A 72,089-nucleotide genomic window follows, 5' to 3' on the forward strand; every position below is an offset into this window, starting at 1 on the left:
TAGCAGATGGATAATTTCAATGGGGGCGCCCATTGCTAGTAGTATGGGCCAGAGCAGTGCGTGTTCCACCAGGTCGAACGCGGAACTCAAGTCGGCAAAGCATAAATAAAGATGACCAGATTTAGCTTTGGTATACTTGCCAACTATGAGTTCCAGGTTCACGCACTGCTCCATTGTTCCTAATCCCCTACGAAACCCATACTGCACTGGGGACAGAATGGTATTCTCCTCGGCCCAGGCTTCCAATCTCACTAATAGGACTCGACTAAGGATTTTAACTGTCGAGTCCAAAAGAGAGATTGGACGATAATTCCTTGCCTCTGACCTGGATCCTTTTTTATAAAGGGGTATAATAATTGATTGGCCCCATGTCAGTGGTAAATTATCTTCCACCGCAGCATTAAAGTAACGAGTTAGGATTGGGGCCCATAATGTTATTTCATGTTTATAAAAGTCCATGGGTACCCCATCGGGCCCGGGTGCTTTACCACCCTTACTATTTGTGATTGCGTCTGTCACTTCATTTAAAGTTAAAAACAACTGCATTTTCTTCCAATTAAAACATAAAATAGACCCATCAGATTTAAGATCAGAATTAAAAATCTCAGAGAAATGTGCAATCCATGCAAGACTGCTGACATGCGAACTGACCTCAGGAATGTTTTCATTCTTTAAGAATGGGCCATTTATCGTTTCCCAAAAGAGTTTATGGTTTTTAGTTACAGCGGCCATATCAAGTTTATTCCAGGCCTCGTCCTGTAGCTCCATTTTCCTGGTTGACAGGGCCAGTTTATAATTAATACGTTCTTCTCTGACTCTTTCTTTATTTCTAGGTTTAGCATTAAGTACACTTTTTAATCTTTTCAGAGTCTCTGCACAATGTTTGTCAAACCACACAGTTTTGTTTCTTTTAACCCTTCTGTTTCTTTTTAACAGGGAATTTTCAACTGTGCATGTAATTTTCATAAAATTGGAGAGGACATCGGGCGCTATCACATTAGGTGCAAGGCAGTATTCAACCTCTCTGGTACATTTACAAATAATATCCTTTGTTAGTTTGTTAGGGACAATTTTAATCCATTTAATTCTCGTGCCATTAGGTCTCTCAACGGAGATCCCATGGACAGCTTTGCCATTCACAACCGTTTTTTGACCCCAACCCATTAACTCCACAGAGATGCTGTTGTGATCGCTCACAGGCTGCTCTATTACCCAAACATTAGTAAAAATTGAGCCGCTGGACACCAAAATATGATCGATATTGGAATGGGCATCTCTCCCCCTAAAAGTTGGACAAATTTCATTATTTTTGTTTTTTGTACAATCAAGCAATTCCAAGTTGAACTTGGCTATTAAATTGTTCAGTGCGCTGCCATAATTACTGTGTGGGAAATGATTAACATAAACACTGTCACCCCCTACATAATCCTCGCGGTGACCACATATCCCCTTCCGGGCATATCTGCAAGCTTGGATGTTAAAGTCACCTGCCCACAGGATTACAAAATTGTTCTTGGAGAGAGTGATTGCAGCTTCAATAGCACGTTCAACATCGGGAACAATCATATCACGTTTAGGGCCCACAATATTATTATAAAAATTTACAATAATTAGATCCCTACCATGGCTATGTTTTAGGCGCAATATAGACGCATGCTGACAAACTATAGAGTGTTCCCCAAGAATAAATTCTGTTAATTTAGTTGAAACCAAAGTCAGTAGGCCTCCCTTGGCTCTACCAGCTTTGGAAGCTACTGCTGCCACTTTGTAGGAGGTGTAACCTTCAACTTCTATTGGTCCTGTATGCCATGTCTCTTGTAAACAAATAATGTCATAACCACATATGATAAAGTCATCCCAAAATGGGGTACATAATTTAGAGGCAATTCCGGCAATATTCCAGCTGTTAAATACAAGAGAATCAGCATTACTAGATCCTATACTTTCAGAGTGATTAGTCAAGAGTGAAGCTTCAAAGCTTACGATCGGGGTAACAATAGCATTATCATTTGTTACAGTTGGTTCATTGTCTATAACATTGCCTATACATAGTACAGTATTTGATGAAATTAATTGCGACTCAGTTATATTATTTGCACAGCTTTCATCACCCCGCTCTTTCTCTAAGGTTAATGTATCACCTGTTACAGAACTACCAGAACTCGGGGTCAAGCATGGATCGCACAGTCAGTCATTCTCCTCAAGTGAGCTGAGCAACTGGAATCTATTAGAGGTTGGGACCAAGAAGTTGTCATACAGGTTAGGCAGTAGAGGGGGACAAATAGATACAACATTAGGGTATTTGATAAAAGCCGCTCTTGGATGCTGGAAGTTATGTGTAGTAATTTGTCTTACTGCCTGGTTCCTATAAAAATAATCCAGTGGGAACAGTGTGATGTTATATTCATGATTCGATGGCATAGGTGCATGTAAAATCGAATCTCTCGCCCATTCTGTAGTCCTGAAATTTATAATTATGCAGTCCCCGTCTATCTCCTTTTTATTAGGCCCTACCCAACCTACCCTCTGTGTAGTTATGATCTCATCCGCGCCTCGCATTGGGAACCCACAATTTTTCACCAACCAATATAGGGTCTTATTTTTCAAGGTTTCTTGATTTTCAAATTGGTTAGGCAGCAGCTTGGGGACATTCGCGAGTATCGCTACAAATGGTCTGCAATCAGGTGGCAGATTAATAGTGGCTGGGATGACATTATTAATATGGGGCCTCGGTACAGGTAGGCTCTTATAGGTGGTGGCAGGTTCATTGATGTTTCTTTGGCCCTCGTCTACTTTTTGCCCATGTGCTACCTTGGGAGTGATGGTTATTGGCCTCTGCCTTCCACTTGTAGAGGGTACCGGGTTTCCCATCACAATGGGCACACTAGGAGTGCGATTTTCTGCACTTGATTTACTATTACTCTGGGTCCCAGAATTTACTTTATTTGAATGAGGTCTAATTTGTGAACCCAGTTGTTCTAGGACATCCAAGTTAGCTATTCCCAGTTTCTCTAGGTTTTCTATTTTTTTACTTAGAATTTCTAAAGATTCCATCACTGGTGCGATGTAGGTTTTTACCATTTTCTCGAGACATTCTTTGACTGCCTCGGCTTTGTTTAAAGTTTGCATTTCCAGTAATTTTATATCTTTTACATGTCTCCCTCCACTGTTCTGCTGTATCTCACCTTCACTTTCGTTGGTTTCAAGAATTTGTATGGCCCTCTTCCTTTTTCTTCTATGTATTTTAGTCTGTTTATTTATTATTAACCTTTTTCGACTTTGGGTTAGTTTCCTTTTAAAGGGTACAGGCTCACAGTCAGTTTCGCTACTTAAACTAATTTCACTGATTTGTACAGTTGGAATGACAAGATTAGTAACACAGCCATCCAAATCCCCATTAGTTACAGTCACAACACTAGGCATTAGGGGCTGTGGTGATATGCTGGCTGACAGGTCAGGTGTTATAGACAATCTACACTCTCTAGTACAAGGAACAGTGGGTCCTAAAAGCTGTGGTACATCAGGTTGAATTATATCATACCTTGGCAAACCTGCAAATGATTCCAATAGAAGTGAATCATGTGATATTGTTGTTTCATTTGGAACGCTAACATGTGTGTTAATAGTTTGTGACGTTTGATTTATTAAACACATACTCGCTGGTAATGATAATCTTCTTTCAGTACTTTCAATAGCGTTAACAACAACACCAATTGTTTGTTGCAACATCCTATCAATTGCAGTTAGGGTGGGTAAAGGGGTTGGCGCCAAGGTTTGTTTTCTTGTAGTTGAGCGAGTGTGCATAGGTGTTTTTTTGACCGCCACCCTACTTTTACTTTTGCCCTCCATCGGGCCTGTTACCCAATATTTACTGTATATAATCACAAAAGATGGGTTGTATACCTTAGGAAAGCCGGGAATGGTAAATGTCAGGGGGGTGGCCCGGTCCGGTCTCCTGCGGTCTCTGAGGACCTCAGAGGGCCCGCCCTTTGCCCGGGCTTAGCCCGGCGCTCCCGCGCGCTCCCGCGACGCGGATGTGGAGCCTTGAATTTAAACGCCGCCTGGCGCGCTGGATGACCTCCTCCCTTCCGGTCCCGGTGCAAGGGCAGCTGGAGGTTGTAGTCAGGCTCCCTCTCACTCTCCCTCACTCGTCAGCTGCTGTTGGTCTGCAGCGCCGGGGGGAGAGCGGGAAGCACACACAGGTCCGGGGATGCAGGATGGGCTGGTGAACGCAACCACAAAGTATGCCGGTGAGTTTTAAATGGGCAGTTTCTGTCCCTCGCTCCACCGATGTGGAGCCTTGAATTTAAACGCCGCCTGGCGCGCTGGATGACCTCCTCCCTTCCGGTCCCGGTGCAAGGGCAGCTGGGGGTTGTAGTCAGGCTCCCTCTCACTCTCCCTCACTCGTCAGCTGCTGTTGGTCTGCAGCGCCGGGGGGAGAGCGGGAAGCACACACAGGTCCGGGGATGCAGGACGGGCTGGTGAACGCAACCACAAAGTATGCCGGTGAGTTTTAAATGGGCAGTTTCTGTCCCTCGCTCCACCGATGTGGAGCCTTGAATTTAAACGCCGCCTGGCGCGCTGGATGACCTCCTCCCTTCCGGTCCCGGTGCAAGGGCAGCTGGGGGTTGTAGTCAGGCTCCCTCTCACTCTCCCTCACTCGTCAGCTGCTGTTGGTCTGCAGCGCCGGGGGGAGAGCGGGAAGCACACACAGGTCCGGGGATGCAGGACGGGCTGGTGAACGCAACCACAAAGTATGCCGGTGAGTTTTAAATGGGCAGTTTCTGTCCCTCGCTCCACCGATGTGGAGCCTTGAATTTAAACGCCGCCTGGCGCGCTGGATGACCTCCTCCCTTCCGGTCCCGGTGCAAGGGCAGCTGGGGGTTGTAGTCAGGCTCCCTCTCACTCTCCCTCACTCGTCAGCTGCTGTTGGTCTGCAGCGCCGGGGGGAGAGCGGGAAGCACACACAGGTCCGGGGATGCAGGACGGGCTGGTGAACGCAACCACAAAGTATGCCGGTGAGTTTTAAATGGGCAGTTTCTGTCCCTCGCTCCACCGATGTGGAGCCTTGAATTTAAACGCCGCCTGGCGCGCTGGATGACCTCCTCCCTTCCGGTCCCGGTGCAAGGGCAGCTGGGGGTTGTAGTCAGGCTCCCTCTCACTCTCCCTCACTCGTCAGCTGCTGTTGGTCTGCAGCGCCGGGGGGAGAGCGGGAAGCACACACAGGTCCGGGGATGCAGGACGGGCTGGTGAACGCAACCACAAAGTATGCCGGTGAGTTTTAAATGGGCAGTTTCTGTCCCTCGCTCCACCGATGTGGAGCCTTGAATTTAAACGCCGCCTGGCGCGCTGGATGACCTCCTCCCTTCCGGTCCCGGTGCAAGGGCAGCTGGGGGTTGTAGTCAGGCTCCCTCTCACTCTCCCTCACTCGTCAGCTGCTGTTGGTCTGCAGCGCCGGGGGGAGAGCGGGAAGCACACACAGGTCCGGGGATGCAGGACGGGCTGGTGAACGCAACCACAAAGTATGCCGGTGAGTTTTAAATGGGCAGTTTCTGTCCCTCGCTCCACCGATGTGGAGCCTTGAATTTAAACGCCGCCTGGCGCGCTGGATGACCTCCTCCCTTCCGGTCCCGGTGCAAGGGCAGCTGGGGGTTGTAGTCAGGCTCCCTCTCACTCTCCCTCACTCGTCAGCTGCTGTTGGTCTGCAGCGCCGGGGGGAGAGCGGGAAGCACACACAGGTCCGGGGATGCAGGACGGGCTGGTGAACGCAACCACAAAGTATGCCGGTGAGTTTTAAATGGGCAGTTTTTTGTTTAGTTGCATTATTTTAGAAATATTCAAGTACCTAATAATGAATTAACAGTGGACTTTTCCATGTGCAGATTATACTGAATGAGCAGCAGAGGCAGTGTGCAGAAGAGAATTTCTCTGCGTTGCTGAGACAAAACAAAAAGTTCATCAGCCTTTTATCTGCAGAATATATTGACTGACCAGCACAGGCAGTATGCAGAAAAGAATTTCTCTGCGTTGCTGAGACAAAGAAAAAAAGTTCATCAGCCTTTCATCTGCGGAATATATTGACTGAGCAGCAGAGTCAGTTTTGCAGTGGAGAAATTCTGTGCATTGCTGAGGCAAAAAAAAACCCGCTCCTCAGCCTGCTGCACTTCATCTTTTTATATGGTAAGTCCAACTCATATTTTATCATTTTGCTTGTCATTAAAAGAAGTTCATAGCATCTGACAGCTCCTAGTACCTTAGTGGTGTCTTTCGTGTAAAAGTCAAGATGGCAGCAATGTGTGACGCTATGAGTGTCATGATAGTTTAACAAAGATTTTGACCGTCTACAAGGCTGACCCATCTTTCTTTAGATAGTTTTGCTAGCAATATTCCCGCAGAGGAAATTACTCTTCGAGGCTGGAATGAGTTTTCTTAAGTTAGAGCGATTGACTTTCACATGGGAGAAAGCTCATTTAACCTGTTTCCCTACACTCTATATGTGGGACTCTGATACTCAAGATATATTACTGTTTAGAATACTCTTTGTTCTTGTAACTCTAGCCTGCCTTTGAAAAGGAACTCAATGCTTGCAATGGTGCAAAGTACTTTACCATTATGCCAACTACTTGCCTTGCATTGATAATTACAGAGAATTACCTAGTCAGTAATTGCTGTAGTCTCGACCTCTGGTGTAATAGTCCCCCAGAGCGATTGGTCAAGTGGTGCCCAAACTTGATAAAGCTACAGGAGGATGTCATCTGACATGAGGGCCAATAAATTGCCTAGCAAGCAATGGGATAAATTTCTAATGGTATTGAAATGGGTAGCAGGGTAGACAGGATGCCCAGATGAAGACTAAGATGTTGAGATGAAAGAAATGTGGGCATTATTTGAGATATATACATTTGTTTGAAGGTGTGGTTGATATTAATGTTCTTACGTTCTCTATAGATTAGCTGATAGGGATGTGCTAAAATGAAGGTGTTAGAATCTGTTATTCATAGTTTTTATTATTCTCACAAACTGTAGCGTAAACCTTCCTACCTTAACATATTAAATCACTGAATTGCTATGGTGTACCATAACCTATAATAATTCCTGTGAGAAGAGGACACTATCTATTGGCTGCCAAAGAGATCTTTCTATCGAAGTCCTCATATAGGTGCTAGAGTTGTGCAGAGAATACCAGCAAATGAGGCATAGGATTGAAAGAAGTCTGGTAGGTTGAAATCTAAATTGAGATTATAATTTTTTGTGATCTTTGGATTGTCACAATATTAGACACGCCATAGTACTAATAATTGATGCTTTATAAAAAATCTTTTTTTGGTAGTGTTGCATTTGGGTTGGAAATATTCAAGTTCTGAAAATTGACTAACAGTGGACTTATCCACCTGCAGATTATACTGAATGGCCAACAGAGGCAGTGTTGCAGAGGAATATTTCTCTGCTTGCTGAGAGAAAAAAAAAGAAAAGTCATTCCTCAGCCTTCTCCATGCCTCGATAAATATACATGGTAAGTCAAACTCTCATTTAATAATTTTGCCATTAATACAAAGTTCATACCATCTGATGGCTCTCAGTGCCTTTTAGTGGGGTCTTCCACATTTATATAATCTTCTAAGACGGTAGCAATATGGGTGAAGCTATGGCCATCATGATAGTTTATCAAAGACTTTGACTGTCTATGTGGCTGACAAAATCTTCTTTAGATACTTGTGCAGGCAATTTCTCCTCCAAGTTAATCACCATCTTTCAGGCTGGAATGAGGTTTCTTAGGCTAAAGCAATTGACTTACTTTCAGATGGAGGGAAGCTATTTACCCTGTTTCGCTGCTCTCTGTGAGTGGGACTCTGATACTCAAGATGGACTGGTATTTAGAAACTGTGTTCTTCTAACTCTAGCCCTCTTTAAATAGGAGCCCAATGTTTTCAATGGTGCAGAGTACTTTCCCATTACACCTTCTACTTGCTGTGCAGTCTTATTCCCAGATACTTACCTAGTGTGTAATTGCTGATGTCTGGTCCTCCGGTGTAATCGTCACCCAGGGCGATTGATCAAGTGGTGTCATTACATCACAAAGCTACAGCAGGATGTCATCTCACATGAGGGCCAATCAGTTGCCTCTTCTAACTCTAGTCCTCTTTAAATAGGAGCACAATGCTTTTAATGGTTCAGTGTACTTTCCCATTACACCTCCTACTTGCTGTGCAGTCATATTTACAGGTAGTTACCTAGTGTGTAATTGCTGATGTCTGGTCCTCCGGTGTAATCGTCACCCAGGGCGATTGTTCAAGTGGTGCCATTACATCACAAAGCTACAGCAGGATATCATCTAACATGAGGCCAATCAGTTGCCTAGTACGGAATAGGATACATGTATCATGGTATAGCAAAGGGAGCAATGTAGACAGGATGCCCAGCTGAAGACTAAGGTGGTGAGATGAAATGACCTAGGCCATTATTTGAAACGTGTACATTTGTTTAAAGGAGTGGTTGATCATAACATTCTGGAGTTCTCTATAGGCTAGCTGATAGGGATGTGCTAAAATTAAGATGTTGGAATCTGTTATTCATAGTTTTTATTATTCCCACAAACTGTAGCGTAAACCTTCCTCCCTTAACATATCAGATCACTGAATTGCGATGGTGTACCATAACCTATAATAATTCCTGTGAGAAGGGCACACTATCTTGTCTGCCAAAGAGATCTTTCTATCGAAGTCCTCATATAGGTGCTAGAGTTGTGTAGAGAGTACCAGCAAATGAGGCATAGGATGGAAAGAAGTCTGCTAGGTTGAAATCTAAATTGAGATTATAATTTTTAGTGAGCTTTGGATTGTCACAATATTAGACACGCCATAGTACTAATAAGTGATGCTTTATAAAAATCTTTTTTTCGTAGTGTTTCATTTGGTTTGGAAATATTCAAGTTCTAAAAATTGACTAACAGCGGACGTTTCCACCTGCAGATTATACTGAATGGACAACAGAGGCAGTGTTGCAGAGGAATATTTCTCTGCTTGCTGAGAGAAAAAAAAAAGAAAAGTCATTCCTCAGCCTTCTCCATGCCTCGATAAATATACATGGTAAGTCAAACTCTCATTTAATAATTTTGCCATTAATAAAAAGTTCATACCATCTGATGCCTCTCAGTGCCTTTTAGTGGGGTCTTACGCATTTATATAATCTTCAAAGACGGTAGCAATATGGGTAACGCTATGGCCATCATGATAGTTTATCAAAGACTTTGGCTGTCTATGTGGCTGACAAAATCTTCTTTAGATACTTGTGCAGGCATTTTCTCCTCCGAGTTAATTACTATCTTTCAGGCTGGAATGAGGTTTCTTAGGTTAGAGCAATTGACTTACTTTCAGATGGAGGGAAGCTATTTAACCTGTTTCCCTGCTCTCTGCGAGTGGGACACTGATACTCAAGATGGACTGGTATTTAGAAACTGTGTTCTTCTAACTCTAGCCCTCTTTAAATAGGAGCCCAATGCTTTCAATGGTGCAGAGTACTTTCCCATTACACCTCCTACTTGCTGTGCAGACTTATTCCCAGATACATCCCTAGTGTGTAATTGCTGATGTCTGGTCCTCCGGTGTACTCGTCATCCAGGGCGATTGAGCAAGTGGTGCCATTACATCACAAAGCTACAGCAGGATGTAATCTCACATGAGGGCCAATCAGTTGCCTCTTCTAACTCTAGTCCTCTTTAAATAGGAGCACAATGCTTTTAATGGTTCAGTGTACTTTCCCATTACACCTCCTACTTGCTGTGCAGTCATATTTACAGGTAGTTACCTAGTGTGTAATTGCTGATGTCTGGTCCTCCGGTGTAATCGTCACCCAGGGCGATGGGTCAAGTGGTGCCATTACATCACAAAGCTACAGCAGGATGTCATCTCACATGAGGGCCAATCAGTTGCCTCTTCTAACTCTAGTCCTCTTTAAATAGGAGCACAATGCTTTTAATGGTTCAGTGTACTTTCCCATTACACCTCCTACTTGCTGTGCAGTCATATTTACAGGTAGTTACCTAGTGTGTAATTGCTGATGTCTGGTCCTCCGGTGTAATTGTCACCCAGGGCGATTGGTCAAGTGTGCCATTACATCACAAAGCTACAGCAGGATCTCATCTAACATGAGGGCCAATCAGTTGCCTAGTACGCAATAGGATACATGTATCATGGTATAGCAAAGGGAGCAATGTAGACAGGATGCCCAGCTGAAGACTAAGGTGGTGAGATGAAATGACCTAGGCCATTATTTGAAACGTATACATTTGTTTGAAGGAGCGGTTGATCATAACATTCTGAAGTTCTCTATAGGTTAGCTGATAGGGATGTGCTAAAATTAAGATGTTGGAATCTGTTATTCATAGTTTTTATTATTCCCCCAAACTGTAGCGTAAACCTTGCTCCCTTAACATATCAGATCACTGAATTGCGATAGTGCACCATAACCTATAATAATTCCTGTGAGAAGGGCACACTATCTTGTCTGCCAAAGAGATCTTTCTATCGAATCCTCATATAGGTGCTAGAGTTGTGTAGAGAGCACCAGCAAATGAGGCATAGGATGGAAAGAAGTCTGCTAGGTTGAAATCTAAATTGAGATTATAATTTTTAGTGAGCTTTGGATTGTCACAATATTAGACACGCCATAGTACTAATAATTGATGCTTTATAAAAATCTTTTTTTGGTAGTATTGCATTTGGTTTGGAAATATTCAAGTTCTGACTAACAGTGGACTTTTCCACCTGCAGATTATACTAAATGGACAACAGAGGCAGTGTTGCAGAGGAATATTTCTCTGCTTGCTGAGAGAAAAAAAAAAGAAAAGTCATTCCTCAGCCTTCTCCATGCCTCGATAAATATACATGGTAAGTCAAACTCTCATTTAATAATTTTGCCATTAATAAAAAGTTCATACCATCTGATGGCTCTCAGTGCCTTTTAGTGGGGTCTTACGCATTTATATAATCTTCTAAGACGGTAGCAATATGGGTGACGCTATGGCCATCATGATAGTTTATCAAAGACTTTGACTGTCTATGTGGCTGACAAAATCTTCTTTAGATACTTGTGCAGGCAATTTCTCCTCCGAGTTAATAACTATCTTTCAGGCTGGAATGAGGTTTCTTAGGTTAGAGCAATTGACTTACTTTCAGATGGAGGGAAGCTATTTAACCTGTTTCCCTGCTCTCTGTGAGTGGGACTCTGATACTCAAGATGGACTGGTATTTAGAAACTGTGTTCTTCTAACTCTAGCCCTCTTTAAATAGGAGCACAATGCTTTTAAGGGTTCAGTGTACTTTCCCATTACACCTCCTACTTGCTGTGCAGTCATATTTACAGGTAGTTACCTAGTGTGTAATTGCTGATGTCTGGTCCTCCGGTGTAATCGTCACCCAGGGCGATTGTTCAAGTGGTGCCATTACATCACAAAGCTACAGCAGGATATCATCTAACATGAGGGCCAATCAGTTGCCTAGTACGCAATAGGATACATGTATCATGGTATAGCAAAGGGAGCAATGTAGACAGGATGCCCAGCTGAAGACTAAGGTGGTGAGATGAAATGACCTAGGCCATTATTTGAAACGTGTACATTTGTTTAAAGGAGTGGTTGATCATAACATTCTGGAGTTCTCTATAGGTTAGCTGATAGGGATGTGCTAAAATTAAGATGTTGGAATCTGTTATTCATAGTTTTTATTATTCCCACAAACTGTAGCGTAAACCTTCCTCCCTTAACATATCAGATCACTGAATTGCGATGGTGTACCATAACCTATAATAATTCCTGTGAGAAGGGCACAGTATCTTGTCTGCCAAAGAGATCTTTCTATCAAAGTCCTCATATATGTGCTAGAGTTGTGTAGAGAGTACCAGCAAATAAGGCATAGGATGGAAAGAAGTCTGCTAGTTTGAAATCTAAATTGAGATTATGATTTGTAGTGAGCTTTGGATTGTCACAATATTAGACACGGCATAGTACTAATAATTGATGCTTTATAATAATCTGTTTTTTGGTAGTGTTGCATTTGGTTTGGAAATATTCAAGTTCTAAAAATTGACTAACACTAGACTTTTCCATCTGCAGATTATACTGAATGGCCAACAGAAGCAATGTTGCAGAGGAATATTTCTCTGCTTGCTGAGAGAAAAAAAAAGAAAAGTCATTCCTCAGCCTTCTCCATGCCTCGATAAATATACATGGTAAGTCAAACTCTCATTTAATAATTTTGCCATTAATAAAAAGTTCATACCATCTGATGGCTCTCAGTGCCTTTTAGTGGGGTCTACCGCATTTATATAATCTTCTAAGACGGTAGCAATATGGGTGACGCTATGGCCATCATGAAAGTTTATCAAAGACTTTGACTGTCTATGTGGCTAACAAAATCTTCTTTAGATACTTGTGCATGCAATTTTTCCTCCGAGTTAATTACTATCTTTCAGGCTGGAATGAGGTTTCTTAGGTTAGAGCAATTGACTTACTTTCAGATGGAGGGAAGCTATTTAACCTGTTTCCCTGCTCTCTGTGAGTGGGACACTGATACTCAAGATGGACTGGTATTTAGAAACTGTGTTCTTCTAACTCTAGCCCTCTTTAAATAGGAGCCCAATGCTTTCAATGGTGCAGAGTACTTTCCCATTACACCTCCTACTTGCTGTGCAGACTTATTCCCAGATACATCCCTAGTGTGTAATTGCTGATGTCTGGTCCTCCGGTGTACTCGTCATCCAGGGCGATTGATCAAGTGGTGCCATTACATCACAAAGCTACAGCAGGATGTCATCTCACATGAGGGCCAATCAGTTGCCTCTTCTAACTCTAGTCCTCTTTAAATAGGAGCACAATGCTTTTAATGGTTCAGTGTACTTTACCATTACACCTCCTACTTGCTGTGCAGTCATATTTACAGGTAGTTACCTAGTGTGTAATTGCTGAATTCTGGTCCTCCGGTGTAATCGTCATCCAGGGCGATGGGTCAAGTGGTGCCATTACATCACAAAGCTACAGCAGGATGTCATCTCGCATGAGGGCCAATCAGTTGCATCTTCTAACTCTAGTCCTCTTTAAATAGGAGCACAATGCTTTTAATGGTTCAGTGTACTTTCCCATTACACCTCCTACTTGCTGTGCAGTCATATTTACAGGTAGTTACCTAGTGTGTAATTGCTGATGTCTGGTCCTCCGGTGTAATCGTCACCCAGGGCGATTGGTCAAGTGGTGCCATTACATCACAAAGCTACAGCAGGATATCATCTAACATGAGGGCCAATCAGTTGCCTAGTACGCAATAGGATACATGTATCATGGTATAGCAAAGGGAGCAATGTAGACAGGATGCCCAGCTGAAGACTAAGGTGGTGAGATGAAATGACCTAGGCCATTATTTGAAACGTATACATTTGTTTGAAGGAGTGGTTGATCATATTATTCTGGAGTTCTCTATAGGTTAGCTGATACGGATGTGCTAAAATTAAGACATTGGAATCTGTTATTCATAAGTTTTTATTATTCCCACAAACCGTAGCGTAAACCTTCCTCCCTTAACATATCAGATCACTGAATTGCGATGGTGTACCATAACCTATAATAATTCCTGTGAGAAGGGCACACTATCTTGTCTGCCAAAGAGATCTTTCTATCGAAGTCCTCATATAGGTGCCAGAGTTGTGTAGAGAGTACCAGCAAATGAGGCATAGGATGGAAAGAAGTCTGCTAGGTTGAAATCTAAATTGAGATTATAATGTTTAGTGATCTTTGGATTGTCACAATATTAGACACGCCATAGTACTAATAATTGATGCTTTATAAAATCCTTTTTTTGGTAGTGTTGCATTTGGTTTGGAAATATTCTAGTTCTAAAAATTGACTAACAGTGGACTTTTCCACCTGCAGATTATACTGAATGGCCTACAGAGGCAGTGTTTTGCCGAGGAATATTTCTCTGCTTGCTGAGAGAAAAAACAAAAGAAAAGTCATTCCTCAGCCTTCTCCATGCCTCGATAAATATACATGTTAAGTCAAACTCTCATTTAATAATTTTGCCATTAATAAAAAGTTCATACCATCTGATGGCTCTCAGTGCCTTTTAGTGGGGTCGTCCGGATTTATATAATCTTCTAAGACGGTAGCAATATGGGTAACGCTATGGCCATCATGATAGTTTATCAAAGACTTTGACTGTCTATGTGTCTGACAAAATCTTCTTTAGATACTTGTGCAGGCAATTTCTCCTCTGAGTTAATTACCATCTTTCAGGCTGAAATGAGGTTTCTTAGGTTAGAGCAATTGGCTTACTTTCAGATGGAGGGAAGCTATTTAACCTGTTTCCCTGCTCTCTGCGAGTGGGACACTGATACTCAAGATGGACTGGTATTTAGAAACGGTGTTCTTCTAACTCTAGCCCTCTTTAAATAGGAGCCCAATGCTTTCAATGGTGCAGAGTACATTCCCATTACACCTCCTACTTGCTGTGCAGACTTATTCCCAGATACATCCCTAGTGTGTAATTGCTGATGTCTGGTCCTCCGGTGTAATCGTCATCCAGGGCGATTGATCAAGTGGTGCCATTACATCACAAAGCTACAGCAGGATGTCATCTCACATGAGGGCCAATCAGTTGCCTCTTCTAACTCTAGTCCTCTTTAAATAGGAGCACAATGCTTTTAATGGTTCAGTGTACTTTCCCATTACACCTCCTACTTGCTGTGCAGTCATATTTACAGGGAGTTACCTAGTGTGTAATTGCTGATGTCTGGTCCTCCGGTGTAATCGTCACCCAGGGCGATGGGTCAAGTGGTGCCATTACATCACAAAGCCTACAGCAGGATATCATCTAACATGAGGGCCAATCAGTTGCCTAGTATGCAATAGGATACATGTATCATGGTATAGCAAAGGGAGCAATGTAGACAGGATGCCCAGCTGAAGACTAAGGTGGTGAGATGAAATGACCTAGGCCATTATTTGAAACGTATACATTTGTTTGAAGGAGTGGTTGATCATAACATTCTGGAGTTCTCTATAGGTTAGCTGATAGGGATGTGCTAAAATTAAGATGTTGGAATCTGTTATTCATAGTTTTTATTATTCCAACAAACTGTAGTGTAAACCTTCCTCCCTTAACATATCAGATCACTGAATTGCGATGGTGTACCATAACCTATAATAATTCCTGTGAGAAGGGTACACTATCTTGTCTGCCAAAGAGATCTTTCTATCGAAGTCCTCATATAGGTGCTAGAGTTGTGTAGAGAGTACCAGCAAATGAGGCATAGGATGGAAAGAAGTCTGCTAGGTTGAAATCTAAATTGAGATTATAATTTTTAGTGAGCTTTTGATTGTCACAATATTAGACACGCCATAGTACTAATAATTGATGCTTTATAAAAATCTTTTTTTGGTAGTGTTGCATTTGAATTGGAAATATTCAAGTTCTAAAAATTGACTAACACTGGACTTTTCCATCTGCAGACTATACTGAATGGCCAACAGAGGCAGTGTTGCAGAGGAATATTTCTCTGCTTGCTGAGAGAAAAAAATAAGAAAAGTCATTCCTCAGCCTTCTCCATGCCTCGATAAATATGCATGGTAAGTCAAACTCTCATTTAATAATTTTGCCTTTAATAAAAAGTTCATACCATCTGATGGCTCTCATTGCCTTTTAGTGGGGTCTTCCGCATTTATATAATCTTCTAAGATGGTAGCAATATGGGTAACGCTATGGCCATCATGATAGTTTATCAAAGACTTTGACTGTCTATGTGTCTGACAAAATCTTCTTTAGATACTTGTGCAGGCAATTTCTCCTCTGAGTTAATTACCATCTTTCAGGCTGAAATGAGGTTTCTTAGGTTAGAGTAATTGACTTACTTTCAGATGGAGGGAAGCTATTTAACCTCTTTCCCTGCTCTCTGCGAGTGGGACTCTGATACTCAAGATGGACTGGTATTTAGAAACTGTGTTCTTCTAACTCTAGCCCTCTTTAAATAGGAGCCCAATGCTTTCAATGGTGCAGAGTACTTTCCCATTACACCTCCTATTTGCTGTGCAGTCTTATTCCCAGATACTTCCCTAGTGTGTAATTGCTGATGTCTGGTCCTCCGGTGTAATCGTCATCCAGGGCGATTGATCAAGTGGTGCCATTACATCACAAAGCTACAGCAGGATGTCATCTCACATGAGGGCCAATCAGTTGCCTCTTCTAACTCTTGTCCTCTTTAAATAGGAGCACAACGCTTTTAATGGTTCAGTGTACTTTCCCATTACACCTCCTACTTGCTGTGCAGTCATATTTACAGAGAGTTACCTAGTGTATAATTGCTGATGTCTGGTCCTCCGGTGTAATCGTCACCCAGGGCGATTGGTCAAGTGGTGCCATTACATCACAAAACTACAGCAGGATATCATCTAACATGAGGGCCAATCAGTTGCCTAGTACGCAATAGGATACATGTTTCATGGTATAGCAAAGGGAGCAATGTAGACAGGATGCCCAGCTGAAGACTAAGGTGGTGAGATGAAATGACCTAGGCCATTATTTGAAACATATACATTTGTTTGAAGGAGTGGTTGATCATAACATTCTGGAGTTCTCTATAGGTTAGCTGATAGGGATATGCTAAAATTAAGATGTTGGAATCTGTTATTCATAGTTTTTATTATTCCAACAAACTGTAGTGTAAACCTTCCTCCCTTAACATATCAGATCACTGAATTGCGATGGTGTACCATAACCTATAATATTTCCTGTGAGAAGGGCACACTATCTTGTCTGCCAAAGAGATCTTTCTATCGAAGTCCTCATATAGGTGCTAGAGTTGTGTAGAGAGTACCAGCAAATGAGGCATAGGATGGAAAGAAGTCTGCTAGGTTGAAATCTAAATTGAGCTTATAATTTTTAGTGAACTTTTGATTGTCACAATATTAGACACGCCATAGTACTAATAATTGATGCTTTATAAAAATCTTTTTTTGGTAGTGTTGCATTTGGTTTGGAAATATTCTAGTTCTAAAAATTGACTAACAGTGGACTTTTCCACCTGCAGATTATACTGAATGGCCTACAGAGGCAGTGTTGCAGAGGAATATTTCTCTGCTTGCTGAGAGAAAAAACAAAAGAAAAGTCATTCCTCAGCCTTCTCCATGCCTCGATAAATATACATGTTAAGTCAAACTCTCATTTAATAATTTTGCCATTAATAAAAAGTTCATACCATCTGATGGCTCTCAGTGCCTTTTAGTGGGGTCTTCCGCATTTATATAATCTTCTAAGATGGTAGCAATATGGGTAACGCTATGGCCATCATGATAGTTTATCAAAGACTTTGACTGTCTATGTGTCTGACAAAATCTTCTTTCGATACTTGTGCAGGCAATTTCTCCTCTGAGTTAATTACCATCTTTCAGGCTGAAATGAGGTTTCTTAGGTTAGAGCAATTGACTTACTTTCAGATGGAGGGAAGCTATTTAACCTGTTTCCCAGCTCTCTGCGAGTGGGACTCCGATACTCAAGATGGACTGGTATTTAGAAACCTTGTTCTTCTAACTCCAGCCCTCTTTAAATAGGAGCCCAATGCTTTCAATGGTGCAGAGTACTTTCCCATTACACCTCCTACTTGCTGTGCAGTCTTATTCCCAGATACTTCCCTAGTGTGTAATTGCTGATGTCTGGTCCTCCGGTGTACTCGTCATCCAGGGCGATTGATCAAGTGGTGCCATTACATCACAAAGCTACAGCAGGATGTCATCTCACATGAGGGCCAATCAGTTGCCTCTTCTAACTCTAGTCCTCTTTAAATAGGAGCACAATGCTTTTAATGGTTGTGTACTTTCCCATTACACCTCCTACTTGGTGTGCAGTCATATTTACAGGTAGTTACCTAGTGTATAATTGCTGATGTCTGGTCCTCCGGTGTAATAGTCACCCAGGGCGATTGGTCAAGTGGTGCCATTACATCACAAAGCTACAGCAGGATATCATCTAACATGAGGGCCAATCAGTTGCCTAGTACGCAATAGGATACATGTTTCATGGTATAGCAAAGGGAGCAATGTAGACAGGATGCCCAGCTGAAGACTAAGGTGGTGAGATGAAATGACCTAGGCCATTATTTGAAACGTATACATTTGTTTGAAGGAGTGGTTGATCATATTATTCTGGAGTTCTCTATAGGTTAGCTGATAGGGATGTGCTAAAATTAAGATGTTGGAATCTGTTATTCATAAGTTTTTATTATTCCCACAAACCGTAGCGTAAACCTTCCTCCCTTAAAATATCAGATCACTGAATTGCGATGGTGTACCATAACCTATAATAATTCCTGTGAGAAGGGCACACTATCTTGTCTGCCAAAGAGATCTTTCTATCGAAGTCCTCATATAGGTGCTAGAGTTGTGTAGAGAGTACCAGCAAATGAGGCATAGGATGGAAAGAAGTCTGCTAGGTTGAAATCTAAATTGAGATTATAATTTTTAGTGAGCTTTTGATTGTCACAATATTAGACACGCCATAGTATTAATAATTGATGCTTTATAAAAATCTTTTTTTGGTAGTGTTGCATTTGGTTTGGAAATATTCTAGTTCTAAAAATTGACTAACAGTGGACTTTTCCACCTGCAGATTATACTGAATGGCCTACAGAGGCAGTGTTGCAGAGGAATATTTCTCTGCTTGCTGAGAGAAAAAACAAAAGAAAAGTCATTCCTCAGCCTTCTCCATGCCTCGATAAATATACATGTTAAGTCAAACTCTCATTTAATAATTTTGCCATTAATAAAAAGTTCATACCATCTGATGGCTCTCAGTGCCTTTTAGTGGGGTCTTCCGGATTTATATAATCTTCTAAGACGGTAGCAATATGGGTAACGCTATGGCCATCATGATACTTTATCAAAGACTTTGACTGTCTATGTGTCTGACAAAATCTTCTTTAGATACTTGTGCAGGCAATTTCTACTCTGAGTTAATTACCATCTTTCAGGCTGAAATGAGGTTTCTTAGGTTAGAGCAATTGACTTACTTTCAGATGGAGGGAAGCTATTTAACCTGTTTCCCTGCTCTCTGCGAGTGGGACTCTGATACTCAAGATGGACTGGTATTTAGAAACCTTGTTCTTCTAACTCTAGCCCTCTTTAAATTGGAGCCCAATGCTTTCAATGGTGCAGAGTACTTTCCCATTACACCTCCGACTTGCTGTGCAGTCTTATTCCCAGATACTTCCCTAGTGTGTAATTGCTGATGTCTGGTCCTCCGGCTTAATCGTCATCCAGGGCGATTGATCAAGTGGTGCCATTACATCACAAAGCTACAGCAGGAAGTCATCTCACATGAGGGCCAATCAGTTGCCTCTTCTAACTCTAGTCCTCTTTAAATAGGAGCACAATGCTTTTAATGGTTCAGTGTACTTTCCCATTACACCTCCTACTTGCTGTGCAGTCATATTTACAGAGACTTACCTAGTGTGTAATTGCTGATGTCTGTTCCTCCGGTGTAATTGTCACCCAGGGCGATTGTTCAAGTGGTGCCATTACATCACAAAGCTACAGCAGGATCTCATCTAACATGAGGGCCAATCAGTTGCCTAGTACACAATAGGATACATGTATCATGGTATTGCAAAGGGAGCAATGTAGACAGGATGCCCAGCTGAAGACTAAGGTGGTGAGATGAAATGACCTAGCCCATTATTTGAAACGTATACATTTGTTTGAAGGAGTGGTTGATCATAACATTCGGGAGTTCTCTATAGGTTAGCTGATAGGGATGTGCTAAAATTAAGATGTTGGAATCTGTTATTCATAGTTTTTATTATTCCAACAAACTGTAGTGTAAACCTTCCTCCCTTAACATATCAGATCACTGAATTGCGATGGTGTACCATAACCTATAATAATTCCTGTGAGAAGGGTACACTATCTTGTCTGCCAAAGAGATCTTTCTATCGAATTCCTCATATAGGTGCTAGAGTTGTGTAGAGAGTACCAGCAAATGAGGCATAGGATGGAAAGAAGTCTGCTAGGTTGAAATCTAAATTGAGATTATAATTTTTAGTGAGCTTTTGATTGTCACAATATTAGACACGCCATAGTACTAATAATTGATGCTTTATAAAAATCTTTTTTTGGTAGTGTTGCATTTGAATTGGAAATATTCAAGTTCTAAAAATTGACTAACAGTGGACTTTTCCATCTGCAGATTATACTGAATGGCCAACAGAGGCAGTGTTGCAGAGGAATATTTCTCTGCTTGCTGAGAGAAAAAAATAAGAAAAGTCATTCCTCAGCCTTCTCCATGCCTCGATAAATATGCATGGTAAGTCAAACTCTCATTTAATAATTTTGCCTTTAATAAAAAGTTCATATCATCTGATGGCTCTCAGTGCCTTTTAGTGGGGTCTTCCGCATTTATATAATCTTCTAAGATGGTAGCAATATGGGTAACGCTATGGCCATCATGATAGTTTATCAAAGACTTTGACTGTCTATGTGTCTGACAAAATCTTCTTTCGATACTTGTGCAGGCAATTTCTCCTCCGAGTTAATTACCATCTTTCAGGCTGAAATGAGGTTTCTTAGGTTAGAGCAATTGACTTACTTTCAGATGGAGGGAAGCTATTTAACCTCTTTCCCTGCTCTCTGCGAGTGGGACTCTGATACTCAAGATGGACTGGTATTTAGAAACTGTGTTCTTCTAACTCTAGCCCTCTTTAAATAGGAGCCCAATGCTTTCAATGGTGCAGAGTACTTTCCCATTACACCTCCTATTTGCTGTGCAGTCTTATTCCCAGATACTTCCCTAGTGTGTAATTGCTGATGTCTGGTCCTCCGGTGTAATCGTCATCCAGGGCGATTGATCAAGTGGTGCCATTACATCACAAAGCTACAGCAGGATGTCATCTCACATGAGGGCCAATCAGTTGCCTCTTCTAACTCTAGTCCTCTTTAAATAGGAGCACAATGCTTTTAATGGTTCAGTGTACTTTCCCATTACACCTCCTACTTGCTGTGCAGTCATATTTACAGGTAGTTACCTAGTGTGTAATTGCTGATGTCTGGTCCTCCGGTGTAATCGTCACCAAGGGCGATTGGTCAAGTGGTGCCATTACATCACAAAGCTACAGCAGGATATCATCTAACATGAGGGCCAATCAGTTGCCTAGTACGCAATAGGATACATGTTTCATGGTATAGCAAAGGGAGCAATGTAGACAGGATGCCCAGCTGAAGACTAAGGTGGTGAGATGAAATGACCTAGGCCATTATTTGAAACATATACATTTGTTTGAAGGAGTGGTTGATCATAACATTCTGGAGTTCTCTATAGGTTAGCTGATAGGGATGTGCTAAAATTAAGATGTTGGAATCTGTTATTCATAGTTTTTATTATTCCCACAAACTGTAGCGTAAACTTTCCTCCCTTAACATATCAGATCACTGAATTGCGATGGTGTACCATAACCTATAATAATTCCTGTGAGAAGGGCACACTATCTTGTCTGCCAAAGAGATCTTTCTATCGAAGTCCTCATATAGGTGCTAGAGTTGTGTAGAGAGTACCAGCAAATGAGGTATAGGATGGAAAGAAGTCTGCTCGGTTGAAATCTAAATTGAGATTATAATTTTTAGTGAGCTTTAAATTGTCACAATATTAGACACGCCATAGTACTAATAATTGATGCTTTATAAAAATCTTTTTTTGGTAGTGTTGCATTTTGTTTGGAAATATTCAAGTTCTACAAATTGACTAACAGTGGACTTTTCCATCTGCAGAATATACTGAATGGCCAACAGAGGCAGTGTTACAGAGGAATATTTCGCTGCTTGCTGAGAAAAAAAAAGAAAATTCATTCCTCAGCCTTCTCCATGCCTCGATAAATATACTTGGTAAGTCAAACTCTCATTTAATAATTTTGCCATTAATAAAAATTTCATACCATCTGATGGCTCTCAGTGCCTTTTAGTGGGGTCTTCCGCATTTATATAATCTTCAAAGACGGTAGCAATATGGGTAACGCTATGGCCATCATGATAGTTTATCATAGACTTTGGCTGTCTATGTGGCTGACAAAATCTTCTTTAGATACTTGTGCAGGCAATTTCTCCTCTGAGTTAATTACCATCTTTCAGGGTGGAATGATGTTTCTTAGGTTAGAGCAATTGACTTACTTTCAGATGGAGGGAAGCTATTTAACCTGTTTCCCTGCTCTCTGCGAGTGGGACACTGATACTCAAGATGGACTGGTATTTAGAAACTGTGTTCTTCTAACTCTAGCCCTCTTTAAATAGGAGCCCAATGCTTTCAATGGTGCAGAGTACTTTCCCATTACACCTCCTACTTGCTGTGCAGACTTATTCCCAGATACATCCCTAGTGTTTAATTGCTGATGTCTGGTCCTCCGGTGTAATCGTCATCCAGGGCGATTGATCAAGTGGTGCCATTACATCACAAAGCTACAGCAGGATGTCATCTCACATGAGGGCCAATCAGTTGCCTCTTCTAACTCTAGTCCTCTTTAAATAGGAGCACAATGCTTTTAATGGTTCAGTGTACTTTTCTATTACACCTCCTACTTGCTGTGCAGTCATATTTACAGGTAGTTACCTAGTGTGTAATTGCTGATGTCTGGTCCTCCGGTGTACTCGTCATCCAGGGCGATTGATCAAGTGGTGCCATTACATCACAAAGCTACAGCAGGATGTCATCTCACCTGAGGGCCAATCAGTTGCCTCTTCTAACTCTAGTCCTCTTTAAATAGGAGCACAATGCTTTTAATGGTTCAGTGTACTTTCCCATTACACCTCCTACTTGCTGTGCAGTCATATTTACAGGTAGTTACCTAGTGTGTAATTGCTGATGTCTGGTCCTCCGGTGTAATCGTCACCAAGGGCGATTGGTCAAGTGGTGCCATTACATCACAAAGCTACAGCAGGATATCATCTAACATGAGGGCCAATCAGTTGCCTAGTACGCAATAGGATACATGTATCATGGTATAGCAAAGGGAGCAATGTAGACAGGATGCCCAGCTGAAGACTAAGGTGGTGAGATGAAATGACCTAGGCCATTATTTGAAACGTATACATTTGTTTGAAGGAGTGGTTGATCATAACATTCTGGAGTTCTCTATAGGTTAGCTGATAGGGATGTGCTAAAATTAAGATGTTGGAATCTGTTATTCATAGTTTTTATTATTCCCACAAACTGTTGCGTAAACCTTCCTCCCTTAACATATCAGATCACTGAATTGCGTAGGTGTACCCTAACCTATAATAATTCCTGTGAGAAGGGCACACTATCTTGTCTGCCAAAGAGATCTTTCTATCGAAGTCCTCATATAGGTGCTAGAGTTGTGTAGAGAGTACCAGCAAATGAGGCATAGGATGGAAAGAAGTCTGCTAGGTTGAAATCTAAATTGAGATTATAATTTTTAGTGAGCTTTAAATTGTCACAATATTAGACACGCCATAGTACTAATAATTGATGCTTTATAAAAATCTTTTTTTGGTAGTGTTGCATTTGGTTTGGAAATATTCAAGTTCTACAAATTGACTAACAGTGGACTTTTCCATCTGCAGATTATACTGAATGGCCAACAGAGGCAGTGTTGCAGAGGAATATTTCTCTGCTTGCTGAGAGAAAAAAAAAAGAAAAGTCATTCCTCAGCCTTCTCCATGCCTCGATAAATATACATGGTAAGTCAAACTCTCATTTAATAATTTTGCCATTAATAAAAAGTTCATACCATCTGATGGCTCTCAGTGCCTTTTTTATTGGGGTCTTCCGCATTTATATAATCTTCTAAGATGGTAGCAATATGGGTAACGCTACGGCCATCATGATAGTTTATCAAAGACTTTGACTGTCTATGTGTCTGACAAAATCTTCTTTCGATACTTGTGCAGGCAATTTCTCCTCTGAGTTAATTACCATCTTTCAGGCTGAAATGAGGTTTCTTAGGTTAGAGCAATTGACTTACTTTCAGATGGAGGGAAGCTATTTAACCTGTTTCCCTGCTCTCTGCGAGTGGGACTCTGATACTCAAGATGGACTGGTATTTAGAAACCTTGTTCTTCTAACTCCAGCCCTCTTTAAATAGGAGCCCAATGCTTTCAATGGTGCAGAGTACTTTCCCATTACACCTCCTACTTGCTGTGCAGACTTATTCCCAGATACATCCCTAGTGTGTAATTGCTGATGTCTGGTCCTCCGTTGTAATCGTCATCCAGGGCGATTGATCAAGTGGTGCCATTACATCACAAAGCTACAGCAGGATGTCATCTCTTATGAGGGCCAATCAGTTGCCTCTTCTAACTCTAGTCCTCTTTAAATAGGGGCACAATGCTTTTAATGGTTCAGTGTACTTTCCCATTACACCTCCTACTTGCTGTGCAGTCATATTTACAGGTAGTTACCTAGTGTGTAATTGCTGATGTCTGGTCCTCCGGTGTAATCGTCACCAAGGGCGATTGGTCAAGTGGTGCCATTACATCACAAAGCTACAGCAGCATATCATCTAACATGAGGGCCAATCAGTTGCCTAGTACGCAATAGGATACATGTATCATGGTATAGCAAAGGGAGCAATGTAGACAGGATGCCCAGCTGAAGACTAAGGTATGGAGATGAAATGACCTAGGCCATTATTTGAAACGTATACATTTGTTTGAAGGAGTGGTTGATCATAACATTCTGGAGTTCTCTATAGGTTAGCTGATAGGGATGTGCTAAAATTAAGATGTTGGAATCTGTTATTCATAGTTTTTATTATTCCCACAAACTGTAGCGTAAACCTTCCTCCCTTAACATATCAGATCACTGAATTGCGTAGGTGTACCGTAACCTATAATAATTCCTGTGAGAAGGGCACACTATCTTGTCTGCCAAAGAGATCTTTCTATCGAAGTCCTCATATAGGTGCTGGAGTTGTGTAGAGAGTACCAGCAAATGAGGCATAGGATGGAAAGAAGTCTGCTAGGTTGAAATCTAAATTGAGATTATAATTTTTAGTGAGCTTTAAATTGTCACAATATTAGACACGCCATAGTACTAATAATTGATGCTTTATAAAAATCTTTTTTTGGTAGTGTTGCATTTGGTTTGGAAATATTCAAGTTCTAAAAATTGACTAACAGTGGACTTTTCCATCTGCAGATTATTCTGAATGGCCAACAGAGGCAGTGTTGCAGAGGAATATTTCTCTGCTTGCTGAGAGAAAAAAAAAGAAAAGTCATTCCTCAGCCTTCTCCATGCCTCGATAAATATACATGGTAAGCCAAACTCTCATTTAATAATTTTGCCATTAATAAAAAGTTCATACCATCTGATGGCTCTCAGTGCCTTTTTTATTGGGGTCTTCCGCATTTATATAATCTTCTAAGATGGTAGCAATATGGGTAACGCTATGGCCATCATGATAGTTTATCAAAGACTTTGACTGTCTATGTGTCTGACAAAATCTTCTTTCGATACTTGTGCAGGCAATTTCTCCTCTGAGTTAATTACCATCTTTCAGGCTGAAATGAGGTTTCTTAGGTTAGAGCAATTTACTTACTTTCAGATGGAGGGAAGCTATTTAACCTGTTTCCCTGCTCTCTGCGAGTGGGACACTGATACTCAAGATGGACTGGTATTTAGAAAGTGTGTTCTTCTAACTCTAGCCCTCTTTAAATAGGAGCCCAATGCTTTCAATGGTGCAGAGTACTTTCCCATTACACCTTCTACTTGCTGTGCAGACTTATTCCCAGATACATCCCTAGTGTTTAATTGCTGATGTCTGGTCCTCTGGTGTAATCGTCATCCAGGGCGATTGATCAAGTGGTGCCATTACATCACAAAGCTACAGCAGGATGTCATCTCACATGAGGGCCAATCAGTTGCCTCTTCTAACTCTAGTCCTCTTTAAATAGGAGCACAATGCTTTTAATGGTTCAGTGAACTTTCCTATTACACCTCCTACTTGCTGTGCAGTCATATTTACAGGTAGTTACCTAGTGTGTAATTGCTGATGTCTGGTCCTCCGGTGTACTCGTCATCCAGGGCGATTGATCAAGTGGTGCCATTACATCACAAAGCTACAGCAGGATGTCATCTCACCTGAGGGCCAATCAGTTGCCTCTTCTAACTCTAGTCCTCTTTAAATAGGAGCACAATGCTTTTAATGGTTCAGTGTACTTTCCCATTACACCTCCTACTTGCTGTGCAGTCATATTTACAGGTAGTTACCTAGTGTGTAATTGCTGATGTCGGGTCCTCCGGTGTAATCGTCACCAAGGGCGATTGGTCAAGTGGTGCCATTACATCACAAAGCTACAGCAGCATATCATCTAACATGAGGGCCAATCAGTTGTCTAGTACGCAATAGGATACATGTATCATGGTATAGCAAAGGGAGCAATGTAGACAGGATGCCCAGCTGAAGACTAAGGTGGTGAGATGAAATGACCTAGGCCATTATTTGAAACGTATACATTTGTTTGAAGGAGTGGTTGATCATAACATTCTGGAGTTCTCTATAGGTTAGCTGATAGGGATGTGCTAAAATTAAGATGTTGGAATCTGTTATTCATAGTTTTTATTAATCCCACAAACTGTAGCGTAAACCTTCCTCCCTTAACATATCAGATCACTGAATTGCGATGGTGTACCATAACCTATAATAATTCCTGTGAGAAGGGCACACTATCTTGTCTGCCAAAGAGATCTTTCTATCGAAGTCCTCATATAGGTGCTAGAGTTGTGTAGAGAGTACCAGCAAATGAGGCATAGGATGGAAAGAAGTCTGCTAGGTTGAAATCTAAATTGAGATTATAATTATTAGTGAGCTTTAAATTGTCACAATATTAGACACGCCATAGTACTAATAATTGATGCTTTATAAAAATCTTTTTTTGGTAGTGTTACATTTGGTTTGGAAATATTCAAGTTCTAAAAATTGACTAACAGTGGACTTTTCCATCTGCAGATTATACTGAATGGCCAACAGAGGCAGTGTTGCAGAGGAATATTTCTCTGCTTGCTGAGAGAAAAAACAAAAGAAAAGTCATTCCTCAGCCTTCTCCATGCCTCGATAAATATACATGGTAAGTCAAACTCTCATTTAATAATTTTGCCATTAATAAAAAGTTCATACCATCTGATGGCTCTCAGTGCCTTTTAGTGGGGTCTTCCGCATTTATATAATCTTCAAAGACGGTAGCAATATGGGTAACGCTATGGCCATCATGATACTTTATCAAAGACTTTGACTGTCTATGTGGCTGGCAAAATCTTCTTTAGATACTTGTGCAGGCAATTTCTCCTTTGAGTTAATTACCATCTTTCAGGCTGGAATGAGGTTTCTTAGGTTAGAGCAATTGACTTACTTTCAGATGGAGGGAAGCTATTTAACCTGTTTCCCTGCTCTCTGCGAGTGGGACACTGATACTCAAGATGGACTGGTATTTAGAAACTGTGTTATTCTAACTCTAGCCCTCTTTAAATAGGAGCCCAATGCTTTCAATGGTGCAGAGTACTTTCCCATTACACCTCCTACTTGCTGTGCAGACTTATTCCCAGATACATCCCTAGTGTGTAATTGCTGATGTCTGGTCCTCCGTTGTAATCGTCATCCAGGGCGATTGATCAAGTGGTGCCATTACATCACAAAGCTACAGCAGGATGTCATCTCTTATGAGGGCCAATCAGTTGCCTCTTCTAACTCTAGTCCTCTTTAAATAGGGGCACAATGCTTTTAATGGTTCAGTGTACTTTCCCATTACACCTCCTACTTGCTGTGCAGTCATATTTACAGGTAGTTACCTAGTGTGTAATTGCTGATGTCTGGTCCTCCGGTGTAATCGTCACCAAGGGCGATTGGTCAAGTGGTGCCATTACATCACAAAGCTACAGCAGCATATCATCTAACATGAGGGCCAATCAGTTGCCTAGTACGCAATAGGATACATGTATCATGGTATAGCAAAGGGAGCAATGTAGACAGGATGCCCAGCTGAAGACTAAGGTATGGAGATGAAATGACCTAGGCCATTATTTGAAACGTATACATTTGTTTGAAGGAGTGGTTGATCATAACATTCTGGAGTTCTCTATAGGTTAGCTGATAGGGATGTGCTAAAATTAAGATGTTGGAATCTGTTATTCATAGTTTTTATTATTCCCACAAACTGTAGCGTAAACCTTCCTCCCTTAACATATCAGATCACTGAATTGCGTAGGTGTACCGTAACCTATAATAATTCCTGTGAGAAGGGCACACTATCTTGTCTGCCAAAGAGATCTTTCTATCGAAGTCCTCATATAGGTGCTGGAGTTGTGTAGAGAGTACCAGCAAATGAGGCATAGGATGGAAAGAAGTCTGCTAGGTTGAAATCTAAATTGAGATTATAATTTTTAGTGAGCTTTAAATTGTCACAATATTAGACACGCCATAGTACTAATAATTGATGCTTTATAAAAATCTTTTTTTGGTAGTGTTGCATTTGGTTTGGAAATATTCAAGTTCTAAAAATTGACTAACAGTGGACTTTTCCATCTGCAGATTATTCTGAATGGCCAACAGAGGCAGTGTTGCAGAGGAATATTTCTCTGCTTGCTGAGAGAAAAAAAAAGAAAAGTCATTCCTCAGCCTTCTCCATGCCTCGATAAATATACATGGTAAGCCAAACTCTCATTTAATAATTTTGCCATTAATAAAAAGTTCATACCATCTGATGGCTCTCAGTGCCTTTTTTATTGGGGTCTTCCGCATTTATATAATCTTCTAAGATGGTAGCAATATGGGTAACGCTATGGCCATCATGATAGTTTATCAAAGACTTTGACTGTCTATGTGTCTGACAAAATCTTCTTTCGATACTTGTGCAGGCAATTTCTCCTCTGAGTTAATTACCATCTTTCAGGCTGAAATGAGGTTTCTTAGGTTAGAGCAATTTACTTACTTTCAGATGGAGGGAAGCTATTTAACCTGTTTCCCTGCTCTCTGCGAGTGGGACACTGATACTCAAGATGGACTGGTATTTAGAAAGTGTGTTCTTCTAACTCTAGCCCTCTTTAAATAGGAGCCCAATGCTTTCAATGGTGCAGAGTACTTTCCCATTACACCTTCTACTTGCTGTGCAGACTTATTCCCAGATACATCCCTAGTGTTTAATTGCTGATGTCTGGTCCTCTGGTGTAATCGTCATCCAGGGCGATTGATCAAGTGGTGCCATTACATCACAAAGCTACAGCAGGATGTCATCTCACATGAGGGCCAATCAGTTGCCTCTTCTAACTCTAGTCCTCTTTAAATAGGAGCACAATGCTTTTAATGGTTCAGTGAACTTTCCTATTACACCTCCTACTTGCTGTGCAGTCATATTTACAGGTAGTTACCTAGTGTGTAATTGCTGATGTCTGGTCCTCCGGTGTACTCGTCATCCAGGGCGATTGATCAAGTGGTGCCATTACATCACAAAGCTACAGCAGGATGTCATCTCACCTGAGGGCCAATCAGTTGCCTCTTCTAACTCTAGTCCTCTTTAAATAGGAGCACAATGCTTTTAATGGTTCAGTGTACTTTCCCATTACACCTCCTACTTGCTGTGCAGTCATATTTACAGGTAGTTACCTAGTGTGTAATTGCTGATGTCGGGTCCTCCGGTGTAATCGTCACCAAGGGCGATTGGTCAAGTGGTGCCATTACATCACAAAGCTACAGCAGCATATCATCTAACATGAGGGCCAATCAGTTGTCTAGTACGCAATAGGATACATGTATCATGGTATAGCAAAGGGAGCAATGTAGACAGGATGCCCAGCTGAAGACTAAGGTGGTGAGATGAAATGACCTAGGCCATTATTTGAAACGTATACATTTGTTTGAAGGAGTGGTTGATCATAACATTCTGGAGTTCTCTATAGGTTAGCTGATAGGGATGTGCTAAAATTAAGATGTTGGAATCTGTTATTCATAGTTTTTATTAATCCCACAAACTGTAGCGTAAACCTTCCTCCCTTAACATATCAGATCACTGAATTGCGATGGTGTACCATAACCTATAATAATTCCTGTGAGAAGGGCACACTATCTTGTCTGCCAAAGAGATCTTTCTATCGAAGTCCTCATATAGGTGCTAGAGTTGTGTAGAGAGTACCAGCAAATGAGGCATAGGATGGAAAGAAGTCTGCTAGGTTGAAATCTAAATTGAGATTATAATTATTAGTGAGCTTTAAATTGTCACAATATTAGACACGCCATAGTACTAATAATTGATGCTTTATAAAAATCTTTTTTTGGTAGTGTTACATTTGGTTTGGAAATATTCAAGTTCTAAAAATTGACTAACAGTGGACTTTTCCATCTGCAGATTATACTGAATGGCCAACAGAGGCAGTGTTGCAGAGGAATATTTCTCTGCTTGCTGAGAGAAAAAAAAAGAAAAGTCATTCCTCAGCCTTCTCCATGCCTCGATAAATATACATGGTAAGTCAAACTCTCATTTAATAATTTTGCCATTAATAAAAAGTTCATACCATCTGATGGCTCTCAGTGCCTTTTAGTGGGGTCTTCCGCATTTATATAATCTTCAAAGACGGTAGCAATATGGGTAACGCTATGGCCATCATGATACTTTATCAAAGACTTTGACTGTCTATGTGTCTGACAAAATCTTCTTTCGATACTTGTGCAGGCAATTTCTCCTCTGAGTTAATTACCATCTTTCAGGCTGAAATGAGGTTTCTTAGGTTAGAGCAATTTACTTACTTTCAGATGGAGGGAAGCTATTTAACCTGTTTCCCTGCTCTCTGCGAGTGGGACACTGATACTCAAGATGGACTGGTATTTAGAAAGTGTGTTCTTCTAACTCTAGCCCTCTTTAAATAGGAGCCCAATGCTTTCAATGGTGCAGAGTACTTTCCCATTACACCTCCTACTTGCTGTGCAGACTTATTCCCAGATACATCCCTAGTGTTTAATTGCTGATGTCTGGTCCTCTGGTGTAATCGTCATCCAGGGCGATTGATCAAGTGGTGCCATTACATCACAAAGCTACAGCAGGATGTCATCTCACATGAGGGCCAATCAGTTGCCTCTTCTAACTCTAGTCCTCTTTAAATAGGAGCACAATGCTTTTAATGGTTCAGTGAACTTTCCTATTACACCTCCTACTTGCTGTGCAGTCATATTTACAGGTAGTTACCTAGTGTGTAATTGCTGATGTCTGGTCCTCCGGTGTACTCGTCATCCAGGGCGATTGATCAAGTGGTGCCATTACATCACAAAGCTACAGCAGGATGTCATCTCACCTGAGGGCCAATCAGTTGCCTCTTCTAACTCTAGTCCTCTTTAAATAGGAGCACAATGCTTTTAATGGTTCAGTGTACTTTCCCATTACACCTCCTACTTGCTGTGCAGTCATATTTACAGGTAGTTACCTAGTGTGTAATTGCTGATGTCGGGTCCTCCGGTGTAATCGTCACCAAGGGCGATTGGTCAAGTGGTGCCATTACATCACAAAGCTACAGCAGCATATCATCTAACATGAGGGCCAATCAGTTGTCTAGTACGCAATAGGATACATGTATCATGGTATAGCAAAGGGAGCAATGTAGACAGGATGCCCAGCTGAAGACTAAGGTGGTGAGATGAAATGACCTAGGCCATTATTTGAAACGTATACATTTGTTTGAAGGAGTGGTTGATCATAACATTCTGGAGTTCTCTATAGGTTAGCTGATAGGGATGTGCTAAAATTAAGATGTTGGAATCTGTTATTCATAGTTTTTATTAATCCCACAAACTGTAGCGTAAACCTTCCTCCCTTAACATATCAGATCACTGAATTGCGATGGTGTACCATAACCTATAATAATTCCTGTGAGAAGGGCACACTATCTTGTCTGCCAAAGAGATCTTTCTATCGAAGTCCTCATATAGGTGCTAGAGTTGTGTAGAGAGTACCAGCAAATGAGGCATAGGATGGAAAGAAGTCTGCTAGGTTGAAATCTAAATTGAGATTATAATTTTTAGTGAGCTTTAAATTGTCACAATATTAGACACGCCATAGTACTAATAATTGATGCTTTATAAAAATCTTTTTTTGGTAGTGTTACATTTGGTTTGGAAATATTCAAGTTCTAAAAATTGACTAACAGTGGACTTTTCCATCTGCAGATTATACTGAATGGCCAACAGAGGCAGTGTTGCAGAGGAATATTTCTCTGCTTGCTGAGAGAAAAAAAAAGAAAAGTCATTCCTCAGCCTTCTCCATGCCTCGATAAATATACATGGTAAGTCAAACTCTCATTTAATAATTTTGCCATTAATAAAAAGTTCATACCATCTGATGGCTCTCAGTGCCTTTTAGTGGGGTCTTCCGCATTTATATAATCTTCAAAGACGGTAGCAATATGGGTAACGCTATGGCCATCATGATACTTTATCAAAGACTTTGACTGTCTATGTGGCTGGCAAAATCTTCTTTAGATACTTGTGCAGTCAATTTCTCCTTTGAGTTAATTACCATCTTTCAGGCTGGAATGAGGTTTCTTAGGTTAGAGCAATTGACTTACTTTCAGATGGAGGGAAGCTATTTAACCTGTTTCCCTGCTCTCTGCGAGTGGGACACTGATACTCAAGATGGACTGGTATTTAGAAACTGTGTTATTCTAACTCTAGCCCTCTTTAAATAGGAGCCCAATGCTTTCAATGGTGCAGAGTACTTTCCCATTACACCTCCTACTTGCTGTGCAGACTTATTCCCAGATACATCCCTAGTGTGTAATTGCTGATGTCTGGTCCTCCGTTGTAATCGTCATCCAGGGCGATTGATCAAGTGGTGCCATTACATCACAAAGCTACAGCAGGATGTCATCTCACATGAGGGCCAATCAGTTGCCTCTTCTAACTCTAGTCCTCTTTAAATAGGAGCACAATGCTTTTAATGGTTCAGTGTACTTTCCCATTACACCTCCTACTTGCTGTGCAGTCATATTTACAGGTAGTTACCTAGTGTGTAATTGCTGATGTCTGGTCCTCCGGTGTAATCGTCACCAAGGGCGATTGGTCAAGTGGTGCCATTACATCACAAAGCTACAGCAGCATATCATCTAACATGAGGGCCAATCAGTTGCCTAGTACGCAATAGGATACATGTATCATGGTATAGCAAAGGGAGCAATGTAGACAGGATGCCCAGCTGAAGACTAAGGCGGTGAGATGAAATGACGTAGGCCATTATTTGAAACGTATACATTTGTTTGAAGGAGTGGTTGATCATAACATTCTGGAGTTCTCTATAGGTTAGCTGATAGGGATGTGCTAAAATTAAGATGTTGGAATCTGTTATTCATAGTTTTTATTATTCCCACAAACTGTAGCGTAAACCTTCCTGCCTTAACATATCAGATCACTGAATTGCGATGGTGTACCATAACCTATAATAATTCCTGTGAGAAGGGCACACTATCTTGTCTGCCAAAGAGATCTTTCTATCGAAGTCCTCATATAGGTGCTAGAGTTGTGTAGAGAGTACCAGCAAATGAGGCATAGGATGGAAAGAAGTCTGCTAGGTTGAAATCTAAATTGAGATTATAATTTTTAGTGAGCTTTAAATTGTCACAATATTAGACACGCCATAGTACTAATAATTGATGCTTTATAAAAATCTTTTTTTGGTAGTGTTGCATTTGGTTTGGAAATATTCAAGTTCTAAAAATTGACTAACAGTGGACTATTCCATCTGCAGATTAGACTGAATGGCCAACAGAGGCAGTGTTGCAGAGGAATATTTCTCTGCTTGCTGAGAGAAAAAAAAGATAAGTCATTCCTCAGCCTTCTCCATGCCTCGATAAATATACATGGTAAGCCAAACTCTCATTTAATAATTTTGCCATTAATAAAAAGTTCATACCATCTGATGGCTCTCAGTGCCTTTTTTATTGGGGTCTTCCGCATTTATATAATCTTCTAAGATGGTAGCAATATGGGTAACGCTATGGCCATCATGATAGTTTATCAAAGACTTTGACTGTCTATGTGGCTGACAAAATCTTCTTTAGATACTTGTGCAGGCAATTTCTCCTCTGAGTTAATTACCATCTTTCAGGCTGGAATGAGGTTTCTTAGGTTAGAGCAATTGACTTACTTTCAGATGGAGGGAAGCTATTTAACCTGTTTCCCTGCTCTCTGCGAGTGGGACACTGATACCCAAGATGGACTGGTATTTAGAAACTGTGTTCTTCTAACTCTAGCCCTCTTTAAATAGGAGCCCAATGCTTTCAATGGTGCAGAGTACTTTCCCATTACACCTCCTACTTGCTGTGCAGACTTATTCCCAGATACATCCCTAGTGTTTAATTGCTGATGTCTGGTCCTCCGGTGTAATCGTCATCCAGGGCGATTGATCAAGTGGTGCCATTACATCACAAAGCTACAGCAGGATGTCATCTCACATGAGGGCCAATCAGTTGCCTCTTCTAACTCTAGTCCTCTTTAAATAGGAGCACAATGCTTTTAATGGTTCAGTGTACTTTCCTATTACACCTCCTACTTGTTGTGCAGTCATATTTACAGGTAGTTACCTAGTGTGTAATTGCTGATGTCTGGTCCTCCGGTGTACTCGTCATCCAGGGCGATTGATCAAGTGGTGCCCATTACATCACAAAGCTACAGCAGGATGTCATCTCACCTGAGGGCCAATCAGTTGCCTCTTCTAACTCTAGTCCTCTTTAAATAGGAGCACAATGCTTTTAATGGTTCAGTGTACTTTCCCATTACACCTCCTACTTGCTGTGCAGTCATATTTACAGGTAGTTACCTAGTGTGTAATTGCTGATGTCTGGTCCTCCGGTGTAATCGTCACCAAGGGCGATTGGTCAAGTGGTGCCATTACATCACAAAGCTACAGCAGGATATCATCTAACATGAGGGCCAATCAGTTGCCTAGTACGCAATAGGATACATGTATCATGGTATAGCAAAGGGAGCAATGTATACAGGATGCCCAGCTGAAGACTAAGGTGGTGAGATGAAATGACCTAGGCCATTATTTGAAACGTATACATTTGTTTGAAGGAGTGGTTGATCATAACATTCTGGAGTTCTCTATAGGTTAGCTGATAGGGATGTGCTAAAATTAAGATGTTGGAATCTGTTATTCATAGTTTTTATTATTCCCACAAACTGTAGCGTAAACCTTCCTCCCTTAACATATCAGATCACTGAATTGCGTAGGTGTACCCTAACCTATAATAATTCCTGTGAGAAGGGCACACTATCTTGTCTGCCAAAGAGATCTTTCTATCGAAGTCCTCATATAGGTGCTAGAGTTGTGTAGAGAGTACCAGCAAATGAGGCATAGGATGGAAAGAAGTCTGCTAGGTTGAAATCTAAATTGAGATTATAATTTTTAGTGAGCTTTAAATTGTCACAATATTAGACACGCCATAGTACTAATAATTGATGCTTTATAAAAATCTTTTTTTGGTAGTGTTGCATTTGGTTTGGAAATATTCAAGTTCTAAAAATTGACTAACAGTGGACTTTTCCATCTGCAGATTATACTGAATGGCCAACAGAGGCAGTGTTGCAGAGGAATATTTCTCTGCTTGCTGAGAGAAAAAAAAAGAAAAGTCATTCCTCAGCCTTCTCCATGCCTCGATAAATATACATGGTAAGTCAAACTCTCATTTAATAATTTTGCCATTAATAAAAAGTTCATACCATCTGATGGCTCTCAGTGCCTTTTAGTGGGGTCTTCCGCATTTATATAATCTTCTAAGATGGTAGCAATATGGGTAACGCTATGGCCATCATGATAGTTTATCAAAGACTTTGACTGTCTATGTGTCTGACAAAATCTTCTTTCGATACTTGTGCAGGCAATTTCTCCTCTGAGTTAATTACCATCTTTCAGGCTGAAATGAGGTTTCTTAGGTTAGAGCAATTGACTTACTTTCAGATGGAGGGAAGCTATTTAACCTGTTTCCCTGCTCTCTGCGAGTGGGACACTGATACTCAAGATGGACTGGTATTTAGAAACTGTGTTATTCTAACTCTAGCCCTCTTTAAATAGGAGCCCAATGCTTTCAATGGTGCAGAGTACTTTCCCATTACACCTCCTACTTGCTGTGCAGACTTATTCCCAGATACATCCCTAGTGTGTAATTGCTGATGTCTGGTCCTCCGTTGTAATCGTCATCCAGGGCGATTGATCAAGTGGTGCCATTACATCACAAAGCTACAGCAGGATGTCATCTCACATGAGGGCCAATCAGTTGCCTCTTCTAACTCTAGTCCTCTTTAAATAGGAGCACAATGCTTTTAATGGTTCAGTGTACTTTCCCATTACACCTCCTACTTGCTGTGCAGTCATATTTACAGGTAGTTACCTAGTGTGTAATTGCTGATGTCTGGTCCTCCGGTGTAATCGTCATCCAGGGCGATTGATCAAGTGGTGCCATTACATCACAAAGCTACAGCAGGATGTCATCTCACATGAGGGCCAATCAGTTGCCTCTTCTAACTCTAGTCCTCTTTAAATAGGAGCACAATGCTTTTAATGGTTCAGTGAACTTTCCTATTACACCTCCTACTTGCTGTGCAGTCATATTTACAGGTAGTTACCTAGTGTGTAATTGCTGATGTCTGGTCCTCCGGTGTACTCGTCATCCAGGGCGATTGATCAAGTGGTGCCATTACATCACAAAGCTACAGCAGGATGTCATCTCACCTGAGGGCCAATCAGTTGCCTCTTCTAACTCTAGTCCTCTTTAAATAGGAGCACAATGCTTTTAATGGTTCAGTGTACTTTCCCATTACACCTCCTACTTGCTGTGCAGTCATATTTACAGGTAGTTACCTAGTGTGTAATTGCTGATGTCGGGTCCTCCGGTGTAATCGTCACCAAGGGCGATTGGTCAAGTGGTGCCATTACATCACAAAGCTACAGCAGCATATCATCTAACATGAGGGCCAATCAGTTGTCTAGTACGCAATAGGATACATGTATCATGGTATAGCAAAGGGAGCAATGTAGACAGGATGCCCAGCTGAAGACTAAGGTGGTGAGATGAAATGACCTAGGCCATTATTTGAAACGTATACATTTGTTTGAAGGAGTGGTTGATCATAACATTCTGGAGTTCTCTATAGGTTAGCTGATAGGGATGTGCTAAAATTAAGATGTTGGAATCTGTTATTCATAGTTTTTATTAATCCCACAAACTGTAGCGTAAACCTTCCTCCCTTAACATATCAGATCACTGAATTGCGATGGTGTACCATAACCTATAATAATTCCTGTGAGAAGGGCACACTATCTTGTCTGCCAAAGAGATCTTTCTATCGAAGTCCTCATATAGGTGCTAGAGTTGTGTAGAGAGTACCAGCAAATGAGGCATAGGATGGAAAGAAGTCTGCTAGGTTGAAATCTAAATTGAGATTATAATTTTTAGTGAGCTTTAAATTGTCACAATATTAGACACGCCATAGTACTAATAATTGATGCTTTATAAAAATCTTTTTTTGGTAGTGTTGCATTTGGTTTGGAAATATTCAAGTTCTAAAAATTGACTAACAGTGGACTTTTCCATCTGCAGATTATACTGAATGGCCAACAGAGGCAGTGTTGCAGAGGACTATTTCTCTGCTTGCTGAGAGAAAAAAAAAGAAAAGTCATTCCTCAGCCTTCTCCATGCCTCGATAAATATACATGGTAAGCCAAACTCTCATTTAATAATTTTGCCATTAATAAAAAGTTCATACCATCTGATGGCTCTCAGTGCCTTTTTTATTGAGGTCTTCCGCATTTATATAATCTTCTAAGATGGTAGCAATATGGGTAACGCTATGGCCATCATGATAGTTTATCAAAGACTTTGACTGTCTATGTGTCTGACAAAATCTTCTTTCGATACTTGTGCAGGCAATTTCTCCTCTGAGTTAATTACCATCTTTCAGGCTGAAATGAGGTTTCTTAGGTTAGAGCAATTGACTTACTTTCAGATGGAGGGAAGCTATTTAACCTGTTTCCCTGCTCTCTGCGAGTGGGACACTGATACTCAAGATGGACTGGTATTTAGAAAGTGTGTTCTTCTAACTCTAGCCCTCTTTAAATAGGAGCCCAATGCTTTCAATGGTGCAGAGTACTTTCCCATTACACCTCCTACTTGCTGTGCAGACTTATTGCCAGATACATCCCTAGTGTTTAATTGCTGATGTCTGGTCCTCTGGTGTAATCGTCATCCAGGGCGATTGATCAAGTGGTGCCATTACATCACAAAGCTACAGCAGGATGTCATCTCACATGAGGGCCAATCAGTTGCCTCTTCTAACTCTAGTCCTCTTTAAATAGGAGCACAATGCTTTTAATGGTTCAGTGAACTTTCCTATTACACCTCCTACTTGCTGTGCAGTCATATTTACAGGTAGTTACCTAGTGTGTAATTGCTGATGTCTGGTCCTCCGGTGTACTCGTCATCCAGGGCGATTGATCAAGTGGTGCCATTACATCACAAAGCTACAGCAGGATGTCATCTCACCTGAGGGCCAATCAGTTGCCTCTTCTAACTCTAGTCCTCTTTAAATAGGAGCACAATGCTTTTAATGGTTCAGTGTACTTTCCCATTACACCTCCTACTTGCTGTGCAGTCATATTTACAGGTAGTTACCTAGTGTGTAATTGCTGATGTCGGGTCCTCCGGTGTAATCGTCACCAAGGGCGATTGGTCAAGTGGTGCCATTACATCACAAAGCTACAGCAGCATATCATCTAACATGAGGGCCAATCAGTTGTCTAGTACGCAATAGGATACATGTATCATGGTATAGCAAAGGGAGCAATGTAGACAGGATGCCCAGCTGAAGACTAAGGTGGTGAGATGAAATGACCTAGGCCATTATTTGAAACGTATACATTTGTTTGAAGGAGTGGTTGATCATAACATTCTGGAGTTCTCTATAGGTTAGCTGATAGGGATGTGCTAAAATTAAGATGTTGGAATCTGTTATTCATAGTTTTTATTAATCCCACAAACTGTAGCGTAAACCTTCCTCCCTTAACATATCAGATCACTGAATTGCGATGGTGTACCATAACCTATAATAATTCCTGTGAGAAGGGCACACTATCTTGTCTGCCAAAGAGATCTTTCTATCGAAGTCCTCATATAGGTGCTAGAGTTGTGTAGAGAGTACCAGCAAATGAGGCATAGGATGGAAAGAAGTCTGCTAGGTTGAAATCTAAATTGAGATTATAATTTTTAGTGAGCTTTAAATTGTCACAATATTAGACACGCCATAGTACTAATAATTGATGCTTTATAAAAATCTTTTTTTGGTAGTGTTACATTTGGTTTGGAAATATTCAAGTTCTAAAAATTGACTAACAGTGGACTTTTCCATCTGCAGATTATACTGAATGGCCAACAGAGGCAGTGTTGCAGAGGAATATTTCTCTGCTTGCTGAGAGAAAAAAAAAGAAAAGTCATTCCTCAGCCTTCTCCATGCCTCGATAAATATACATGGTAAGTCAAACTCTCATTTAATAATTTTGCCATTAATAAAAAGTTCATACCATCTGATGGCTCTCAGTGCCTTTTAGTGGGGTCTTCCGCATTTATATAATCTTCAAAGACGGTAGCAATATGGGTAACGCTATGGCCATCATGATACTTTATCAAAGACTTTGACTGTCTATGTGGCTGGCAAAATCTTCTTTAGATACTTGTGCAGTCAATTTCTCCTTTGAGTTAATTACCATCTTTCAGGCTGGAATGAGGTTTCTTAGGTTAGAGCAATTGACTTACTTTCAGATGGAGGGAAGCTATTTAACCTGTTTCCCTGCTCTCTGCGAGTGGGACACTGATACTCAAGATGGACTGGTATTTATAACCTGTGTTATTCTAACTCTAGCCCTCTTTAAATAGGAGCCCAATGCTTTCAATGGTGCAGAGTACTTTCCCATTACACCTCCTACTTGCTGTGCAGACTTATTCCCAGATACATCCCTAGTGTGTAATTGCTGATGTCTGGTCCTCCGTTGTAATCGCCATCCAGGGCGATTGATCAAGTGGTGCCATTACATCACACAGCTACAGCAGGATGTCATCTCACATGAGGGCCAATCAGTTGCCTCTTCTAACTCTAGTCCTCTTTAAATAGGAGCACAATGCTTTTAATGGTTCAGTGTACTTTCCCATTACACCTCCTACTTGCTGTGCAGTCATATTTACAGGTAGTTACCTAGTGTGTAATTGCTGATGTCTGGTCCTCCGGTGTAATCGTCACCAAGGGCGATTGGTCAAGTGGTGCCATTACATCACAAAGCTACAGCAGCATATCATCTAACATGAGGGCCAATCAGTTGCCTCTTTTAACTCTAGTCCTCTTTAAATAGGAGCACAATGCTTTTAATGGTTCAGTGTACTTTCCCATTACACCTCCTACTTGCTGTGCAGTCATATTTACAGGTAGTTACCTAGTGTGTAATTGCTGATGTCTGGTCCTCCGGTGTAATCGTCACCAAGGGCGATTGGTCAAGTGGTGCCATTACATCCCAAAGCTACAGCAGGATATCATCTAACATGAGGGCCAATCAGTTGCCTAGTACGCAATAGGATACGTGTATCATGGTATAGCAAAGGGAGCAATGTATACAGGATGCCCAGCTGAAGACTAAGGTGGTGAGATGAAATGACCTAGGCCATTATTTGAAACGTATACATTTGTTTGAAGGAGTGGTTGATCATAACATTCTGGAGTTCTCTATAGGTTAGCTGATAGGGATGTGCTAAAATTAAGATGTTGGAATCTGTTATTCATAGTTTTTATTATTCCCACAAACTGTAGCGTAAACCTTTCTCCCTTAACATATCAGATCACTGAATTGCGATGGTGTACCATAACCTATAATAATTCCTGTGAGAAGGGCACACTATCTTGTCTGCCAAAGAGATCTTTCTATCGAAGTCCTCATATAGGTGCTAGAGTTGTGTAGAGAGTACCAGCAAATGAGGCATAGGATGGAAAGAAGTCTGCTAGGTTGAAATCTAAATTGAGATTATAATTTTTAGTGAGCTTTAAATTGTCACAATATTAGACACGCCATAGTACTAATAATTGATGCTTTATAAAAATCTTTTTTTGGTAGTGTTGCATTTGGTTTGGAAATATTCAAGTTCTAAAAATTGACTAACAGTGGACTTTTCCATCTGCAGATTATACTGAATGGCCAACAGAGGCAGTGTTGCAGAGGAATATTTCTCTGCTTGCTGAGAGAAAAAAAAAGAAAAGTCATTCCTCAGCCTTCTCCATGCCTCGATAAATATACATGGTAAGTCAAACTCTCATTTAATAATTTTGCCATTAATAAAAAGTTCATACCATCTGATGGCTCTCAGTGCCTTTTAGTGGGGTCTTCCGCATTTATATAATCTTCTAAGATGGTAGCAATATGGGTAACGCTATGGCCATCATGATAGTTTATCAAAGACTTTGACTGTCTATGTGTCTGACAAAATCTTCTTTCGATACTTGTGCAGGCAATTTCTCCTCTGAGTTAATTACCATCTTTCAGGCTGAAATGAGGTTTCTTAGGTTAGAGCAATTGACTTACTTTCAGATGGAGGGAAGCTATTTAACCTGTTTCCCTGCTCTCTGCGAGTGGGACACTGATACTCAAGATGGACTGGTATTTAGAAACTGTGTTATTCTAACTCTAGCCCTCTTTAAATAGGAGCCCAATGCTTTCAATGGTGCAGAGTACTTTCCCATTACACCTCCTACTTGCTGTGCAGACTTATTCCCAGATACATCCCTAGTGTGTAATTGCTGATGTCTGGTCCTCCGTTGTAATCGTCATCCAGGGCGATTGATCAAGTGGTGCCATTACATCACAAAGCTACAGCAGGATGTCATCTCACATGAGGGCCAATCAGTTGCCTCTTCTAACTCTAGTCCTCTTTAAATAGGAGCACAATGCTTTTAATGGTTCAGTGTACTTTCCCATTACACCTCCTACTTGCTGTGCAGTCATATTTACAGGTAGTTACCTAGTGTGTAATTGCTGATGTCTGGTCCTCCGGTGTAATCGTCACCAAGGGCGATTGGTCAAGTGGTGCCATTACATCACAAAGCTACAGCAGCATATCATCTAACATGAGGGCCAATCAGTTGCCTAGTACGCAATAGGATACATGTATCATGGTATAGCAAAGGGAGCAATGTATACAGGATGCCCAGCTGAAGACTAAGGTGGTGAGATGAAATGACCTAGGCCATTATTTGAAACGTATACATTTGTTTGAAGGAGTGGTTGATCATAACATTCTGGAGTTCTCTATAGGTTAGCTGATAGGGATGTGCTAAAATTAAGATGTTGGAATCTGTTATTCATAGTTTTTATTATTCCCACAAACTGTAGCGTAAACCTTCCTCCCTTAACATATCAGATCACTGAATTGCGATGGTGTACCATAACCTATAATAATTCCTGTGAGAAGGGCACACTATCTTGTCTGCCAAAGAGATCTTTCTATCGAAGTCCTCATATAGGTGCTAGAGTTGTGTAGAGAGTACCAGCAAATGAGGCATAGGATGGAAAGAAGTCTGCTAGGTTGAAATCTAAATTGAGATTATAATTTTTAGTGAGCTTTAAATTGTCACAATATTAGACACGCCATAGTACTAATAATTGATGCTTTATAAAAATCTTTTTTTGGTAGTGTTGCATTTGGTTTGGAAATATTCAAGTTCTAAAAATTGACTAACAGTGGACTTTTCCATCTGCAGATTATACTGAATGGCCAACAGAGGCAGTGTTGCAGAGGACTATTTCTCTGCTTGCTGAGAGAAAAAAAAAGAAAAGTCATTCCTCAGCCTTCTCCATGCCTCGATAAATATACATGGTAAGCCAAACTCTCATTTAATAATTTTGCCATTAATAAAAAGTTCATACCATCTGATGGCTCTCAGTGCCTTTTTTATTGAGGTCTTCCGCATTTATATAATCTTCTAAGATGGTAGCAATATGGGTAACGCTATGGCCATCATGATAGTTTATCAAAGACTTTGACTGTCTATGTGTCTGACAAAATCTTCTTTCGATACTTGTGCAGGCAATTTCTCCTCTGAGTTAATTACCATCTTTCAGGCTGAAATGAGGTTTCTTAGGTTAGAGCAATTGACTTACTTTCAGATGGAGGGAAGCTATTTAACCTGTTTCCCTGCTCTCTGCGAGTGGGACACTGATACTCAAGATGGACTGGTATTTAGAAAGTGTGTTCTTCTAACTCTAGCCCTCTTTAAATAGGAGCCCAATGCTTTCAATGGTGCAGAGTACTTTCCCATTACACCTCCTACTTGCTGTGCAGACTTATTGCCAGATACATCCCTAGTGTTTAATTGCTGATGTCTGGTCCTCTGGTGTAATCGTCATCCAGGGCGATTGATCAAGTGGTGCCATTACATCACAAAGCTACAGCAGGATGTCATCTCACATGAGGGCCAATCAGTTGCCTCTTCTAACTCTAGTCCTCTTTAAATAGGAGCACAATGCTTTTAATGGTTCAGTGAACTTTCCTATTACACCTCCTACTTGCTGTGCAGTCATATTTACAGGTAGTTACCTAGTGTGTAATTGCTGATGTCTGGTCCTCCGGTGTACTCGTCATCCAGGGCGATTGATCAAGTGGTGCCATTACATCACAAAGCTACAGCAGGATGTCATCTCACCTGAGGGCCAATCAGTTGCCTCTTCTAACTCTAGTCCTCTTTAAATAGGAGCACAATGCTTTTAATGGTTCAGTGTACTTTCCCATTACACCTCCTACTTGCTGTGCAGTCATATTTACAGGTAGTTACCTAGTGTGTAATTGCTGATGTCGGGTCCTCCGGTGTAATCGTCACCAAGGGCGATTGGTCAAGTGGTGCCATTACATCACAAAGCTACAGCAGCATATCATCTAACATGAGGGCCAATCAGTTGTCTAGTACGCAATAGGATACATGTATCATGGTATAGCAAAGGGAGCAATGTAGACAGGATGCCCAGCTGAAGACTAAGGTGGTGAGATGAAATGACCTAGGCCATTATTTGAAACGTATACATTTGTTTGAAGGAGTGGTTGATCATAACATTCTGGAGTTCTCTATAGGTTAGCTGATAGGGATGTGCTAAAATTAAGATGTTGGAATCTGTTATTCATAGTTTTTATTATTCCCACAAACTGTAGCGTAAACCTTCCTCCCTTAACATATCAGATCACTGAATTGCGATGGTGTACCATAACCTATAATAATTCCTGTGAGAAGGGCACACTATCTTGTCTGCCAAAGAGATCTTTCTATCGAAGTCCTCATATAGGTGCTAGAGTTGTGTAGAGAGTACCAGCAAATGAGGCATAGGATGGAAAGAAGTCTGCTAGGTTGAAATCTAAATTGAGATTATAATTTTTAGTGAGCTTTAAATTGTCACAATATTAGACACGCCATAGTACTAATAATTGATGCTTTATAAAAATCTTTTTTTGGTAGTGTTGCATTTGGTTTGGAAATATTCAAGTTCTAAAAATTGACTAACAGTGGACTTTTCCATCTGCAGATTATACTGAATGGCCAACAGAGGCAGTGTTGCAGAGGACTATTTCTCTGCTTGCTGAGAGAAAAAAAAAGAAAAGTCATTCCTCAGCCTTCTCCATGCCTCGATAAATATACATGGTAAGCCAAACTCTCATTTAATAATTTTGCCATTAATAAAAAGTTCATACCATCTGATGGCTCTCAGTGCCTTTTTTATTGAGGTCTTCCGCATTTATATAATCTTCTAAGATGGTAGCAATATGGGTAACGCTATGGCCATCATGATAGTTTATCAAAGACTTTGACTGTCTATGTGTCTGACAAAATCTTCTTTCGATACTTGTGCAGGCAATTTCTCCTCTGAGTTAATTACCATCTTTCAGGCTGAAATGAGGTTTCTTAGGTTAGAGCAATTGACTTACTTTCAGATGGAGGGAAGCTATTTAACCTGTTTCCCTGCTCTCTGCGAGTGGGACACTGATACTCAAGATGGACTGGTATTTAGAAAGTGTGTTCTTCTAACTCTAGCCCTCTTTAAATAGGAGCCCAATGCTTTCAATGGTGCAGAGTACTTTCCCATTACACCTCCTACTTGCTGTGCAGACTTATTGCCAGATACATCCCTAGTGTTTAATTGCTGATGTCTGGTCCTCTGGTGTAATCGTCATCCAGGGCGATTGATCAAGTGGTGCCATTACATCACAAAGCTACAGCAGGATGTCATCTCACATGAGGGCCAATCAGTTGCCTCTTCTAACTCTAGTCCTCTTTAAATAGGAGCACAATGCTTTTAATGGTTCAGTGAACTTTCCTATTACACCTCCTACTTGCTGTGCAGTCATATTTACAGGTAGTTACCTAGTGTGTAATTGCTGATGTCTGGTCCTCCGGTGTACTCGTCATCCAGGGCGATTGATCAAGTGGTGCCATTACATCACAAAGCTACAGCAGGATGTCATCTCACCTGAGGGCCAATCAGTTGCCTCTTCTAACTCTAGTCCTCTTTAAATAGGAGCACAATGCTTTTAATGGTTCAGTGTACTTTCCCATTACACCTCCTACTTGCTGTGCAGTCATATTTACAGGTAGTTACCTAGTGTGTAATTGCTGATGTCGGGTCCTCCGGTGTAATCGTCACCAAGGGCGATTGGTCAAGTGGTGCCATTACATCACAAAGCTACAGCAGCATATCATCTAACATGAGGGCCAATCAGTTGTCTAGTACGCAATAGGATACATGTATCATGGTATAGCAAAGGGAGCAATGTAGACAGGATGCCCAGCTGAAGACTAAGGTGGTGAGATGAAATGACCTAGGCCATTATTTGAAACGTATACATTTGTTTGAAGGAGTGGTTGATCATGACATTCTGGAGTTCTCTATAGGTTAGCTGATAGGGATGTGCTAAAATTAAGATGTTGGAATCTGTTATTCATAGTTTTTATTAATCCCACAAACTGTAGCGTAAACCTTCCTCCCTTAACATATCAGATCACTGAATTGCGATGGTGTACCATAACCTATAATAATTCCTGTGAGAAGGGCACACTATCTTGTCTGCCAAAGAGATCTTTCTATCGAAGTCCTCATATAGGTGCTAGAGTTGTGTAGAGAGTACCAGCAAATGAGGCATAGGATGGAAAGAAGTCTGCTAGGTTGAAATCTAAATTGAGATTATAATTTTTAGTGAGCTTTAAATTGTCACAATATTAGACACGCCATAGTACTAATAATTGATGCTTTATAAAAATCTTTTTTTGGTAGTGTTGCATTTGGTTTGGAAATATTCAAGTTCTAAAAATTGACTAACAGTGGACTTTTCCATCTGCAGATTATACTGAATGGCCAACAGAGGCAGTGTTGCAGAGGACTATTTCTCTGCTTGCTGAGAGAAAAAAAAAGAAAAGTCATTCCTCAGCCTTCTCCATGCCTCGATAAATATACATGGTAAGCCAAACTCTCATTTAATAATTTTGCCATTAATAAAAAGTTCATACCATCTGATGGCTCTCAGTGCCTTTTTTATTGAGGTCTTCCGCATTTATATAATCTTCTAAGATGGTAGCAATATGGGTAACGCTATGGCCATCATGATAGTTTATCAAAGACTTTGACTGTCTATGTGTCTGACAAAATCTTCTTTCGATACTTGTGCAGGCAATTTCTCCTCTGAGTTAATTACCATCTTTCAGGCTGAAATGAGGTTTCTTAGGTTAGAGCAATTGACTTACTTTCAGATGGAGGGAAGCTATTTAACCTGTTTCCCTGCTCTCTGCGAGTGGGACACTGATACTCAAGATGGACTGGTATTTAGAAAGTGTGTTCTTCTAACTCTAGCCCTCTTTAAATAGGAGCCCAATGCTTTCAATGGTGCAGAGTACTTTCCCATTACACCTCCTACTTGCTGTGCAGACTTATTGCCAGATACATCCCTAGTGTTTAATTGCTGATGTCTGGTCCTCTGGTGTAATCGTCATCCAGGGCGATTGATCAAGTGGTGCCATTACATCACAAAGCTACAGCAGGATGTCATCTCACATGAGGGCCAATCAGTTGCCTCTTCTAACTCTAGTCCTCTTTAAATAGGAGCACAATGCTTTTAATGGTTCAGTGAACTTTCCTATTACACCTCCTACTTGCTGTGCAGTCATATTTACAGGTAGTTACCTAGTGTGTAATTGCTGATGTCTGGTCCTCCGGTGTACTCGTCATCCAGGGCGATTGATCAAGTGGTGCCATTACATCACAAAGCTACAGCAGGATGTCATCTCACCTGAGGGCCAATCAGTTGCCTCTTCTAACTCTAGTCCTCTTTAAATAGGAGCACAATGCTTTTAATGGTTCAGTGTACTTTCCCATTACACCTCCTACTTGCTGTGCAGTCATATTTACAGGTAGTTACCTAGTGTGTAATTGCTGATGTCGGGTCCTCCGGTGTAATCGTCACCAAGGGCGATTGGTCAAGTGGTGCCATTACATCACAAAGCTACAGCAGCATATCATCTAACATGAGGGCCAATCAGTTGTCTAGTACGCAATAGGATACATGTATCATGGTATAGCAAAGGGAGCAATGTAGACAGGATGCCCAGCTGAAGACTAAGGTGGTGAGATGAAATGACCTAGGCCATTATTTGAAACGTATACATTTGTTTGAAGGAGTGGTTGATCATAACATTCTGGAGTTCTCTATAGGTTAGCTGATAGGGATGTGCTAAAATTAAGATGTTGGAATCTGTTATTCATAGTTTTTATTAATCCCACAAACTGTAGCGTAAACCTTCCTCCCTTAACATATCAGATCACTGAATTGCGATGGTGTACCATAACCTATAATAATTCCTGTGAGAAGGGCACACTATCTTGTCTGCCAAAGAGATCTTTCTATCGAAGTCCTCATATAGGTGCTAGAGTTGTGTAGAGAGTACCAGCAAATGAGGCATAGGATGGAAAGAAGTCTGCTAGGTTGAAATCTAAATTGAGATTATAATTTTTAGTGAGCTTTAAATTGTCACAATATTAGACACGCCATAGTACTAATAATTGATGCTTTATAAAAATCTTTTTTTGGTAGTGTTACATTTGGTTTGGAAATATTCAAGTTCTAAAAATTGACTAACAGTGGACTTTTCCATCTGCAGATTATACTGAATGGCCAACAGAGGCAGTGTTGCAGAGGAATATTTCTCTGCTTGCTGAGAGAAAAAAAAAGAAAAGTCATTCCTCAGCCTTCTCCATGCCTCGATAAATATACATGGTAAGTCAAACTCTCATTTAATAATTTTGCCATTAATAAAAAGTTCATACCATCTGATGGCTCTCAGTGCCTTTTAGTGGGGTCTTCCGCATTTATATAATCTTCAAAGACGGTAGCAATATGGGTAACGCTATGGCCATCATGATACTTTATCAAAGACTTTGACTGTCTATGTGGCTGGCAAAATCTTCTTTAGATACTTGTGCAGTCAATTTCTCCTTTGAGTTAATTACCATCTTTCAGGCTGGAATGAGGTTTCTTAGGTTAGAGCAATTGACTTACTTTCAGATGGAGGGAAGCTATTTAACCTGTTTCCCTGCTCTCTGCGAGTGGGACACTGATACTCAAGATGGACTGGTATTTATAACCTGTGTTATTCTAACTCTAGCCCTCTTTAAATAGGAGCCCAATGCTTTCAATGGTGCAGAGTACTTTCCCATTACACCTCCTACTTGCTGTGCAGACTTATTCCCAGATACATCCCTAGTGTGTAATTGCTGATGTCTGGTCCTCCGTTGTAATCGCCATCCAGGGCGATTGATCAAGTGGTGCCATTACATCACACAGCTACAGCAGGATGTCATCTCACATGAGGGCCAATCAGTTGCCTCTTCTAACTCTAGTCCTCTTTAAATAGGAGCACAATGCTTTTAATGGTTCAGTGTACTTTCCCATTACACCTCCTACTTGCTGTGCAGTCATATTTACAGGTAGTTACCTAGTGTGTAATTGCTGATGTCTGGTCCTCCGGTGTAATCGTCACCAAGGGCGATTGGTCAAGTGGTGCCATTACATCACAAAGCTACAGCAGCATATCATCTAACATGAGGGCCAATCAGTTGCCTCTTTTAACTCTAGTCCTCTTTAAATAGGAGCACAATGCTTTTAATGGTTCAGTGTACTTTCCCATTACACCTCCTACTTGCTGTGCAGTCATATTTACAGGTAGTTACCTAGTGTGTAATTGCTGATGTCTGGTCCTCCGGTGTAATCGTCACCAAGGGCGATTGGTCAAGTGGTGCCATTACATCCCAAAGCTACAGCAGGATATCATCTAACATGAGGGCCAATCAGTTGCCTAGTACGCAATAGGATACGTGTATCATGGTATAGCAAAGGGAGCAATGTATACAGGATGCCCAGCTGAAGACTAAGGTGGTGAGATGAAATGACCTAGGCCATTATTTGAAACGTATACATTTGTTTGAAGGAGTGGTTGATCATAACATTCTGGAGTTCTCTATAGGTTAGCTGATAGGGATGTGCTAAAATTAAGATGTTGGAATCTGTTATTCATAGTTTTTATTATTCCCACAAACTGTAGCGTAAACCTTTCTCCCTTAACATATCAGATCACTGAATTGCGATGGTGTACCATAACCTATAATAATTCCTGTGAGAAGGGCACACTATCTTGTCTGCCAAAGAGATCTTTCTATCGAAGTCCTCATATAGGTGCTAGAGTTGTGTAGAGAGTACCAGCAAATGAGGCATAGGATGGAAAGAAGTCTGCTAGGTTGAAATCTAAATTGAGATTATAATTTTTAGTGAGCTTTAAATTGTCACAATATTAGACACGCCATAGTACTAATAATTGATGCTTTATAAAAATCTTTTTTTGGTAGTGTTGCATTTGGTTTGGAAATATTCAAGTTCTAAAAATTGACTAACAGTGGACTTTTCCATCTGCAGATTATACTGAATGGCCAACAGAGGCAGTGTTGCAGAGGAATATTTCTCTGCTTGCTGAGAGAAAAAAAAAGAAAAGTCATTCCTCAGCCTTCTCCATGCCTCGATAAATATACATGGTAAGTCAAACTCTCATTTAATAATTTTGCCATTAATAAAAAGTTCATACCATCTGATGGCTCTCAGTGCCTTTTAGTGGGGTCTTCCGCATTTATATAATCTTCTAAGATGGTAGCAATATGGGTAACGCTATGGCCATCATGATAGTTTATCAAAGACTTTGACTGTCTATGTGTCTGACAAAATCTTCTTTCGATACTTGTGCAGGCAATTTCTCCTCTGAGTTAATTACCATCTTTCAGGCTGAAATGAGGTTTCTTAGGTTAGAGCAATTGACTTACTTTCAGATGGAGGGAAGCTATTTAACCTGTTTCCCTGCTCTCTGCGAGTGGGACACTGATACTCAAGATGGACTGGTATTTAGAAACTGTGTTATTCTAACTCTAGCCCTCTTTAAATAGGAGCCCAATGCTTTCAATGGTGCAGAGTACTTTCCCATTACACCTCCTACTTGCTGTGCAGACTTATTCCCAGATACATCCCTAGTGTGTAATTGCTGATGTCTGGTCCTCCGTTGTAATCGTCATCCAGGGCGATTGATCAAGTGGTGCCATTACATCACAAAGCTACAGCAGGATGTCATCTCACATGAGGGCCAATCAGTTGCCTCTTCTAACTCTAGTCCTCTTTAAATAGGAGCACAATGCTTTTAATGGTTCAGTGTACTTTCCCATTACACCTCCTACTTGCTGTGCAGTCATATTTACAGGTAGTTACCTAGTGTGTAATTGCTGATGTCTGGTCCTCCGGTGTAATCGTCACCAAGGGCGATTGGTCAAGTGGTGCCATTACATCACAAAGCTACAGCAGCATATCATCTAACATGAGGGCCAATCAGTTGCCTAGTACGCAATAGGATACATGTATCATGGTATAGCAAAGGGAGCAATGTATACAGGATGCCCAGCTGAAGACTAAGGTGGTGAGATGAAATGACCTAGGCCATTATTTGAAACGTATACATTTGTTTGAAGGAGTGGTTGATCATAACATTCTGGAGTTCTCTATAGGTTAGCTGATAGGGATGTGCTAAAATTAAGATGTTGGAATCTGTTATTCATAGTTTTTATTATTCCCACAAACTGTAGCGTAAACCTTCCTCCCTTAACATATCAGATCACTGAATTGCGATGGTGTACCATAACCTATAATAATTCCTGTGAGAAGGGCACACTATCTTGTCTGCCAAAGAGATCTTTCTATCGAAGTCCTCATATAGGTGCTAGAGTTGTGTAGAGAGTACCAGCAAATGAGGCATAGGATGGAAAGAAGTCTGCTAGGTTGAAATCTAAATTGAGATTATAATTTTTAGTGAGCTTTAAATTGTCACAATATTAGACACGCCATAGTACTAATAATTGATGCTTTATAAAAATCTTTTTTTGGTAGTGTTGCATTTGGTTTGGAAATATTCAAGTTCTAAAAATTGACTAACAGTGGACTTTTCCATCTGCAGATTATACTGAATGGCCAACAGAGGCAGTGTTGCAGAGGACTATTTCTCTGCTTGCTGAGAGAAAAAAAAAGAAAAGTCATTCCTCAGCCTTCTCCATGCCTCGATAAATATACATGGTAAGCCAAACTCTCATTTAATAATTTTGCCATTAATAAAAAGTTCATACCATCTGATGGCTCTCAGTGCCTTTTTTATTGAGGTCTTCCGCATTTATATAATCTTCTAAGATGGTAGCAATATGGGTAACGCTATGGCCATCATGATAGTTTATCAAAGACTTTGACTGTCTATGTGTCTGACAAAATCTTCTTTCGATACTTGTGCAGGCAATTTCTCCTCTGAGTTAATTACCATCTTTCAGGCTGAAATGAGGTTTCTTAGGTTAGAGCAATTGACTTACTTTCAGATGGAGGGAAGCTATTTAACCTGTTTCCCTGCTCTCTGCGAGTGGGACACTGATACTCAAGATGGACTGGTATTTAGAAAGTGTGTTCTTCTAACTCTAGCCCTCTTTAAATAGGAGCCCAATGCTTTCAATGGTGCAGAGTACTTTCCCATTACACCTCCTACTTGCTGTGCAGACTTATTGCCAGATACATCCCTAGTGTTTAATTGCTGATGTCTGGTCCTCTGGTGTAATCGTCATCCAGGGCGATTGATCAAGTGGTGCCATTACATCACAAAGCTACAGCAGGATGTCATCTCACATGAGGGCCAATCAGTTGCCTCTTCTAACTCTAGTCCTCTTTAAATAGGAGCACAATGCTTTTAATGGTTCAGTGAACTTTCCTATTACACCTCCTACTTGCTGTGCAGTCATATTTACAGGTAGTTACCTAGTGTGTAATTGCTGATGTCTGGTCCTCCGGTGTACTCGTCATCCAGGGCGATTGATCAAGTGGTGCCATTACATCACAAAGCTACAGCAGGATGTCATCTCACCTGAGGGCCAATCAGTTGCCTCTTCTAACTCTAGTCCTCTTTAAATAGGAGCACAATGCTTTTAATGGTTCAGTGTACTTTCCCATTACACCTCCTACTTGCTGTGCAGTCATATTTACAGGTAGTTACCTAGTGTGTAATTGCTGATGTCGGGTCCTCCGGTGTAATCGTCACCAAGGGCGATTGGTCAAGTGGTGCCATTACATCACAAAGCTACAGCAGCATATCATCTAACATGAGGGCCAATCAGTTGTCTAGTACGCAATAGGATACATGTATCATGGTATAGCAAAGGGAGCAATGTAGACAGGATGCCCAGCTGAAGACTAAGGTGGTGAGATGAAATGACCTAGGCCATTATTTGAAACGTATACATTTGTTTGAAGGAGTGGTTGATCATAACATTCTGGAGTTCTCTATAGGTTAGCTGATAGGGATGTGCTAAAATTAAGATGTTGGAATCTGTTATTCATAGTTTTTATTATTCCCACAAACTGTAGCGTAAACCTTCCTCCCTTAACATATCAGATCACTGAATTGCGATGGTGTACCATAACCTATAATAATTCCTGTGAGAAGGGCACACTATCTTGTCTGCCAAAGAGATCTTTCTATCGAAGTCCTCATATAGGTGCTAGAGTTGTGTAGAGAGTACCAGCAAATGAGGCATAGGATGGAAAGAAGTCTGCTAGGTTGAAATCTAAATTGAGATTATAATTTTTAGTGAGCTTTAAATTGTCACAATATTAGACACGCCATAGTACTAATAATTGATGCTTTATAAAAATCTTTTTTTGGTAGTGTTGCATTTGGTTTGGAAATATTCAAGTTCTAAAAATTGACTAACAGTGGACTTTTCCATCTGCAGATTATACTGAATGGCCAACAGAGGCAGTGTTGCAGAGGACTATTTCTCTGCTTGCTGAGAGAAAAAAAAAGAAAAGTCATTCCTCAGCCTTCTCCATGCCTCGATAAATATACATGGTAAGCCAAACTCTCATTTAATAATTTTGCCATTAATAAAAAGTTCATACCATCTGATGGCTCTCAGTGCCTTTTTTATTGAGGTCTTCCGCATTTATATAATCTTCTAAGATGGTAGCAATATGGGTAACGCTATGGCCATCATGATAGTTTATCAAAGACTTTGACTGTCTATGTGTCTGACAAAATCTTCTTTCGATACTTGTGCAGGCAATTTCTCCTCTGAGTTAATTACCATCTTTCAGGCTGAAATGAGGTTTCTTAGGTTAGAGCAATTGACTTACTTTCAGATGGAGGGAAGCTATTTAACCTGTTTCCCTGCTCTCTGCGAGTGGGACACTGATACTCAAGATGGACTGGTATTTAGAAAGTGTGTTCTTCTAACTCTAGCCCTCTTTAAATAGGAGCCCAATGCTTTCAATGGTGCAGAGTACTTTCCCATTACACCTCCTACTTGCTGTGCAGACTTATTGCCAGATACATCCCTAGTGTTTAATTGCTGATGTCTGGTCCTCTGGTGTAATCGTCATCCAGGGCGATTGATCAAGTGGTGCCATTACATCACAAAGCTACAGCAGGATGTCATCTCACATGAGGGCCAATCAGTTGCCTCTTCTAACTCTAGTCCTCTTTAAATAGGAGCACAATGCTTTTAATGGTTCAGTGAACTTTCCTATTACACCTCCTACTTGCTGTGCAGTCATATTTACAGGTAGTTACCTAGTGTGTAATTGCTGATGTCTGGTCCTCCGGTGTACTCGTCATCCAGGGCGATTGATCAAGTGGTGCCATTACATCACAAAGCTACAGCAGGATGTCATCTCACCTGAGGGCCAATCAGTTGCCTCTTCTAACTCTAGTCCTCTTTAAATAGGAGCACAATGCTTTTAATGGTTCAGTGTACTTTCCCATTACACCTCCTACTTGCTGTGCAGTCATATTTACAGGTAGTTACCTAGTGTGTAATTGCTGATGTCGGGTCCTCCGGTGTAATCGTCACCAAGGGCGATTGGTCAAGTGGTGCCATTACATCACAAAGCTACAGCAGCATATCATCTAACATGAGGGCCAATCAGTTGTCTAGTACGCAATAGGATACATGTATCATGGTATAGCAAAGGGAGCAATGTAGACAGGATGCCCAGCTGAAGACTAAGGTGGTGAGATGAAATGACCTAGGCCATTATTTGAAACGTATACATTTGTTTGAAGGAGTGGTTGATCATAACATTCTGGAGTTCTCTATAGGTTAGCTGATAGGGATGTGCTAAAATTAAGATGTTGGAATCTGTTATTCATAGTTTTTATTAATCCCACAAACTGTAGCGTAAACCTTCCTCCCTTAACATATCAGATCACTGAATTGCGATGGTGTACCATAACCTATAATAATTCCTGTGAGAAGGGCACACTATCTTGTCTGCCAAAGAGATCTTTCTATCGAAGTCCTCATATAGGTGCTAGAGTTGTGTAGAGAGTACCAGCAAATGAGGCATAGGATGGAAAGAAGTCTGCTAGGTTGAAATCTAAATTGAGATTATAATTTTTAGTGAGCTTTAAATTGTCACAATATTAGACACGCCATAGTACTAATAATTGATGCTTTATAAAAATCTTTTTTTGGTAGTGTTGCATTTGGTTTGGAAATATTCAAGTTCTAAAAATTGACTAACAGTGGACTTTTCCATCTGCAGATTATACTGAATGGCCAACAGAGGCAGTGTTGCAGAGGACTATTTCTCTGCTTGCTGAGAGAAAAAAAAAGAAAAGTCATTCCTCAGCCTTCTCCATGCCTCGATAAATATACATGGTAAGCCAAACTCTCATTTAATAATTTTGCCATTAATAAAAAGTTCATACCATCTGATGGCTCTCAGTGCCTTTTTTATTGAGGTCTTCCGCATTTATATAATCTTCTAAGATGGTAGCAATATGGGTAACGCTATGGCCATCATGATAGTTTATCAAAGACTTTGACTGTCTATGTGTCTGACAAAATCTTCTTTCGATACTTGTGCAGGCAATTTCTCCTCTGAGTTAATTACCATCTTTCAGGCTGAAATGAGGTTTCTTAGGTTAGAGCAATTGACTTACTTTCAGATGGAGGGAAGCTATTTAACCTGTTTCCCTGCTCTCTGCGAGTGGGACACTGATACTCAAGATGGACTGGTATTTAGAAAGTGTGTTCTTCTAACTCTAGCCCTCTTTAAATAGGAGCCCAATGCTTTCAATGGTGCAGAGTACTTTCCCATTACACCTCCTACTTGCTGTGCAGACTTATTGCCAGATACATCCCTAGTGTTTAATTGCTGATGTCTGGTCCTCTGGTGTAATCGTCATCCAGGGCGATTGATCAAGTGGTGCCATTACATCACAAAGCTACAGCAGGATGTCATCTCACATGAGGGCCAATCAGTTGCCTCTTCTAACTCTAGTCCTCTTTAAATAGGAGCACAATGCTTTTAATGGTTCAGTGAACTTTCCTATTACACCTCCTACTTGCTGTGCAGTCATATTTACAGGTAGTTACCTAGTGTGTAATTGCTGATGTCTGGTCCTCCGGTGTACTCGTCATCCAGGGCGATTGATCAAGTGGTGCCATTACATCACAAAGCTACAGCAGGATGTCATCTCACCTGAGGGCCAATCAGTTGCCTCTTCTAACTCTAGTCCTCTTTAAATAGGAGCACAATGCTTTTAATGGTTCAGTGTACTTTCCCATTACACCTCCTACTTGCTGTGCAGTCATATTTACAGGTAGTTACCTAGTGTGTAATTGCTGATGTCGGGTCCTCCGGTGTAATCGTCACCAAGGGCGATTGGTCAAGTGGTGCCATTACATCACAAAGCTACAGCAGCATATCATCTAACATGAGGGCCAATCAGTTGTCTAGTACGCAATAGGATACATGTATCATGGTATAGCAAAGGGAGCAATGTAGACAGGATGCCCAGCTGAAGACTAAGGTGGTGAGATGAAATGACCTAGGCCATTATTTGAAACGTATACATTTGTTTGAAGGAGTGGTTGATCATAACATTCTGGAGTTCTCTATAGGTTAGCTGATAGGGATGTGCTAAAATTAAGATGTTGGAATCTGTTATTCATAGTTTTTATTAATCCCACAAACTGTAGCGTAAACCTTCCTCCCTTAACATATCAGATCACTGAATTGCGATGGTGTACCATAACCTATAATAATTCCTGTGAGAAGGGCACACTATCTTGTCTGCCAAAGAGATCTTTCTATCGAAGTCCTCATATAGGTGCTAGAGTTGTGTAGAGAGTACCAGCAAATGAGGCATAGGATGGAAAGAAGTCTGCTAGGTTGAAATCTAAATTGAGATTATAATTTTTAGTGAGCTTTAAATTGTCACAATATTAGACACGCCATAGTACTAATAATTGATGCTTTATAAAAATCTTTTTTTGGTAGTGTTACATTTGGTTTGGAAATATTCAAGTTCTAAAAATTGACTAACAGTGGACTTTTCCATCTGCAGATTATACTGAATGGCCAACAGAGGCAGTGTTGCAGAGGAATATTTCTCTGCTTGCTGAGAGAAAAAAAAAGAAAAGTCATTCCTCAGCCTTCTCCATGCCTCGATAAATATACATGGTAAGTCAAACTCTCATTTAATAATTTTGCCATTAATAAAAAGTTCATACCATCTGATGGCTCTCAGTGCCTTTTAGTGGGGTCTTCCGCATTTATATAATCTTCAAAGACGGTAGCAATATGGGTAACGCTATGGCCATCATGATACTTTATCAAAGACTTTGACTGTCTATGTGGCTGGCAAAATATTCTTTAGATACTTGTGCAGGCAAATTCTCCTCTGAGTTAATTACCATCTTTCAGGCTGGAATGAGGTTTCTTAGGTTAGAGCAATTGACTTACTTTCAGATGGAGGGAAGCTATTTAACCTGTTTCCCTGCTCTCTGCGAGTGGGACACTGATACTCAAGATGGACTGGTATTTAGAAACTGTGTTCTTCTAACTCTAGCCCTCTTTAAATAGGAGCCCAATGCTTTCAATGGTGCAGAGTACTTTCCCATTACACCTCCTACTTGCTGTGCAGACTTATTCCCAGATACATCCCTAGTGTGTAATTGCTGATGTCTGGTCCTCCGTTGTAATCGTCATCCAGGGCGATTGATCAAGTGGTGCCATTACATCACAAAGCTACAGCAGGATGTCATCTCACATGAGGGCCAATCAGTTGCCTCTTCTAACTCTAGTCCTCTTTAAATAGGAGCACAATGCTTTTAATGGTTCAGTGTACTTTCCCATTACACCTCCTACTTGCTGTGCAGTCATATTTACAGGTAGTTACCTAGTGTGTAATTGCTGATGTCTGGTCCTCCGGTGTAATCGTCACCAAGGGCGATTGGTCAAGTGGTGCCATTACATCACAAAGCTACAGCAGCATATCATCTAACATGAGGGCCAATCAGTTGCCTCTTTTAACTCTAGTCCTCTTTAAATAGGAGCACAATGCTTTTAATGGTTCAGTGTACTTTCCCATTACACCTCCTACTTGCTGTGCAGTCATATTTACAGGTAGTTATCAAGTGTGTAATTGCTGATGTCTGGTCCTCCGGTGTAATCGTCACCAAGGGCGATTGGTCAAGTGGTGCCATTACATCCCAAAGCTACAGCAGGATATCATCTAACATGAGGGCCAATCAGTTGCCTAGTACGCAATAGGATACGTGTATCATGGTATAGCAAAGGGAACAATGTATACAGGATGCCCAGCTGAAGACTAAGGTGGTGAGATGAAATGACCTAGGCCATTATTTGAAACGTATACATTTGTTTGAAGGAGTGGTTGATCATAACATTCTGGAGTTCTCTATAGGTTAGCTGATAGGGATGTGCTAAAATTAAGATGTTGGAATCTGTTATTCATAGTTTTTATTATTCCAACAAACTGTAGTGTAAACCTTCCTCCCTTAACATATCAGATCACTGAATTGCGATGGTGTACCATAACCTATAATATTTCCTGTGAGAAGGGCACACTATGTTGTCTGCCAAAGAGATCTTTCTATCGAAGTCCTCATATAGGTGCTAGAGTTGTGTAGAGAGTACCAGCAAATGAGGCATAGGATGGAAAGAAGTCTGCTAGGTTGAAATCTAAATTGAGAATATAATTTTTAGTGAGCTTTTGATTGTCACAATATTAGACACGCCATAGTACTAATAATTGATGCTTTATAAAAATCTTTTTTTGGTAGTGTTGCATTTGGTTTGGAAATATTCAAGTTCTAAAAATTGACTACCAGTGGACTATTCCATCTGCAGATTATACTGAATGGCCAACAGAGGCAGTGTTGCAGAGGAATATGTCTCTGCTTGCTGAGAAAAAAAAAAAGAAAAATCATTCCTCAGCCTTCTCCATGCCTCGATAAATATACATGGTAAGCCAAACTCTCATTTAATAATTTTGCCATTAATAAAAAGTTCATACCATCTGATGGCTCTCAGTGCCTTTTTTATTGGGGTCTTCCGCATTTATATAATCTTCTAAGATGGTAGCAATATGGGTAACGCTATGGCCATCATGATAGTTTATCAAAGACTTTGACTGTCTATGTGTCTGACAAAATCTTCTTTCGATACTTGTGCAGGCAATTTCTCCTCTGAGTTAATTACCATCTTTCAGGCTGAAATGAGGTTTCTTAGGTTAGAGCAATTGACTTACTTTCAGATGGAGGGAAGCTATTTAACCTGTTTCCCTGCTCTCTGCGAGTGGGACTCTGATACTCAAGATGGACTGGTATTTAGAAACCTTGTTCTTCTAACTCCAGCCCTCTTTAAATAGGAGCCCAATGCTTTCAATGGTGCAGAGTACTTTTCCATTACACCTCCTACTTGCTGTGCAGACTTATTCCCAGATACATCCCTAGTGTGTAATTGCTGATGTCTGGTCCTCCGTTGTAATCGTCATCCAGGGCGATTGATCAAGTGGTGCCATTACATCACAAAGCTACAGCAGGATGTCATCTCACATGAGGGCCAATCAGTTGCCTCTTCTAACTCTAGTCCTCTTTAAATAGGAGCACAATGCTTTTAATGGTTCAGTGTACTTTCCCATTACACCTCCTACTTGCTGTGCAGTCATATTTACAGGTAGTTACCTAGTGTGTAATTGCTGATGTCTGGTCCTCCGGTGTAATCGTCACCAAGGGCGATTGGTCAAGTGGTGCCATTACATCACAAAGCTACAGCAGCATATCATCTAACATGAGGGCCAATCAGTTGCCTAGTACGCAATAGGATACATGTATCATGGTATAGCAAAGGGAGCAATGTAGACAGGATGCCCAGCTGAAGACTAAGGTGGTGAGATGAAATGACCTAGGCCATTATTTGAAACGTATACATTTGTTTGAAGGAGTGGTTGATCATAACAGTCTGGAGTTCTCTATAGGTTAGCTGATAGGGATGTGCTAAAATTAAGATGTTGGAATCTGTTATTCATAGTTTTTATTATTCCCACAAACTGTAGCGTAAACCTTCCTCCCTTAACATATCAGATCACTGAATTGCGATGGTGTACCATAACCTATTATAATTCCTGTGAGAAGGGCACACTATCTTGCCTGCCAAAGAGATCTTCTATCGAAGTCCTCATATAGGTGCTAGAGTTGTGTAGAGAGTACCAGCAAATGAGGCATAGGATGGAAAGAAGTCTGCTAGGTTGAAATCTAAATTGAGATTATAATTTTTAGTGAGCTTTAAATTGTCACAATATTAGACACGCTATAGTACTAATAATTGATGCTTTATAAAAATCTTTTTTTGGTAGTGTTGCATTTGGTATGGAAATATTCAAGTTCTAAAAATTGACTAACAGTGGACTATTCCATCTGCAGATTATACTGAATGGCCAACAGAGGCAGTGTTGCAGAGGAATATTTCTCTGCTTGCTGAGAGAAAAAAAAAGAAAAGTCATTCCTCAGCCTTCTCCATGCCTCGATAAATATACATGGTAAGTCAAACTCTCATTTAATAATTTTGCCATTAATAAAAAGTTCATACCATCTGATGGCTCTCAGTGCCTTTTAGTGGGGTCTTCCGCATTTATATAATCTTCAAAGACGGTAGCAATATGGGTAACGCTATGGCCATCATGATACTTTATCAAAGACTTTGACTGTCTATGTGGCTGGCAAAATCTTCTTTAGATACTTGTGCAGGCAATTTCTCCTCTGAGTTAATTACCATCTTTCAGGCTGGAATGAGGTTTCTTAGGTTAGAGCAATTGACTTACTTTCAGATGGAGGGAAGCTATTTAACCTGTTTCCCTGCTCTCTGCGAGTGGGACACTGATACTCAAGATGGACTGGTATTTAGAAACTGTGTTATTCTAACTCTAGCCCTCTTTAAATAGGAGCCCAATGCTTTCAATGGTGCAGAGTACTTTCCCATTACACCTCCTACTTGCTGTGCAGACTTATTCCCAGATACATCCCTAGTGTGTAATTGCTGATGTCTGGTCCTCCGTTGTAATCGTCATCCAGGGCGATTGATCAAGTGGTGCCATTACATCACAAAGCTACAGCAGGATGTCATCTCACATGAGGGCCAATCAGTTGCCTCTTCTAACTCTAGTCCTCTTTAAATAGGAGCACAATGCTTTTAATGGTTCAGTGTACTTTCCCATTACACCTTCTACTTGCTGTGCAGTCATATTTACAGGTAGTTACCTAGTGTGTAATTGCTGATGTCTGGTCCTCCGGTGTAATCGTCACCAAGGGCGCTTGGTCAAGTGGTGCCATTACATCACAAAGCTACAGCAGCATATCATCTAACATGAGGGCCAATCAGTTGCCTAGTACGCAATAGGATACATGTATCATGGTATAGCAAAGGGAGCAATGTAGACAGGATGCCCAGCTGAAGACTAAGGTGGTGAGATGAAATGACCTAGGCCATTATTTGAAAAGTATACATTTGTTTGAAGGAGTGGTTGATCATAACATTCTGGAGTTCTCTATAGGTTAGCTGATAGGGATGTGCTAAAATTAAGATGTTGGAATCTGTTATTCATAGTTTTTATTATTCCCACAAACTGTAGCGTAAACCTTCCTCCCTTAACATATCAGATCACTGAATTGTGATGGTGTACCGTAACCTATAATAATTCCTGTGAGAAGGGCACACTATCTTGTCTGCCAAAGAGATCTTTCTATCGAAGTCCTCATATAGGTGCTAGAGTTGTGTAGAGAGTACCAGCAAATGAGGCATAGGATGGAAAGAAGTCTGCTAGGTTGAAATCTAAATTGAGATTATAATTTTTAGTGAGCTTTAAATTGTCACAATATTAGACACGACATAGTACTAATAATTGATGCTTTATAAAAATCTTTTTTTGGTAGTGTTGCATTTGGTTTGGAAATATTCAAGTTCTAAAAATTGACTATCAGTGGACTCATCCATCTGCAGATTATACTGAATGGCCAACAGAGGCAGTGTTGCAGAGGAATATTTCTCTGCTTGCTGAGAGAAAAAAAAAGAAAAGTCATTCCTCAGCCTTCTCCATGCCTCGATAAATATACATGGTAAGTCAAACTCTCATTTAATAATTTTGCCATTAATAAAAAGTTCATACCATCTGATGGCTCTCAGTGCCTTTTAGTGGGGTCTTCCGCATTTATATAATCTTCAAAGACGGTAGCAATATGGGTAACGCTATGGCCATCATGATATTTTATCAAAGACTTTGACTGTCTATGTGGCTGGCAAAATCTTCTTTAGATACTTGTGCAGGCAATTTCTCCTCTGAGTTAATTACCATCTTTCAGGCTGGAATGAGGTTTCTTAGGTTAGAGCAATTGACTTACTTTCAGATGGAGGGAAGCTATTTAACCTGTTTCCCTGCTCTCTGCGAGTGGGACACTGATACTCAAGATGGACTGGTATTTAGAAACTGTGTTATTCTAACTCTAGCCCTCTTTAAATAGGAGCCCAATGCTTTCAATGGTGCAGAGTACTTTCCCATTACACCTCCTACTTGCTGTGCAGACTTATTCCCAGATACATCCCTAGTGTGTAATTGCTGATGTCCGGTCCTCCGTTGTAATCGTCATCCAGGGCGATTGATCAAGTGGTGCCATTACATCACACAGCTACAGCAGGATGTCATCTCACATGAGGGCCAATCAGTTGCCTCTTCTAACTCTAGTCCTCTTTAAATAGGAGCACAATGCTTTTAATGGTTCAGTGTACTTTCCCATTACACCTCCTACTTGCTGTGCAGTCATATTTACAGGTAGTTACCTAGTGTGTAATTGCTGATGTCTGGTCCTCCGGTGTAATTGTCACCAAGGGCGATTGGTCAAGTGGTGCCATTACATCACAAAGCTACAGCAGCATATCATCTAACATGAGGGCCAATCAGTTGCCTAGTACGCAATAGGATACCTGTATCATGGTATAGCAAAGGGAGCAATGTAGACAGGATGCCCAGCTGAAGGCTAAGGTGGTGAGATGAAATGACCTAGGCCATTATTTGAAACGTATACATTTGTTTGAAGGAGTGGTTGATCATAACATTCTGGAGTTCTCTATAGGTTAGCTGATAGGGATGTGCTAAAATTAAGATGTTGGAATCTGTTATTCATAGTTTTTATTATTCCCACAAACTGTAGCGTAAACCTTCCTCCCTTAACATATCAGATCACTGAATTGCGATGGTGTACCATAACCTATAATAATTCCTGTGAGAAGGGCACACTATGTTGTCTGCCAAAGAGATCTTTCTATCGAAGTCCTCATATAGGTGCTAGAGTTGTGTAGAGAGTACCAGCAAATGAGGCATAGGATGGAAAGAAGTCTGCTAGGTTGAAATCTAAATTGAGAATATAATTTTTAGTGAGCTTTTGATTGTCACAATATTAGACACGCCATAGTACTAATAATTGATGCTTTATAAAAATCTTTTTTTGGTAGTGTTGCATTTGGTTTGGAAATATTCAAGTTCTAAAAATTGACTAACAGTGGACTATTCCATCTGCAGATTATACTGAATGGCCAACAGAGGCAGTGTTGCAGAGGAATATTTCTCTGCTTGCTGAGAGAAAAAAAAAGAAAAGTCATTCCTCAGCCTTCTCCATGCCTCGATAAATATACATGGTAAGCCAAACTCTCATTTAATAATTTTGCCATTAATAAAAAGTTCATACCATCTGATGGCTCTCAGTGCCTTTTTTATTGGGGTCTTCCGCATTTATATAATCTTCTAAGATGGTAGCAATATGGGTAACGCTATGGCCATCATGATAGTTTATCAAAGACTTTGACTGTCTATGTGTCTGACAAAATCTTCTTTCGATACTTGTGCAGGCAATTTCTCCTCTGAGTTAATTACCATCTTTCAGGCTGAAATGAGGTTTCTTAGGTTAGAGCAATTGACTTACTTTCAGATGGAGGAAAGCTATTTAACCTGTTTCCCTGCTCTCTGCGAGTGGGACTCTGATACTCAAGATGGACTGGTATTTAGAAACCTTGTTCTTCTAACTCCAGCCCTCTTTAAATAGGAGCCCAATGCTTTCAATGGTGCAGAGTACTTTCCCATTACACCTCCTACTTGCTGTGCAGTCTTATTCCCAGATACTTCCCTAGGGTGTAATTGCTGATGTCTGGTCCTCCGGTGTACTCGTCATCCAGGGCGATTGATCAAGTGGTGCCATTACATCACAAAGCTACAGCAGGATGTCATTTCACATGAGGGCCAATCAGTTGCCTCTTCTAACTCTAGTCCTCTTTAAATAGGAGCACAATGCTTTTAATGGTTGTGTACTTTCCCATTACACCTCCTACTTGCTGTGCAGTCATATTTACAGGTAGTTACCTAGTGTATAATTGCTGATGTCTGGTCCTCCGGTGTAATCGTCACCCAGGGCGATTGGTCAAGTGGTGCCATTACATCACAAAGCTACAGCAGGATATCATCTAACATGAGGGCCAATCAGTTGCCTAGTACGCAATAGGATACATGTTTCATGGTATAGCAAAGGGAGCAATGTAGACAGGATGCCCAGCTGAAGACTAAGGTGGTGAGATGAAATGACCTAGGCCATTATTTGAAACGTATACATTTGTTTGAAGGAGTGGTTGATCATAACATTCTGGAGTTCTCTATAGGTTAGCTGATAGGGATGTGCTAAAATTAAGATGTTGGAATCTGTTATTCATAGTTTTTATTATTCCCACAAACTGTAGTGTAAACCTTCCTCCCTTAACATATCAGATCACTGAATTGCGATGGTGTACCATAACCTATAATAATTCCTGTGAGAAGGGCACACTATCTTGTCTGCCAAAGAGATCTTTCTATCGAAGTCCTCATATAGGTGCTAGAGTTGTGTAGAGAGTACCAGCAAATGAGGTATAGGATGGAAAGAAGTCTGCTAGGTTGAAATCTAAATTGAGATTATAATTTTTAGTGAGCTTCAAATTGTCACAATATTAGACACGCCATAGTACTAATAATTGATGCTTTATAAAAATCTTTTTTTGGTAGTGTTGCATTTGGTTTTGAAATATTCAAGTTCTAAAAATTGACTAACAGTGGACTATTCCATCTGCAGATTATACTGAATGGCCAACAGAGGCAGTGTTGCAGAGGAATATTTCTCTGCTTGCTGAGAGAAAAAAAAGAAAAGTCATTCCTCAGCCTTCTCCATGCCTCGATAAATATACATGGTAAGCCAAACTCTCATTTAATAATTTTGCCATTAATAAAAAGTTCATACCATCTGATGGCTCTCAGTGCCTTTTTTATTGGGGTCTTCCGCATTTATATAATCTTCTAAGATGGTAGCAATATGGGTAACGCTATGGCCATCATGATAGTTTATCAAAGACTTTGACTGTCTATGTGTCTGACAAAATCTTCTTTCGATACTTGTGCAGGCAATTTCTCCTCTGAGTTAATTACCATCTTTCAGGCTGAAATGAGGTTTCTTAGGTTAGAGCAATTGACTTACTTTCAGATGGAGGAAAGCTATTTAACCTGTTTCCCTGCTCTCTGCGAGTGGGACTCTGATACTCAAGATGGACTGGTATTTAGAAACCTTGTTCTTCTAACTCCAGCCCTCTTTAAATAGGAGCCCAATGCTTTCAATGGTGCAGAGTACTTTCCCATTACACCTCCTACTTGCTGTGCAGTCTTATTCCCAGATACTTCCCTAGGGTGTAATTGCTGATGTCTGGTCCTCCGGTGTACTCGTCATCCAGGGCGATTGATCAAGTGGTGCCATTACATCACAAAGCTACAGCAGGATGTCATTTCACATGAGGGCCAATCAGTTGCCTCTTCTAACTCTAGTCCTCTTTAAATAGGAGCACAATGCTTTTAATGGTTGTGTACTTTCCCATTACACCTCCTACTTGCTGTGCAGTCATATTTACAGGTAGTTACCTAGTGTATAATTGCTGATGTCTGGTCCTCCGGTGTAATCGTCACCCAGGGCGATTGGTCAAGTGGTGCCATTACATCACAAAGCTACAGCAGGATATCATCTAACATGAGGGCCAATCAGTTGCCTAGTACGCAATAGGATACATGTTTCATGGTATAGCAAAGGGAGCAATGTAGACAGGATGCCCAGCTGAAGACTAAGGTGGTGAGATGAAATGACCTAGGCCATTATTTGAAACGTATACATTTGTTTGAAGGAGTGGTTGATCATAACATTCTGGAGTTCTCTATAGGTTAGCTGATAGGGATGTGCTAAAATTAAGATGTTGGAATCTGTTATTCATAGTTTTTATTATTCCCACAAACTGTAGTGTAAACCTTCCTCCCTTAACATATCAGATCACTGAATTGCGATGGTGTACCATAACCTATAATAATTCCTGTGAGAAGGGCACACTATCTTGTCTGCCAAAGAGATCTTTCTATCTAAGTCCTCATATAGGTGCTAGAGTTGTGTAGAGAGTACCAGCAAATGAGGTATAGGATGGAAAGAAGTCTGCTAGGTTGAAATCTAAATTGAGATTATAATTTTTAGTGAGCTTCAAATTGTCACAATATTAGACACGCCATAGTACTAATAATTGATGCTTTATAAAAATCTTTTTTTGGTAGTGTTGCATTTGGTTTTGAAATATTCAAGTTCTAAAAATTGACTAACAGTGGACTTTTCCATCTGCAGTTTATACTGAATGGCCAACAGAGGCAGTGTTGCAGAGGAATATTTCTCTGCTTGCTGAGAAAAAAAAAGAAAAGTCATTCCTCAGCCTTCTCCATGCCTCGATAAATATACTTGGTAAGTCAAACTCTCATTTAATAATTTTGCCATTAATAAAAATTTCATACCATCTGATGGCTCTCAGTGACTTTTAGTGGGGTCTTCCACATTTATTTAATCTTCAAAGACGGTAGCAATATGGGTAACGCTATGGCCATCATGATAGTTTATCAAAGACTTTGGCTGTCTATGTGGCTGACAAAATCTTCTTTAGATACTTGTGCAGGCAATTTCTCCTCTGAGTTAATTACCATCTTTCAGGCTGGAATGAGGTTTCTTAGGTTAGAGCAATTGACTTACTTTCAGATGGAGGGAAGCTATTTAACCTGTTTCCCTGTTCTCTGCGAGTGGGACACTGATACTCAAGATGGACTGGTATTTAGAAACTGTGTTCTTCTAACTCTAGCCCTCTTTAAATAGGAGCCCAATGCTTTTAATGGTGCAGAGTACTTTCCCATTACACCTCCTACTTGCTGTGCAGACTTATTGCCAGATACATCCCTAGTGTTTAATTGCTGATGTCTGGTCCTCTGGTGTAATCGTCATCCAGGGCGATTGATCAAGTGGTGCCATTACATCACAAAGCTACAGCAGGATGTCATCTCACATGAGGGCCAATCAGTTGCCTCTTCTAACTCTAGTCCTCTTTAAATAGGAGCACAATGCTTTTAATGGTTCAGTGAACTTTCCTATTACACCTCCTACTTGCTGTGCAGTCATATTTACAGGTAGTTACCTAGTGTGTAATTGCTGATGTCTGGTCCTCCGGTGTACTCGTCATCCAGGGCGATTGATCAAGTGGTGCCATTACATCACAAAGCTACAGCAGGATGTCATCTCACCTGAGGGCCAATCAGTTGCCTCTTCTAACTCTAGTCCTCTTTAAATAGGAGCACAATGCTTTTAATGGTTCAGTGTACTTTCCCATTACACCTCCTACTTGCTGTGCAGTCATATTTACAGGTAGTTACCTAGTGTGTAATTGCTGATGTCGGGTCCTCCGGTGTAATCGTCACCAAGGGCGATTGGTCAAGTGGTGCCATTACATCACAAAGCTACAGCAGCATATCATCTAACATGAGGGCCAATCAGTTGTCTAGTACGCAATAGGATACATGTATCATGGTATAGCAAAGGGAGCAATGTAGACAGGATGCCCAGCTGAAGACTAAGGTGGTGAGATGAAATGACCTAGGCCAATATTTGAAACGTATACATTTGTTTGAAGGAGTGGTTGATCATAACATTCTGGAGTTCTCTATAGGTTAGCTGATAGGGATGTGCTAAAATTAAGATGTTGGAATCTGTTATTCATAGTTTTTATTATTCCCACAAACTGTAGCGTAAACCTTTCTCCCTTAACATATCAGATCACTGCATTGCGATGGTGTACCATAACCTATAATAATTCCTGTGAGAAGGGCACACTATCTTGTCTGCCAAAGAGATCTTTCTATCGAAGTCCTCATATAGGTGCTAGAGTTGTGTAAAGAGTACCAGCAAATGAGGCATAGGATGGAAAGAAGTCTGCTAGGTTGAAATCTAAATTGAGATTATAATTTTTAGTGAGCTTTAAATTGTCACAATATTAGACACGCCATAGTACTAATAATTGATGCTTTATAAAAATCTTTTTTTGGTAGTGTTGCATTTGGTTTGGAAATATTCAAGTTCTAAAAATTGACTAACAGTGGACTTTTCCATCTGCAGATTATACTGAATGGCCAACAGAGGCAGTGTTGCAGAGGAATATTTCTCTGCTTGCTGAGAGAAAAAAAAAGAAAAGTCATTCCTCAGCCTTCTCCATGCCTCGATAAATATACATGGTAAGTCAAACTCTCATTTAATAATTTTGCCATTAATAAAAAGTTCATACCATCTGATGGCTCTCAGTGCCTTTTAGTGGGGTCTTCCGCATTTATATAATCTTCAAAGACGGTAGCAATATGGGTAACGCTATGGCCATCATGATACTTTATCAAAGACTTTGACTGTCTATGTGGCTGGCAAAATATTCTTTAGATACTTGTGCAGGCAAATTCTCCTCTGAGTTAATTACCATCTTTCAGGCTGGAATGAGGTTTCTTAGGTTAGAGCAATTGACTTACTTTCAGATGGAGGGAAGCTATTTAACCTGTTTCCCTGCTCTCTGCGAGTGGGACACTGATACTCAAGATGGACTGGTATTTAGAAACTGTGTTCTTCTAACTCTAGCCCTCTTTAAATAGGAGCCCAATGCTTTCAATGGTGCAGAGTACTTTCCCATTACACCTCCTACTTGCTGTGCAGACTTATTCCCAGATACATCCCTAGTGTGTAATTGCTGATGTCTGGTCCTCCGTTGTAATCGTCATCCAGGGCGATTGATCAAGTGGTGCCATTACATCACAAAGCTACAGCAGGATGTCATCTCACATGAGGGCCAATCAGTTGCCTCTTCTAACTCTAGTCCTCTTTAAATAGGAGCACAATGCTTTTAATGGTTCAGTGTACTTTCCCATTACACCTCCTACTTGCTGTGCAGTCATATTTACAGGTAGTTACCTAGTGTGTAATTGCTGATGTCTGGTCCTCCGGTGTAATCGTCACCAAGGGCGATTGGTCAAGTGGTGCCATTACATCACAAAGCTACAGCAGCATATCATCTAACATGAGGGCCAATCAGTTGCCTAGTACGCAATAGGATACATGTATCATGGTATAGCAAAGGGAGCAATGTAGACAGGATGCCCAGCTGAAGACTAAGGTGGTGAGATGAAATGACCTAGGCCATTATTTGAAACGTATACATTTGTTTGAAGGAGTGGTTGATCATAACATTCTGGAGTTCTCTATAGGTTAGCTGATAGGGATGTGCTAAAATTAAGATGTTGGAATCTGTTATTCATAGTTTTTATTATTCCCACAAACTGTAGCGTAAACCTTCCTCCCTTAACATATCAGATCACTGAATTGCGATGGTGTACCATAACCTATAATAATTCCTGTGAGAAGGGCACACTATCTTGCCTGCCAAAGAGATCTTCTATCGAAGTCCTCATATAGGTGCTAGAGTTGTGTAGAGAGTACCAGCAAATGAGGCATAGGATGGAAAGAAGTCTGCTAGGTTGAAATCTAAATTGAGATTATAATTTTTAGTGAGCTTTAAATTGTCACAATATTAGACACGCTATAGTACTAATAATTGATGCTTTATAAAAATCTTTTTTTGGTAGTGTTGCATTTGGTATGGAAATATTCAAGTTCTAAAAATTGACTAACAGTGGACTATTCCATCTGCAGATTATACTGAATGGCCAACAGAGGCAGTGTTGCAGAGGAATATTTCTCTGCTTGCTGAGAGAAAAAAAAAGAAAAGTCATTCCTCAGCCTTCTCCATGCCTCGATAAATATACATGGTAAGTCAAACTCTCATTTAATAATTTTGCCATTAATAAAAAGTTCATACCATCTGATGGCTCTCAGTGCCTTTTAGTGGGGTCTTCCGCATTTATATAATCTTCAAAGACGGTAGCAATATGGGTAACGCTATGGCCATCATGATACTTTATCAAAGACTTTGACTGTCTATGTGGCTGGCAAAATCTTCTTTAGATACTTGTGCAGGCAATTTCTCCTCTGAGTTAATTACCATCTTTCAGGCTGGAATGAGGTTTCTTAGGTTAGAGCAATTGACTTACTTTCAGATGGAGGGAAGCTATTTAACCTGTTTCCCTGCTCTCTGCGAGTGGGACACTGATACTCAAGATGGACTGGTATTTAGAAACTGTGTTATTCTAACTCTAGCCCTCTTTAAATAGGAGCCCAATGCTTTCAATGGTGCAGAGTACTTTCCCATTACACCTCCTACTTGCTGTGCAGACTTATTCCCAGATACATCCCTAGTGTGTAATTGCTGATGTCTGGTCCTCCGTTGTAATCGTCATCCAGGGCGATTGATCAAGTGGTGCCATTACATCACAAAGCTACAGCAGGATGTCATCTCACATGAGGGCCAATCAGTTGCCTCTTCTAACTCTAGTCCTCTTTAAATAGGAGCACAATGCTTTTAATGGTTCAGTGTACTTTCCCATTACACCTTCTACTTGCTGTGCAGTCATATTTACAGGTAGTTACCTAGTGTGTAATTGCTGATGTCTGGTCCTCCGGTGTAATCGTCACCAAGGGCGCTTGGTCAAGTGGTGCCATTACATCACAAAGCTACAGCAGCATATCATCTAACATGAGGGCCAATCAGTTGCCTAGTACGCAATAGGATACATGTATCATGGTATAGCAAAGGGAGCAATGTAGACAGGATGCCCAGCTGAAGACTAAGGTGGTGAGATGAAATGACCTAGGCCATTATTTGAAACGTATACATTTGTTTGAAGGAGTGGTTGATCATAACATTCTGGAGTTCTCTATAGGTTAGCTGATAGGGATGTGCTAAAATTAAGATGTTGGAATCTGGTATTCATAGTTTTTATTATTCCCACAAACTGTAGCGTAAACCTTCCTCCCTTAACATATCAGATCACTGAATTGCGATGGTGTACCGTAACCTATAATAATTCCTGTGAGAAGGGCACACTATCTTGTCTGCCAAAGAGATCTTTCTATCGAAGTCCTCATATAGGTGCTAGAGTTGTGTAGAGAGTACCAGCAAATGAGGCATAGGATGGAAAGAAGTCTGCTAGGTTGAAATCTAAATTGAGATTATAATTTTTAGTGAGCTTTAAATTGTCACAATATTAGACACGCTATAGTACTAATAATTGATGCTTTATAAAAATCTTTTTTTGGTAGTGTTGCATTTGGTATGGAAATATTCAAGTTCTAAAAATTGACTAACAGTGGACTATTCCATCTGCAGATTATACTGAATGGCCAACAGAGGCAGTGTTGCAGAGGAATATTTCTCTGCTTGCTGAGAGAAAAAAAAAGAAAAGTCATTCCTCAGCCTTCTCCATGCCTCGATAAATATACATGGTAAGTCAAACTCTCATTTAATAATTTTGCCATTAATAAAAAGTTCATACCATCTGATGGCTCTCAGTGCCTTTTAGTGGGGTCTTCCGCATTTATATAATCTTCAAAGACGGTAGCAATATGGGTAACGCTATGGCCATCATGATACTTTATCAAAGACTTTGACTGTCTATGTGGCTGGCAAAATCTTCTTTAGATACTTGTGCAGGCAATTTCTCCTCTGAGTTAATTACCATCTTTCAGGCTGGAATGAGGTTTCTTAGGTTAGAGCAATTGACTTACTTTCAGATGGAGGGAAGCTATTTAACCTGTT

This window comes from Lissotriton vulgaris, chromosome 10 (genome assembly GCF_964263255.1).
Source record: "Lissotriton vulgaris chromosome 10, aLisVul1.2, whole genome shotgun sequence".
Lineage (NCBI taxonomy): Eukaryota > Metazoa > Chordata > Amphibia > Caudata > Salamandridae > Lissotriton > Lissotriton vulgaris.